Source organism: Arvicanthis niloticus, chromosome 25 (genome assembly GCF_011762505.2).
Source record: "Arvicanthis niloticus isolate mArvNil1 chromosome 25, mArvNil1.pat.X, whole genome shotgun sequence".
Classification (NCBI taxonomy): Eukaryota; Metazoa; Chordata; class Mammalia; order Rodentia; family Muridae; genus Arvicanthis; species Arvicanthis niloticus.
In genome coordinates, this window is record NC_133433.1 from 3,117,934 (window position 1) to 3,190,022 (window position 72,089).

Genomic DNA, 72,089 nt, shown 5'->3' on the forward strand with positions numbered 1-72,089 from the left:
TTATGGTTGGCAGTTTGGCCTCAACTTACACTCCCAAGAGTCTACAAAACTTCCTATAAAAGACTCAGTGTGTTTATACTAAGGAGGTTTCTAGAACAATTGTCTTCTAGACTCCGGACTATCCTCTGATTTAAGGCCTGTGAGAACATTTTAAGTGCCTTTGAATTCTTCTATTTCCATGACTATAAAGGGCATATATCTGCTTTTGTGACAGATATATTATTACAAGATTTCCAGACGCTTGGAGACAAAGTTTTTCATCAATTTCCGTGACACATAGAACACAAATGCAGCTCCAACTTCCCTTTTAGTCTGAATATTCTATCTTAATTTATATTTTCTCAGGCTTCGATTTTTCCTTTAGATCTGAATTTAAGTAATCTTGGGACCTCTCCACAGGTTTTCATAAAAGACATAAAAATATCCATCCACATGAAGACATTTTAAAGAAATTTTAAATGAATGCCAAACTGGCCAGGGAAAAGCCCATGAGGCCTTAACCCTACAAAGTAACTATAGGCAACTGAGGAAAGCTGGGAGGAAGCAGGAGAGGTGATGTTCCCCAGGGAAGAGCACTCCAACTGGTTGTCTAGTGCCAAATGGACAGTTCTGAGAGCACACATACAGGTAATATATGGACTGGACAGGCTATATTTAGGAACTTATGTAATTATAAAGAAGTATATGCATACAATATTAATTAGTGAAAAAAGAAGCTACGCGTTTGAACAAGAGTAAAGTGGGGTATAGGGGAAGGTTTGGAGGGAAGAAAGGCAAGGGAGAAATGTTGTAATTAAAATAATTACAATTTCAAAAAACAAAGGTACATAAATATATTTTACACTTTCCCCTTTCTCCCTCTCCTCCTTCTTTCCTCCCTCTCTGCCTGCCATATTTCCTTTCTGTTTTGATTTAATGTGGATTTGGTGACAACCCATTAAGTACTGAGTAGTTTCAAAGGCTTTTAAGATGTTATATTTTTTGGCTTTTTAACCACACTCAGATAGAGTCTCACAGTTCTGTAGTTCCACACTGGATGTGTATTTTCTCCATATCAAGAAGCCATCAGTTCTATTGAAAACAGGCTGGTGTTCTTCAATCCAAATCCGTTCGGACAGAGCTGCTTGTTTAAGAGTTCAATCCCACAAACTGACACTTGGTGCTACTTACAAGTATGGCACATCTGGGACCTCTTCTCCAGGCTCAGTTCGTTTTTCAGTGTGGTACCCGGAGTTCAATGAAGCACTGAACTTTACCAGTTCATTAGACAGACACAAACCAACAGCCAGGGCAGGTCTGGAAGGTCACCAGGGCAGCAACTTCCATCTCCACGGAACTGGAGTGTCCTACCCTCTCAACATGCAGGTGTGTCTTGTTCACACTCCCAGAGGCCTCCAAACTTGGGTTTTTAGAGTTTTTAATCAAAGGTTCATTACATTGGCGGTTGATGACCAATTTAATCTTTGTCCTCTCTTCTCACCAAAGGTGGTTGCAGAGTTGAAAGTCCCAGCTTTCTAATAACGCTTTGGTCTTTCAGATGACCAGCATCAATACTGAAGCTACCAGGTCCTGCAAACCACCAGTGGCCTCATTAGCATATAAGAGACACTCATCCCTTCAGAGTTCCAGATGAAAAGCAAATAGGTATTTTACAATACCATAGTGACCAAAAAATTCTTTAGTGTCAGAAAGGCATGGGGTGGTACTTGTGCTGGTAGAAATTTTGGGTAGGAGAACTGAGTAGTGTTAGTAAGGAAGGAAAATCTCAAGATACTTCCAGGATCACAGTAAATTTTAGTCACTGGCTTCTCTATAGATTTGAGAGTTTCTGCTGGTGTTGCAGTATGGTACTCCTTGCTAATATGATCATATGTTGGAGTTAATGTCTCTCATTTTTAGGGAGTGGGCACTTCTGCTTAAAGTCACCACAGAAGCTTTGATAGACTAGAAAGAAGAATGATTTGTGAGCTAGTGTTCTGACCAGCCCCAGAGAAGTGACATGACAATAATATGAAGTCTGTGTGAGAAAAACAAAAGCCATGAAAAAAAAATGACACAGACAGCCCTCAGTTAAACCTTTGCAGTTATTCAAAAGGCTTTGGAATCTGCTTCTCCCACTGAAGGAGCCATTGAGCAGTGCGCTGCCTTACACGAACAGTGGCAGCCAGTCCAGGGTCCTTGGTCTATTTATTCAGGGACAAATGGGAAAGTGTGGAATGTGCACATGTTCTCAGGAGTGTGGAAATTCAGCTCAAGTTTAAATTCTGTAACTTTTTAGATAATTTTAAAGTGTACTTTTTATTAGTGTGTATTAATTGCACAAAGAAACTGATTTAATTTGGCTCTTTCACAATGCAGAAACAGATATTCACCATGGTCATCCCTGTGTTGCCCTGAGTTGTCTCCCTCAATGGCTTCCATCTGCCTGATGGCCGTTGTCAGCCTTTATGTGATTGTAGCAAATATTTTTACTTCAAGTGATGGAATATGCCATCTTATTTACTATCCTCTATTGTTTGGTGAGAACAACAGACCATAATGTTGTCAGGTTTGTAACATACTTTCAGTGTAAAAATTAACACTTGAAATTTAGCTAGTGTATGTTTTATATTAAGGAAAATTTAGATTTATTTATCTAACAAACAAATATAAACATTGTTGTTTTGCCTGCCTGTCACGGTGTGTACCTCATGCATGCCTGATGCCCACAAAGGTTAGAAGAGGGGATCATATTTCTAGAACTAGAGTCACAGATGCTTGTAAGCTGCCATGTGCATGCTGGGAACCAAACCCAGGTTTTTTGCAAGGACAAGTGTCCTTGACTGCTAAACCATCTCTCTAGCCCAACACATGCTCTAATATGTGAGTTATTTTTAATAAACAAACACAGTGCTTGACATAATGCCTAACACAAAAGGAGTATTTAAGGTAATCCCCTGAGTTCTGCTGTGTTTCAGACACTGCCATAAATTCTTGATCTGCCTTTGAAGATTGCCAATATCAAGGGGGTTAGATATAAAAGTTTCTTGTTGAACTCTATGCTTCCTTCATCTTAGTTTGTTGTGTGCTGTTTCCTTTCAGTCATTTTGTTTTTTATGACCTTCTGCACATACATAACATGTGTAATTGGTACAGTATGAATAGACACACACACACACACACACACATATATATATAAATGCACACACATATATGCAAATACACATATAGGCAAATATATATGCACACATGTACACACATACAAACATGCATATACACATACATGTATCCATACACACACACAAACACACACACACATACACACACATACCTTCACACAACACACATAGACATACATGTGCACACACATAAGTGACCTTACATGTGTTGTTCCTTTGTGAGTAGAATGGTATCATTCTGCTGTGCATTCTACCTTAGCTTCTTGATATTACAAATACAAGTCAATGGTCTTCTTGGAAGCTGCTGCAGGAAGCTGCCTTGTGTGGTTGTGCTGTGCTTTATTTAACAATCACTTAAGTACAGACAATACTTACTGAAGAGACCAACACTTCTACAGGATTTGAGTACTGTTACATAAACTTCTGGCCTTCACTCTACAGTGGAATCCCTACATCAGATAAGTGCATTTATTCAAACATAAGCGATTATTGCTAAATTGCCAATCCCAGAAGTGTAGGCAGGCTCTGTTCCGCGTTACCATTTTTTTTTCTGATTTTTCCTTGAGTTAATTAGTGAGAGATAACTTGTTGTTTTTAGCGTGTGTCCCAAACACTGAATCACATTGACCATCTTGAAACACACTTATTGACTATTTGTGTTTCTTTATCTGTGAGCCTGCCTGTTGAACTCATTGTCTCTTTTTTCCATTGGATTGTCAGTCTCTTAAAAATGGATTTTAAACTCAATAATGTTGTTAAATCACTGTTGCAAAAATGTGTTTTCTGGCTAGTTGTTTGGAGCAGGGCGTGTTAGTGCTGGTTTGCATACTCAAAGCAGTGTTCCTTGGTGGCAGCAATATGGTATGGACTGGGTGGTGAGGAAGGGAGCATTCTGGCTGCACACTTTTGGTTTCTGGCATGTTTTATGGTCTGCTGGTAGGGGACTAGCAGCTAATGGAGATAGTGTTGTGAAGGGGCAGTCATAAAGGGCCTCAAGACCTGATTGCTCCTGGGCTCCACCATACTGTTACTGGTGTGTGTGTGTGTGTGTGTGTGTGTGTGTGTGTGTGTGTGTGTGTGTGTGTGTGTGGAGCCTGCATTCTGGTCAGCTATTCATGGTTGTGAAAACTATCCATAAATTGTCTAAGTAGACAAACTAAAAGGAGAAAATGTCTATTTGACCTAGTGATTTTAGAGGCTTCCATTTCTGGCCACTTGACCATATCTCCTTGGGCCTGCGATGCACAGTACACTATGGAGGTATGCATTGCAGGTGAAGCCTCTCATCTCCTGGTGGGTGGAAAGCAAAGAAAGGGCTAGTCCTTTGCCCTGAAATCCTAAGGGCATGCCCTTTATGGTGACCTAACTTCCTGTGACTAGATTTTACTCCCTCCAGGTTCTCTGACCTCATAGCACCAAGAGTTGTTAACTCAGCTTTATTGCCCTGGGACTTTGAGGACACTAAGATCCAGGACTGTTTTATCACAGAGAAATCCGCCCACAAAGAGGAAAGTTTGCTTGTCTTTAATCCTTCTACTCACTTCATATATTCAAAGTTAGGCTCTTTCCAAAAGTCAAAAAATATCGGTTACATTAAAACGAGGTTGAGTAAGTTAGTTCTCTCTGCTCTGCACTGGTCATGTCTCACCTGTAGAATTGAGCTCATTTCTGGGGACTCTGCTTTAATTTATTTTTCTAGAGAGCACTGTGAGAGAAGGAATCAAAAGGACAGTGACTGAAAATCATACCGCGAAGATCCAGAAACATTATTCTGCACAAAAGGTAAGGATTTAGGGCTTACTATTTTCTGTCAGTGTTGAAGATGTGTCTCCTGGAACTTGGGTCAGGCTTGTCATTTAATGTCCTCAGACCACAAATACTTAAAACTACCAGCTTAGAATCTCTGTAAGAAACATTCCTAGCAATCCTGTCTTGCCCACATGAAGCAAGCCATTTAAAAGAGTATCCATTACCAGAGATTCTAGCAGCACCTATACATGCAAATATGATAAAATTTATATATATTGAAATAATGTACTGCTGTTTTATTTATTCAAGAGGTTTATAGAATGTTCATGTTATATGAAACCTTCTGGTTTTGCTTTATCAACTCCATGTAACCGTAGCCACGCATATTTTACTGCTATATAATTTCATTGTATGAATACACTGTTGCTCATCTTCCATTCTCCTGTACAAAAACACTTAATTTTGTCTAGAACATTTTACTGCTATGAATACACCATTTACATCTGTTTATATTCATGCACATGGATTTCTCCAGGATTTACATCATAAATGGAAATGCTGAACCATTGGGTATGTGAACGCTTAACTTTGTAATGCCAAATTATTTTAAAAAAGTATTTGCACATATAATCGTAGATTATAGTGAAGCTAGCCTTCCCACACAGCTGAGGTTGCTAGGACTTTTTTTTTCTTAAATTATATTGCCCAGTACCCAAGAATATAGACTGACTTTCTCATCAGGCGATTCTTATTAGTGCCTTTCAAATTCCTACTAACAACTGGGTACCTCAGGAAACTCATTTCCTTTAAGATCTTTCGAGAGGCCTCTGTTTCCGCAGCCTCCCTGCTCTGCAGACTCGTTTGACTCTCCTCATCTTTCTTGTCAATCTCCGGCTCCTTCTGCCAGAGAGTTTAAGAATGCAGACTCTGAAGCAAGAGGACCAGAGTGTGATTTCCACTTTAACCCCACCAGCTGAAAGGCTTCATTCATACCTAGGGATAAGGCCTCAGGAGCCCCTCCCCCATCCACTCCAGCAAAACTGTTCTCTTCCTCTAGGAGTGTTTTATGAGTAGAATGATTTTTCATTACGTTGCATTTCATAAATAACACATCATTAGTATGTTGCCTGGAGGGTGAAAACCATATTATGATATAACTTTCCTTCCAAGTATTTAGTTCAAGTTGAATTTGTCGATGAATATAAAACAAAATAAAATAACGTGTGGGAATTGATCCCGTGGTTTCATGGTCTTGCTACTGGCTATAGAAAAACCACTAGTACATACATAAAACTCCAACTAGTTTCTGATTTTGTTGCCATGACATCAACTGACTACTTAGGCATTCAGCTTAGTATGAAGCCAAAATAACTCACACTGATGCCCAACTCCACATCATACTAACTTGGGTTGCTTTGTAGAGACGAGTCTACAAATACAGATGTGTACTAACGTCTTGTTTTCCTTACCGAGATGATGTCCACTCTTCCCTGGATGGGATTAGATGGAAGGAAGCTGCTTTTCTTGAAGAATGCTTCTGCTGGGGGAAACAAAGCAAACACAAATACAAAAGAAACACAAACAAGCAAATAGGCCCTGGGTCACGTGGGTGTGAGCTGAGTCCTCATCACTGAAACTCACTATCTGCCATTCTCTTGATGCTCCGTGTATCTGGTGATGCTGCAAACAAGGCCGACCTTGGAGCTTATCAATCAGCATTAGCTGTTGTGGCTACAAGCCCTTGGATAGTGTGCTAGATTATTATGCTGACAAGCACTATTTTCTAAAGGACTTTGTAGAGATGGGCAAAGTCACAATTTGCTTTCCCTTGCGAGGGAAACTATGTGTCTGTATAAATACACGGGCATCTTCAGAGAGATGTTGTGATTACACTATTTTGTACTGAGCAGAGCAAACTTTTTCTGGGCATGTGTAAAGTCCTATCTCTGCGGCCCGAGGCACACAGGTGCAGGGAAGGTCACACCTGAGAGGAAAATACATTTTTCCAGAGAGGCCGAATAAGGCATAGGTGGATTGAAAGGACTCAGAAAGGGGCAGCAATTAGAATTTTGGGCATTCTTGAGCTACTAGATAGATCAATTCAAAATGCACGAGTGATTCAATTTTTGAGAGCAGTCCAGATTGAAAAAAAAAAAAAAAAACCCTCCCTGCACATTTACATTTAAATATCGCTGACTCTGAGTTCCAACAAAGAGACTCACATTGCCATGAATTGGAGATGGCAAGGTCTGCACCATTGCCAAATCTGCCCAACTGCTCATTCTTCAGTTCAGCTATTGGACTTTCTGGATGTTAAAATATATAAAAACACATCACATTCCTACTGTGCAAGCATACGGAATAAGGAAATCAAGTTTCTGGGCTTATATGGCTTAAAAAGTCTAGGAAGCGAAGCGCGTTGGAAATATGGGCCGTGCTTATCAATAACCATTTGAGAAGTGACACTTCATCACTTCTCCGAGATTGGATAATGGGTTGGATGTCACAAATGAGACAAGGGAAGGGAGGTGATTCTTTCTTCGTCAAAGGTATATCACTCGGCATTCTCTGTTTTTATTAGGTGGAAAAGACTGTAACTTAAGCATCATGACCTTCTTCATCTTGCGTTTTTTCCACCCCCAGCTTCCACTTAATGGAGACCATTCTCAACTAGCAAGCTTAGAATGAGCAGAGAGGGATGGCTGGCCTTCAGTCTGAAGAAGTAACTGATATGATTAGGAAGAATCCAGGATCTTGACCATATTCACATAATTACATTTCAAGAGAAGGAGGAGAAAGGGGGCTGGTGGTGTGGCTCTGCAGTTAAGAGCACTGACTATTCTTCCAGAGGACCAAGATTCAGTTCCCAGTAAGCACACGACTACTCACAAGCACCTGTGACTGCATTATCAGGTATCCAATGCTCTCTTCTCAGTTCTGCTGACACCTGGCTTGCATGAAGCACAGACATATATGCAAACAAAACACCAATACACATAAAATAAACCAATATTTACAAAGAGATGAAAAGAGCCAGAGATGTGCTCTAGCCTACAGGCTAGGGTTCCCAGTTGATATCCGTGCAGAGTGCAGCACACATGCCTGACGCTCCTGACAGCCTGCTTTCAGAATGCAAATGCCCCTTCCCATAAATCAAGTGCCAGCACTGTTTCTTTGAGCAGTATAGAACATTGCTAAAGTTCACGGGCTCTTCCTTCATTATATAACAATGATAACGACTCAATTTAAGCGCCTAATGACACAAGCTAGTCATCCATAGCAGCAAAAATTTAATAGCAACCTTATCTGGAATGCTGTCAAGGAACACTTCCCAGGATACCATTACAGCCCTTCAGTTTAGAAAACAATTGGCTTTAATCTTTAATACTGTTAAGCAGTAGGGGGCAGATCTGCACATTAGCATAGCTTAGCTTTTTGTAAATAGCATTTAATCTACCATATTTGGCCCCTGTTGGGCTGAGTATCTTCTGTCAGACAGTTTTAGATTTGAGTTAACTGTACAAGAGTTCCTCTTTTCTCAAAAGGCAAGGCACAATGCTCGCCTTCCTGGGCTAGATACTGGAAGAGTTCACGTAGTATTGAAGTTTAAAGGTATAATCCTCCCACGTGTTCCCTCAGGGAAACATAAGACTTCTTGAAATAAATTTAAGTTACTGTTAGGATAGACCGTTAGGAAGAGAGCTCCTGAGTTCAGCGACAAACGTCAGCTCGATCACCTTCGTTTATGTACTCTGTGCTTAGCGGGTAGAACCGAACGGTATCACATCCGTAGCTTTTCATCTGTTCTGTGGTTTGCCATATTTGAATCCTTCCCCTACTATTGCATGAGGAGAAGTCAGACGTGAATTTCAGGCAGCTCTTTCTCAAGAAAGCAGCTGCATATTTTGACTTTTGCACTGTGTTTTCAGATGGCGCGGAAGAAAGGCCTTAATAGAATCGCTAGAATTGAGGAACTGAGCTTGGGTGAATTGAAAATGGCTTGCCGAGTATTCATACTCAGTAAATACCAGCTTCCACTGCAAGGCACAATGTTCGACTTCTGTGCACCGCCTTCAACCGTGGTCTGTGCCCCCCTCAACCGCTAGATGTCCTTGACGGTAAACCAAGTATGATTACCACTTTTTTCATAAACCAGAATAGGCACAAACATGTCATGAACATAGCTAACAATTTACCTATGTTTTCAGGTGAGTGAAACATAAGAGTCTTAGGAAATTTCACTATGATCCAGTGATTTGGGAATTGATCCTTAGGCTTCCAGAGATGGACTTTCACCTTTTAGGTAAGGTTATCTTTTAAGGTATGTGGGATGTTGAGGCCCGACTCAGACAATGGAGAGCAAGACCTAATCTTTTCAGGAAGCATGTGGTCATATTCTAACTAAAGCGACAAAAATATCCAAATAGAGTCAAACAGCGAAGGACCCCACTAAAGTCTAATCCTTTAATGTGCCATCCATTTAAATGTGAATTAAACAACTCTGCCATGAAACACTCGACTGGACCAAGGAGACAGACTAGTATCCTTAATAATCACCAGAGCAGCTAAAATGACAAGTGTTTTGGATGGTCCCACCAATGATAAAAGTGGGGTGTGGGGCATGTTACTGAAGACAAACATAAATAAGTCCTCAACCTACTTTTGCTTTTAACTGACTCTAAGTTCCCCCATTCTGAAGGTCACACAACTGGGCCTCATGTGGTTAGCTATCTACTGACTTTGCTGTAAGATACCACCCCTGACATGTGAATTGTGATAACAGTTGCCTATGTAACTTTACCAAAACTTGAAAGGTCCTTTTGCTAAAACTCTGATTATTGGAGCTTCTAGACATCTGACAGATGTCTAGGAAATGAGCTACCAGAATTCTGGGCTTCGTATCCTTCTGTCTTCTTGACTGCCCCACCCTTGGGTCCTACTCAGCAAGTAATGGTGAAGGCATATAGAGCATTTGAGAAATGCTTGTCTGAGTCTATAATAAAGGGTCACTTGACCTATTGGCTGCTGTAGTAGATATTGGCTTCTATTCCACCCTGGTGCTTTATCTGCTTCTCAATCCCTTTTCAGAGCTTATCAGAAAGCTCCAGCAAAACTACTAGGCCAAAATTAGCTTGTTAAAGACACCAACTGACACTAGCAACAGGAGGCTAACAGCAAATGGAGAGTCAAGCTCAAGGTAAAGACATTTGTGTACAAACAGAATACTTTTGAAATCCCTCTGTGGTGGTTTGAATAGGTATGGCCTACATAGGTGCATGTGTTTGAATGCTTGGCCCATAGGGAATGTCACCATTAAGAGGTGTGACCTTGTTGGAGCAGGTGTGATCTTACTGGAGGAAGTGTATCACTGTGGAGGCAGGTGTTGAGGTCTCATATGCTCAAGCTAGGCCTAGTGTGGCAGTCTTCTGCTGCTGTCTGCGGATCAAGATGTAGAACTCTCAGTTCCTTCTCCAGCACCGTATCTGCCTACATCTGCTTTGTTTCTTACTATAATATCAATAAACTAATCCTCTGAAACTGTAAGCCAGCCCCAATTAAATGTTTTTCTTTATAAAAATTGAAGTGGTTATGGTGTCTCTTCACAGCAATGGAAACCCTAACTAAGATATCCTCCCATTACTAATAGATGGTTACCAATCTTCAGCCTACTCCAACAAATCAATAAATGCCTCTTGCTCCCTTTGGTCAGTAACAGACTGGTCTCTTTGTATCACAGCTATCTCAGTTCCATTTCACCAGCCAGAGGTCCCAATAAAGGAATTTGATTGTGTAACTCAGTCTTATGTCCATGTGTTGAGGGCTGGGCTGATCTAAGTCTTTCCCTGAGGTCCTGGCATGTAGAAAAAGATATAATATATCTCCTTCTCTAATTCCAGACATATACTTGACAGAACCAGCAATTATAGCCTGGGGTCAGGTATTTGGGGTAGCTATGGCTTTGGATCCTGAAAAGCCAACTCTTTCCTCCTTAAGAGAGGCTATGGTTATCAGTCTCAAGGCTGCTGCTGTGTGCTCCATCTGGAATGTTCTACAGATACTCTGTGTTCCCCTTGTGCAACAATGTTTAATTAGCTTCTTGCTGACTTTGCCTTTGTATGATAGTTTCTGCTGATCTTGTCCCATTTCCCCTTTCAGGCAAAACAGTATATAAGATGCTGCACTTCTTAATAAGCTTGTTCCGTATAAGACATATCTTGTGCAACTCCCTCCCAATTCCAGTGTTTCTGTCTTCTTTGTTTTCTCATCTTCCACTCATCTCCCACTTAGGACGCTGTCATTGAAGGATGACCTGTTAGTCTAGGTTGTTGGGGATTGGTTCTAATGCTTTGAATTAATCCAGCCCCCAAGATGGAGAATCTGCGTGTCCAAACACTGAAGGTGGTTGTCCCCAATTGTTTTTTGACCATCAATAGAAAACCAATGGCTAACGGCTGGGCAGCTAGATCTCCCTTTAAATTTGCACAGGCTAGGCACTGGGAGAGAGGAAGAAGCAGAGATCACCATGATGGGCAAGAAGAAAGGCCAGACCTAAAGGCACACTGACATGTAAGAATCAGGAAAAGTAGTCACACGGGGCCACTTCCCCAGCTGTGTTTGGGGTACTAGAGATGAAATAAAGATTTTAGAAGATGTTAACTCAGGAGCACCAGAGGAGAGGGTTTGCTAGCAGCAGGGACGATTAGAAATGCCCAGCTGTGCCCACTCAAGGCATATTAAAATTAAATGGCATGTGTGTGTGTGTGTGTATGTGTGTGTGTATGTGTGTGTGTGTGTTTGTGTTAATCATTCCATTGGTTTACATCTCAACCCCCCATCCCACATACCTCCTTCCCCCTCCCCCTTTCCTCCATGAGGGTGCCTTTCATTTGAAAATCCAGATAGCTCTTGGGCAGTGTGAGAGTGTGACCTGTCGGGAGCTTTTAGGTCACCACTGTTTCCACGCAACCAGTTTGCTACTTGGTATCAGACGCACACCCTCTGGTTTCAAATATAATGTATGAGTGCCAGAGCATGCGTATATAGGACAGCTTGGAGGAATGTGTCTCCTCGTTCTATCTCTATGTGGGTTCTGTAGTCAGAAATTACTTCATTAGGCTGTATGGCAGTTGCCTTTACCTGTGTGCAGTAGCCATCTCATTGGCTCCTAAAAGTACATTCTGGTGAAAAAAAAAAAAAAAAAAAAACCTCTTTTCTTTTAAAATTACAAACTGTATTGGAGATACATAAATATTGAAATCTAAGCTTAAGTTTGCAATATAATAAAACTATTCTGGATCATTTTATGTTCTACATATCTGGAGAAATGGTTTGCATTGGCTTCTTGGGTTTGGGGGTAGTATTTCTTTTTGATAATTACTGTCTATCAACTGTCAGTTTAGAAAGCCTCTCCCACTGTGGGCACACATCAGGTGGCCCAACAACTTGAATGAACTGCAGCTGAACTAAGTCATCTATATACACGTTGAAATAGAAGCAGCATGCAGACATGTCCTCTATCATCTGACTTCAAATACAGACCTCTGCATCAATGATTACACTTTCCACAGGATACCCTCAACTGTCCTGTTTCCATCAAACGACATCTTCGCTAAGAACAATATACTCAGTATGGTGACTTATGCTATGGCAGAGGAAAGGGAGATACTGGGCCCTGTGCTTGACTTCAAAAAGTTTCTAGTCTATTATGAAAGATAAAATTAAATTGCAGAAAACTCTTAAAGCTGCACAGCACAATGAGGTGTTTGAACAGACACTCACAAAGGGCATCAGTAAGACAAGGGGCTCTATTTTCTCAGCACAGGTAGACAGGAGCATTTAGCAAACGCTGGAGTGTTGAGGCAGGCTGGGCTCACAAGCACAGTGACTCTCATGAGTTTCTCTACAGCCTGTTTCTTATGTATTGAATTGAAAATAAATTATGCCCATGCAATATATTCTGACCATAGTTTCCTTTCCCTATTTTCCACGAGATCCTGGTCACCTCCACACCCTTCCAACTTCATGCCTTATTTCTCTCTTAAAAAAAAAAAAAAACAAGGCAAATAAAAAACAAACAATAATTAAACTGACTAACAATAACAACAAAAAATGTGCAAAGAACACATACACACACATACACACACACACACCATAAAATCACAAAATCAGAAACCATAATATATGAAAAAAAAGACCAATAAGTAAAAAAAAAATCTCCAAGCAAAGCAATATGAGATCTCAGATCTCCAAATAATCTACAAATATACCTTTGAGATTATTTTCTATTGGCCATTTATTGTTGGGCATGGGGCCTGCTCTTAAGTGTGGTTTATATCGCCAATGAGACTCCCTCAGAGAAAGGAAGTTTGCCTTTGTGAGCCATTGGCAATAGGACATAGCTTCTTGATTATGAATGGGAACTGCTGTCTACTCCCTGATCTCATGATCAGAACACTTGTGGTTTAGAGCTGTGCAGACAGAACACATGCTGCCACAGGCTGTGTGACTTCTAACCTATGCCAGTCTTGTTGTGTCTGGAACACTGATTCCTTGGCATCCCAGGTCCCCTCTACCCCTTATGGTCCTAGTTCCTCTTCCACGTAGTTCTCTGAGTCTCAGGGGGAGGGGTTTGATGAAGACATCCCGTTTAGTACTGAGTGCTCCAGGGTCTCACTCTCTGCACATTGCCCAGTGTCACTTATTATATTGGTTTCTATCTACTGTAGGAGGAAGCTTTTCTGATGACGGTTAAGCGAGACCCTGTTCTATGAGTATAGCAGAATGTTTGTAAGAGTCAATTTATTGCTACATTCCATTTGCAGAACAATTATATTTGGTTTTTCCCTAGGTCTATATCCTATCTAGTCTCAAGTTCTTGGCCACCCTAATAGTGTCAGGCATGGGTTCCATCCTATGGAGTAGGCCTTAAGACAAATCAGATATTAGTTGATTCCTCCCACAAGCTTTGTGCCACTGTTGCATGGCACCATTTTGCAGGCAGGGCACCATTGTAGATCAAAGGCTTTCTAACTAGGTTTGTGTCTTCTTTTCACTCCAGTGGCGTTTAGAGTACCTTCTAGTACCACGACCACTAGCTAGCAGAGGTAAAGGCTCCAGTTAGACAGCAGCTTGACTTCTCTGTGTTCTCTGAGATATGTAGGTATCGTCTTCAATGTCGGCTGTGGAGAATGTCCAAAGTGAACTGTTTTCTAAGTCGACCCTCATCCAGTCCTGTGAGGGAGCCAAGACTTCTTTACTTCACAGGGGAAGAATATAAGATTCATAAGCATTAAAGTTGTCAAGGTCATAAAACTTTAAAAAGGCATTTTTATTGCATCTGACGCCACTAATTTCAAGACAAGAGAAACTTCTCCAAACATTTGCCTATGAAGTTTCATGGCAACCAGAATTTTTTTTTTAAAGTATGACTTTGTGTTTATAGGTGTGATCTTTAGCAAACCCTACTGCTAAGTTCCACCACAACTGGCTAGACACGATCTTTACATGCACGATGGAAGAGTGAACTTTGGAAATGAACACTATTCTTATCTGGGTTCTCAGAGACATACAAACCTCTATTTCTCCAAGTAAGTTTTGTGCAATTCAAAGAGGAAAAATGAAACTTACACAAAGATAAGAAGAAAAGCTTATTTTTCTATCATGCCCATGCTTGCTCAAGCGATTGTGAGAAATCTAAGGGTGCGATCTATGAAGCCCTCCCTGGGAAGCTTACAATGCGTATAGCCCAGCAATGGCCCTCACAGGTACTGAACCGAGTAGCTTGTACATCGGTTTCCCCACCAGCTCCTCTTCCACACCCAATAGCGAACAGTTCTCTTTACTGTGTTAGATTTCATATTAGACCATTTTTTTTCAGTTATGAGTAGAACTAAAAAAAAATCTACTGTGAATGGCAGACTAGATAGCAAATGTCCGGAAACCGAATCTCATTCCCCTTTAACCGCGAAGGTTCCCGTGCAGAAGGGTCTCTTTCAGTCTCGTCTCAGTCTATGTCTTCCTTTGGCTGTTCCAGGGCTGTTAACCATCATGCTGTGATAGTTAGAAACAAACCGGCCTTGCTATGAAAAACTTTGATGGTTCAGCAGCTCTTTATTCCCCTCCCTGTAGTGATCATTGTGGCACAGAATGATTTTTGAGGTTATAGGATAAGAAAAACGTCCTAGGATAGCAGGCGTTATTGATCCTGCTGCTTGTCTGTCTTATCTCGGAGCCCGGAAGACGCCGACCTGAGCCACTTTTACCAGCCCACGAAAGATGCGGTACATTAAGCCCAGAAGCAGTAGCTCAGATCAGAAAACCGTTCTTGGAAGAAATTACAGGTTCGCATTCTTTGAAGATATTTATTCCTTCAAAGTTCTTAATTTGTGCTTATTCACTTCCCCTATCTGATTTCAGGCACAAATGTAAGAAAAACTGATTTTCTGTTATGATCACAGCTGGCCAGTGGTTAGTATGAAAACTATATTCTAAGTTTTCCAAGATTGCTTTGTGAAATAACTGTATTTTGTTGCCTCCATTAAAATGGCTCTGTGTCTGATACTTGTCTAAATCTTATTTCATGAATATTATTTTAAAAATAAGACCTCAAAGGAAAAGCTTAATGGAAATTCACTAAAATATTAACAATAGCAGTTTTCTTGGAAAATTGGATGGCAGGTGATTCTATTCTATTTTTTCTTATTCTTCATGTATCTTTCAGATCTTCCTACTGAATTAGCATATCACCAGCCAGATCGTACAATTATAACAAAACCAGAAAAATATATTAAAATTATAAAAACTTGGAGATGAATGCCCTATTTCTCACTACACTGAACACTGACATGGTGTAAATGTTTTGGGTTCTCTTTCATTGTTACCTTTAAGAAACAGAGACAGGACCACCCAGAGCTCCCAGGGACTAAACCACCAACTAAAGAGTATACATGGAGGGGTCCATGGCTACAGCTACATATGTGGCAGAGGATAGCCTTATCTAACATCAATGGGAGGGGAGCCCCTTGGTCCTGTGGAGGCTTGATGACCCAGCATAGGAGGATGCTAGGGTGGTGAGGTGGGAGTGGGTGAGTGGGTGGAGGAGCACCCTCATAGAGGCAAAATGGGATGGGGAATGGGATGGGGAAGGTTGTGGAGTGAAAACTGGGAAGAGGGATATCATTTGAAATATAAATGAATAAAATGATTAATAAAAAATGAAGATCATTAAAACAAGAAAAGAAACAGAGATGGGGGTGAGGTAAATGTATGCTATTGCTTGGAGCAATGTTTTGCTACAATTAAATGATCACATAATGATGATTAAATATCGGGGTCTGCTTTCAATAAAAAATGAGGAATGGCCTAATTACTATCGTTTGCAAGTGAAAACCTATTCATTTATCATTTCATTGAACGTTATGACCAGATTTTTATAAAAGAGGCCTTTTTCCCCCTCAGTCTATAATTTTTCTTCTTTATATGCTGAGGCTCTGTTGAATAGACAGGAGCAACTCTGGTGGCATTATTGAGGACAGCCTGCCAGTCTTCTCCATGCTTGTGGGGGGAGCCACATGGTTGGGTTCACATGCCTCGGGTCTCAGAAGTAGCAACCATGTGTTTTGCTCCGTTCCATTTCTTATATGGACACAAGTCTGTTTTCCTGTTAGTTGGACACCAGTAAGAACAGGAAGCTTTCCAACCTTCCTCAAGAACCTGGGAACCAGTTTGAAGGGAGTAAGGCTTTTCTTTGCCGATGTGTGGAAGAGATTGCATTGAACATATCTGTGGGCTGTTCCCTAAATTCCATGCTTGGCTATTAAATGTACCTAGTGTAGTTTGATATGATTATGTAATGTTTCCTTGTCTGTCTGACTAGTCTTAAGGCTCATCAATCTTGATGACAAAAAAGTTTCCAGTAACACCAATACTGACTTGTTCTGAATTTAATGGTATAGTTTATGGGCTTTGTAGTGTCTTAGTTTCTCTTCCATGTCTTTCAGCTGAGTCAAGGTTATTTCATGAATTGTCACAAGAAACTGTGACAAGTATAAAATCTTCCTCACTTGCTTGGCCAACACAAAGGGTAGGCTTTCTGAAAAAAAAAAAAAAACAACTAGATTTTGGGCAAAAGAGAAGAAAAAGAAAAGAAAACATTAGTAATGACTTGGAAGCAGATTTTGAAGTATGCAGTTTTCATGTGTCAACCTCTTTCTTCAGCCTTTCTCTGCAGCCTTTACTGTGTTCCTTACATGCACCCCAAATGCCGACTGTATGTCTATTGTTATCCAGAAAAACAGTACCAATAGTATTTTTATAGCGATTTCACATAAGGAATTAGCTCATGGGGGGGGGGGGGGCTGGAAATGGTCTTGGTCATTTTTCTATTTCTGTGAAAGGAAACTGTGACCAAGGCCAACTCTTACAGTTCAAAGCATTTGAGAGCTTGCTTCTAGTTTCAAAGATTTATTCCATCATCATTATAGTGGGGAGCATTCACACAGACATGGCGCTGGAGAAGTAGATGTAGGCCGCAGTCTTCAGAGTGACTGTAGTCTGATGGGGGAGGGGGCGGGGCGGGGCGGGGCGGGGGCGGGGGCAGGGGCGGGGCTTGCCTGGCATGAGCTTTTGAAAACTCAAAGCCCATCACAATAGCATTCTTCTTCCAATAAGGCCACTCTTCTTGACCCTTCTCAAATAGTGCCACTCCATTATGGCTAAGCATTCAAACACAGGAGCAATTCCTATTCGAACCACCACAGAAGGAATTAAACCAGTTAAAGCAGGAACCGGGGTGAGTGGCAGGCTGGAAAGGAATGCTACTATGCTAGGTTCTCTTTCTGGAGTCAAGTCTTCCATGTGAGCCTTCATATGATGTATAAGCCTACTTGTACTGTGGAGGTCAGTAGGTTTTATTTATTTGAAATCCTTGGATTTACATATTAAGGTCACCTAAGATGCCAGAAACCTCCTCTGTACTGCATCCTCTTGTCTACAGTTTGTGTTCTGTCCCTTCAGTCACTCATCACTAACTGTGATTGTGGCATGGAAAGTTCTTGAAACAAACATTTCTTCAGCTCTAAATTGCATGCTGCTCTGAGTTGAAATTTTGCTTTTCCAGGCTCGGGAAACAGTCTATACTGGGTGGTGAGCCCTCTCGGCAACAGTAGTGACTGTAATGATGTACCATTACATCATTATGTTTATGGTCAGGGCCTATATGTCACATGCCTGTGCCATTTATGTCACCATGCAGATATTATGTCAGAAGTACAAGAAGTGACAACAGGCAGGGAGGGGTGAAGCAAGGAAGAGAGACTTCTGTAATTTCTGTTATAGAGTATCATTTCATTTTCTCTATTTTATCATTAACTTCATTGTTAATATATTATGATGCTTACTTTATAAATTAACTTTATTATAGGTATGAATTTGAAAAAGACTGGGTCTGTATTGCCAGTACTGTGATTTTAAGCATTTATTATGGATATTGTAATTGTTGCTGAAATTTCTCTCTGAGGCAGATGTGAACATTTTCTTTATACTCCTAAGATCCTAACAGATCAAAGTCCAATTCCACCATAGTTCACTCAAGGGAACCACTGAGTATATTGGGCTTACTGGACATAAGATAGGGTTACTAAGAGCAGTGTGAGTCACCCCACAACAGCTGCAGTGGAAAGTCTACAACAAGCATAGAGGGTGGTTTCTCCATAGCCATAGATGGAGTCCCCTTCCCCAATCTATTCCAATCTATATATTCGACCAGAGACCTTGAGACCACAGGACAGAAGTGCATACAAATGACTGGCAAGAGGGGCTTGCTGCTCTGGTGAGGGTTTAGTGGTCCTCTTCAGCAGCTTCCACTAGGAGGGACTGTCAACAGTCCACAGGCCCAATCATAATGAGTGTTTTCACTGGGGCCACAGCCGATCTCAGGAAGACGGTGTCAGTGCCATTCAGCAAACAGTGCCTTAATCCCCCCACCCCACCCCCCAAATGTATCTCTCAGCTAGAGGGAAACTATTGTAACAGCTGACCAATACGTGGGCACTGTGGCTCTCATGGTAAATTTGTAAAGTTGATCGTCACTGGTCATGTGATTGGATAAGTGCTACCATGCATTTTGACATCACCTCTTATCTGAAGAATGTCCCTTCTTTAGTCCTTTCCCTTCATCACTGAAAACCATATGTTTCTCCTATGCCAAGTTATTTGAAAGCTTTGAACATTGTCTTCGTTGCAGAGGTGTGTTTGATCCTGCTGTTTTTTTCATTCCTCACTTTCTATTTATTCTGTTGGGCTTTCTAATATACTTCATTTAACATAGAAAACTAGTTTAAATAGAGCCACTTTTTGAAGGTATCATCAACTCCTTATATTCCCGTAGTACCTGAAAGAGTCTTTATTTCAGCACATAGGATATGCTGTATGGGCCCATTTGTCTCTTCCTTAGGATGTGATCGCCTCACTACCAGTGATGTCATTGTCCAGAAAGACCTAGGTTCACCATGACTGTTGGACGGACGGTCGCTTGTTGAATGAATTGTGCATCTGAGGGCTATATAGTCTCATTCCAGCATGTGTGGTTTGAGTTAAAAGGAGTTTTTTTTTTTTTTTTTTAAAAAGATCATGAACATGGCTTCTACAAAACACTCAGGGAAGCTGGGGGAAATTACTAAAAGGAAGCAGAGAGAATAAGTACGGTGTCTCTTAGCACACACTCATCATCATGATTTTTTTTGGGGGGGAGGGGCTACTCCTGCCATGACCTATATTCCTCTTTTACATATTCACTGATTAATATGAAATGTGGTTGCCTGTAATCAGCACACTTCATGTTTTCTTAGTGCCATTTCACATAAAGTGATTAAATTACAGGAAGCTCACTGTGTTCCTAACCTTTCCCATCTGTGCATATACATACACCAAGCTGTGAGCAGCCTGGACAACCTAAAGAAGCCCCACCCCCTTGCAGGCCTTCAGTGACCTGTAGGCTATGGACTCCATGGTAGGAAAATGGATTGGAGGTTTTCGAGTTAGAGCCATAGATTGTTTGGGAAATGAGACAAAGCAACACCGAAATCAGGGAAATAATGTGTACGGTACAGGAACAGCAGGAAATACATGCGGAGATGAGGTGGGTTATCACAGCCATTCTTGCTGTACTTCAGGTATTTAAACTTTCCAAAGATCTGACTCACCACACTAAGTTTCCTTAAACTTTTTTTTCTTTGCATAATTGAGTGCTCGGCTGGATGCTGTGCTCTACAATCCCGATTTCCTTCTTAATTGCACGAGTGGCTGAGCTCTTACAATACCATATTTCTGTTCATTTGCATTGATACAATACACTTCACCATGTGATTCAAATGCACCATTTGAATGTGGAGTTCTGTGTCTGTCTTTAGGATTCCTATAATGGCTGGGTCTACGAATAGAGCAAGCCCGGGGAGGGTTACTCTAATCTCAGTATGAGACTGTCTTCTCACGATTGGCCAGTATTCAGCTGGTTTCGGAGGTGATGCTGAGCAGTAATTCAAATGGAAGAACATAGCAATAAGTAGAGGGAAAGAACACCCAAGGTGATCATTTAGAAGCTGTTTTCAGGTCAGAATAAAAGAACATGGGACTTGTTTTATTTTATTCTAAACACCATATAATCAAAAGGGTCTCGGGCTCCCTAGGAGCTCCCTGTACGGGGCTGCTTTATACATTGTTGAAAAAAAAGCTGGAAAGAATTCTCGCCTTGGATTTCCTTTCTAACCCACATACTTATTTTCAATTCATAGAAGAGGTCTCCAGTCAAATAATGTAATTTTAGAAAACTTCCACAGAAGCCCTCTTGATCAACTGTCATGTCCACTTGAAGTAGCCAAGCCTATTCATGATATGAACTATATAGCATGTTACCAATTGTGACCACATTCTCCTTATAAAACAGTTAAATAAGCATGCGTTGCTGAATTGTTCCCCATGGCAGAATCACTGAGACCAGAATGGGAGGGCTCCTGGTGGGTTCATCATGCTACATCTTCTTCCTTTGAAAGGGCTGTCCAATTTCTAGTTCATTGGCAGGTTGACTCTACACTTCTTTGTTGTAGGTGTCTGCAGTTCACTGAAAGTCAAAAGCATCCCTGGTCTCCAAACCTCCCTGGGGGAAAATTGCTTTGGCTAGGCACAACCACTCTAAAATGTTGTGGATTGCCCTGGTGCTGTTTATATTTTGATGCTAATCCTGCTTCCTCAAGAGGGGCTGCCCCAACAAGGAGTGGATCATATACTCAGGTGATTCCATGTGAACCTTCTCCCCATTTTAATTGGTCAATAAAGACTGCAAAACTAATCACTGGGCGAAGGATATGATGGGATTTCTGGGTCCCAGGAGGAAAGAGAGAGGGAGAGAGAGATTTGGACCAGGCTGTGGAGTGGATAGGAAGTAGCAGATGTAACAACTCTCAGGGACCCATAGTTTGTAGCCTCTGCAGGCAGCTGAGGAGGCTAAGGAGGATGAGGCAAGAAATTCTGCATCCAGCAGTTGTGTTATCTGACTGGTATTAAAATATTAAGGCTGTCTGGTGTTTTCCATCCTCAGTGACTCAGGTGGGCAGGAGAAAGGACATAGCTGCGGGGCGGTCCTGTGAAGTTTGGCCATGGGAGCTGGGTGAGACCACTGTTGCTGGCAGCAGGCAAGGAGCAAGCATGCTTTTTAAAATTACATGCAACACTAAAATAATAATTTTTTTTGGTATGATCCACCTACTTGAATCATGAATTTCAAAATCTAAGAAACTGTTATGGTTCTGTACTATGGAGATTGGGTATTCATTAACCACCTTGAAGTTTCCAAAGTGACCCTAAATTTTAGAATCAATACGGTGTATTTCTTATGCTGCTACATCTGGTGTGGTCATCACAGTTCTCTAAAGAAACAAGAGCAAGAGGAGAGAAGATAGGCAGATGGCAGATAGAGAGATGGATAGCAGGAGAAATGCCTTTAGAAATTGTCTTGTGTATTTATGGAGGCTTTCCACACCATGGGGGTACAGTCTATAGGCAGTAAGTATATCCAGGAAAGACTAAAGTTTAAGAACTGTGAATATTACAGGGTGGTGTTAGGGTCACTTGTCTAAATCTCAGAATTTAAAGAATCCATGTCCTTGATAGTTTTATGTCAACCTGACACAAGCTAGAGTCATCTGAAAGAGAGGAACCTTAATTGAGAAAATGCCTCCCATAAGATCTAGCTGTAAGGCATTTTCTTAATTAGTGATTTATGGGGGAGGGCTCAGCCTATGGTGGGTGGTGCTATCCTGGGGCTGGTAGTCCGGGGTTCTGTAAGAAAGTAGGCTGAGCAAAGCCAAGATAGTAAGCCAGTAAGCAGCACCCCTTTATAACCTCTGGATCAGCTCATGCCTCCAAGTTCTTACCCTGTTTGAGTTTCTGTCCTAACTTCCTTTGATGATGAATAGCTATATGGAAGCATAGGCCAAATAACCCTCTTTCCCCATTTAATTGGGGCTGGCTTACAGATTCAGAGTTCCAGTCCATTATAATTATAGTAGGGAGTGCAGCTGTGTCCAGGCAGGCATGGCGCTGGAGGAGCTGAGAGTTCTACATCTTCATCTAAAGGAAGCCAGGAGCAGACTGTCCTCAGGCAGCTAGGAGGAGAGTCTCAAAGCCCAACCCACAGTGACACAGTTCTTCCAACAAGGCCATACCTCCTGATAGTGCCAGTCCCTGGGCCAAGCATATTCAAACTACCACACCCTAACTTGCTTTTTGGTTATGGTGTTTCATTGCAGCAATGGAAACCCTAAGTAAGACTCAGCAGAAAGTGAGGTTATGATGTTTAAGGACATGTTGTTATCTGTGGATGCTCAACTGGACAGAGGGAGAACTCACTGTTCCCTCAGCCTGGTTTTATTAAAACCCTTGATTGGTGGGGTACTGTCTACCTACATGGATGAGGGGGTGTTCCTTACTTAGGTTATTGGTTCACATACTAATCTCCAGAAACACCCTCATAGTCTAACCCAGATAATGTCTTATCATCTATCCTGGGTCTCTTTAGGCTTCCCGTTAATGTAAAATTAACCATGGCACCTGGTTTATGCTGTTCTTTCAGAGCCGGCCAAACACAAACACACACACTACCTCATAGATTTTCTAGCAAAATCTTTTTTTTTTTTTTTTTTTGTTTCATAAATCAAATCCTTTAAATCCATGTAGTTTATTAGCATTGCATTGAAATATTTAGTTTATAAATAGGGTGTCACTGCTGATGCTGCTCTGTAATATTTCAAATCAGAATAAAAATCTTATACTTTCTGATGATTCACAAATTGGCTGTATAAATCTGTGCTCACCTGAAGTTATAACTCCAGAATTGAATTTGTGGGCCTGCCAGCCAAATCTTAGCAGCATGCTCTGATTTACAAGTCTCTTTTTTATTAATGGTAGTTGTAACCAAAGTGTTTTTTTTTTAGTACTTTATAAGTCCAAAAATTCATTTCCATATCCTTAAATGAGTTTACAAATCCTAATATAGATTTTCAAGTCTTGAAAGAGATTTGAAAACCATGCTGGTAAATCCCGAATAAAATAACTTGATTTGCAAACTTGGACTCTGTACCTGGTTTTCTAGGAAGTGATTTATAAATCAGGAGGTGAGTGCACCCTGGCACACTGGACTGCTCTCTCTCTGGGAAGTCCCTCTCTTCACATACCATTGCACTGGACTGATTTACAGGGTTGCAACCCCAGGCTGGCAAAGGCTCCTCTGGCTCTGACACACTGGGTCTGGGGAGGGAAAAGGGCCACATCCCTCAGGCTGCCTAAAGCAGCTAAATCAGTAGGAAGACAGCAAGTCATTCATCTTTTTAGTCAGCAGTGGAAAGTGCAGGCTCCAGGTCCCCTCTGAGTAAATCCTGAGACAATGGTGAGGCATAGGCAGCTGCTAGCCAATGCTAGTTCTCACAGGATGCCACAGCCCAGAACCCGGAACAGGAGAGAGTGCATCATCCCTTAGATGGCACCCACCCCGTTCCTGCATAATAATGCTTCTGACAGTTTCCTAAGGGAGAGGCACAGCCAGCTGGTGGTGGTTACTCCAGGGAAAGTGACCAGAGAACAAAGAAGAGCGTATATCTACTTTGATCATGTCTTATATGATTGCCATGGCTTTCATACCATACCTATCATAAGCTAATTTCACAATAGGGGAAGCATTAGAGAGGTTTTGTCAGGAAGTTTGTGTTTCCCTTACCCTTTTGTGGAGTACCCACAAGCACCTGCCATCACAAGTCCCCTCCACTATCAGAGCTTTGCTCACTCTTCAGAGTAGCTCTGCGTGTCCCTGAAATTCCAGAGAATGTATCCTTGTTTGGTCATCCAGTTTCCTTGGACCAGGCAAAGCGGCTGTCCTGATCCAGGTGTGCATGTTAGAGCTGTAAACGACATGCAGTTTGCATCCCCCTTAAGTGACACAGACGGTATTTACAACTGGTCTGGCCTGTCCATCATGGCACCCCATCTTCATCACCTGACTAGCCGCCTTACTGTGGTGACGTAGCATGCATCCCAGGTCCTCCTGCCTGGCAGCCCCCAGCTACACAATGCCACCTGTGCAGCCATTGAAGGCTGTCAATAACGGGCTTCTTTGAATGACTGGAAGCTACTATTTTCCACTGGCTCCTTTTCTCACTGTGTTGTTCTTGCTCTGGTGAATATAATTCCTCTGGATCAATTTGTGCCCTTCAATAATTCTGCCCAGTTTTCTAAAAGACATGAGTTGGCTCAGGCACTTGCAGTTTCTTTGCTTTGAAAGATGTTCCTGATGGCTATACATTATGGTGCTTTTTCAAATAACTGCAGCAGCTGTTTTTCATCTACCAGTTAGTTATATGTCTCCTAGCCCCATGTCTTTCATTGTAGATCAGAAAGTGCTCCAGATTTAAATTCACACTCTGAGTTTTTGTACTAGCTCCATTCAAACAAAGTCTGGTAAGCCTCAATTTATTCAAATGAGGAAATATTTTAGCCTCACTACCTTTTGAACGTGGTGATTATAAAACTCAAATGAGATAAAATAGGTCAAAATGTCTTGCAAATTTTTAATGCTATCTCCCCATAAGCTCCTAATATCTCCCCACAGCCGAGTCTAAAAATTCAAGAGTGACTAGGCGACTTTGCTCCAAATGACTGTGTTGGTGGTTTGGATAGTAATTACAATTCCGTTACATGATATAAGAATTTAAATTATGCAAATTTGAAGCAGTATAATATGAAATATTAATAATATCTTATTTTATATGTAAATGTTGGGATAAAAGCAGCCCTCCAAAGAAAAAGAAAAAAAAAATAGAGTTGCTAAAAATGTACCATTACTCGGCGGCTGGGCTGAGTTAGGGGTAAGTGTGTGTATGATGTTGTTACTGGCAGTGCCACTTTGGCCAGGAAAGAGAAAGACACTCACTCTTTGTCAGAAACTGTGAATCGTGCCTTTGCTCCATGTGTTGAAATGTGCTATTTTAAATTCACTTTATTATAATGAAACAATATAAAGAGCCAATAGAAATGTCATTCAAACTTTCTTCAGCCCACGGTGCTAGCATTAGGGGTATAAAATGTCTCCCTTTCCGCCTTCCAACACAGTAACCTTGCAACATAATGTAGGTGTGATAAAATGCCATTTTTTTTATTGTGCAATTATTTGGCAGAAAGAACTTGGGAAAATATTGGTAATAATTTGGAGCAAACAAAGACAGGACAGCAAATCAGTTCTCTAACATTGTCTTCTAACTGTGAAGGTCAAGACAGGGGCGGGGGGGCTGCTGCACCATCAGCTCCCTGTACTGTGCCTTGAGAACGCAGTGACTGCACTGATATCTGAAGAATAAAAGCCACTGGATCACTTTGTTCATGGGAGGAAAATAGCTTTGTTTTATGAGTTTAGAAACACCTCGACAGGACTCCGTCTTTTGTATGTAGTCTTCCCTGCAGTCTTGTTATGAAGATAGGGTCCCTACTTATGATTCCCAACTGGACTCCAGAGTAGCCAGTCAGGCTGTGAAATTGTTGTCTCTCATTCAAGATCTTTCTACTTTTATATTTCTATCACTGGATTCCTGAAAGCAGAAAGGGTCTGCTCATATTCTTTTGGTTTTCCTCAATATGAAGTAAAAACAGGCTTTCGGGAGATATTTTGGAATAATTGATTAAAAATATGCACCTGTATTGTTCACAGACTCCATGTGGGGTCTAATAAGAATTTCACCCCGTGAATGATTTAGAAGGATTATTTTAATAGATGAGGTGTTTTGTTCCCAGCAAGTCCACTGATTTATACCTGAGTGTAGACTTAAGACATGATGTGAGGGGCCTGCTGATTGCAGAATGACAGGTTAAATCTTTGTTTGTGGGCAGGAGCTCTTTATGTAGTACTGCAGCATACACAAAGCAGTTCCTTGGTCTAAACATTTAAACTAGATAATCCAAACATTGCATAAATATCTATAGACTTGATGCAAACCTCAACTTGGAAGGTATGCAATAAATATATTTATGTCCAAAGCTTACTTTGTGAACACAAAAGACCTACAGATTTGAATTATGCTTATAGGAGCAACACCCCTGTTCTTATCCATCCCTGATGCTTGAACAGGAGCTAACAAACACAGTCCGAGTGTGAACTGATGGGGAGCATGAGGCATCTCACAAAACCGAGGATACAAGAGCAGAAATTCTTATAAGGACATACACCGTATATTTTTTCTCCTAAGAATTAAATCCAAAATGTTTGGAAGCTAGATTGGGGAAAAGACATTCATTATATCTTTAATTTGGTAATGTTGAGTAACTTTGTTAATCTTGAATAAATTGGCATCTTGCAATCTTTATCTATATAAAACCTCTCACACATGCATATACACACCCATGTACACATGCACACACTTTGGTAGCTAGTGAGTCATATTTGTGACTTGATGCAAGGCCTTCACCATAACATTACTGTTTGTGCAGCTATCTTGAAGTATTATGTATGCATACTTTTAAAATTATGGGCCTTGTTATTTAACACATCAGTAAAAGCACATAGATAAATATACTTCAAAATTTAAATAGTCTTAATGACATTATCTTTATGATACTTTGAAACCTAGCTAATTTTATTTTAAGCTTTTCTGGTAGCAAGTGCAGGAGCACCACAGCACACAGCATTCCTGAAGGGGATGCAAGAAGAGAAGGGAACAACGCCTTGGCCCTGTGGCAGTCAAACCTGTGGGTAAGTTGCCTTTATTTGGAAATTAACTGGTCTGGTCGTTTAGCTTTGAAGACCAGAAGTCTGACTCACAGTTGACAAAGAGAAGATCTTTTGTAAATGGGGGCTGGAGAGGCCAAAGCATCTGAATGAGAAGCAAATTTACAGTCTCTGTTCTCCTTCCCCCTTTTATGGGTTAAAATGTGCCTTTGAATTTTGTCTCTTTGGACAGCAATAGGTGATTCTTTTGTAAGGCCACGGGAAACTGAGCCATTATCTTAATCCTTTGTGTCTTATGGCTACATAGGAGATTTGTAATGCAGCAGCATTATATACACTGATTATGATCCACAAAAAGGCAATGGCAGCGGCCATAAGTCCCCAAATGGTTTTTGTTCATTGCAATAAATGATATTTGCTGCATTAAAAATACTTCCTAATTATATGTGACCATTTCCTTGCCAAGTACTGAGCATGCCTGTGCTTCCTTTCCCAAGCTGATGGAGGTTTCAGGTTGAAAAGCATTTGTACTTGAAACTGAATTTCCAATCTGAGCAGCTCCCCAAATGGGGCTTCCATTCTTGGAAAAAATGTTTCCTGCATATTTCCAGAAAGCCATCAATTATTCAGAGGGACCTTTCAAATGTCAACAGCTTAAATAAGAAAATGTGCCATGACAGAAGGAGGCAAGACTGGGGAATCCCAGGTTGCGTGGACCCTGGTAAGAGTAAATTCCTGTTATCAGGGCTCTAGCCTCCATAAAGGTTTCTACCCATGGCTCTAAAGAGGGCGGGGTAAAGAAGGATTCTGAACATGAAAATTTTAACCCTTCTGGCCCAAGGTGAATAGCCTGTGATGCTGTTTCTGTTTTATGTTGTATTCCTTGAGAGGTAGCAGTAAACCTTATGTAACTCTCTTTGTATTAGCATACATTAATTATACATAATGGGTTTCCATTATTTCATGAATATATAATGTGTTTCTATTGTATTCATGTCCCATCACTGACTATTGTAACTGCCCCATTCCTGCTGAGTTGATCCTTCATCATTACAAGTATTCCTCTTTCTACTTTCATGTCTTCTTTGGTACAACCCAATGAGTTTAATTACAGCTCTGTATAGATGCATGGGTAAGGCATGGACTGAGGCATGGACAACTCGTCCGTGGCTATACCACTGGAGAAAATGCCTCACTGTCTTCCAGTATTTATTACCTACTTATAAATCTTTAGAGGGGGTTGGGGCCTCACAAGCCCGTTTCTCCTAGCCACTGTTAACTTTGTATAAACTTCAGGGGAGCAAGTGAGAACTCACCAGTTCTTCCTTCCATGCTGAAACAGTGACTTACCATCAGCACTTCAACCAGTTAGAATTCTCTACAGTAGCTGCTGCCCAATGCAAGGAGAAGCTTTTCTGATGACAAAAGTAGACACAATCACTGGCCTATGGACATAAACGTAAATGTCTAGAGATCAATTTGATGGGTACAACATGACCAACTGGAAAAAAAAAAAAGCAGCTTTCCTATGGCCCACAATATCTCTGGCCAAGAATTTTTGACCAGGTTTATAGTGCCAGGTGTGAATCTCCTGCTGTCGATTGAGCCTCAAAGCCAGCATCTCTCCAGCCGATAGACTCACCCTGACTGTGCCAGTGGACACACCTTGCCTAGAAAGCTCAGTAGTGCTGCACACAGTGTCCACAGCTGTGTAAGACCATTGGTAATGGTCCTTCCTCAGCAGGCTGTGTAGCACCTTTTAGCACTACAGAAACCAAATAGTCAAGCGGAAGTTTCCAGGTCAGGTCTAGCACGATTTCTCTATGTCTTACAGCTGAACTATGTGGTATCATCAACAATACGTTTTGCTATCTATAACTTTCTCTTCAATGAGATTATATCCTTCTAGAAGCATATTTCTTATCTGTATAGTTAGTATTTTTTTCAAATTCAAAATTTTAGGGAACAGGTAGACAGAAAATTTTGACCTCTTTTTTTTTCTATACATTTACTTGCTATCTTGACATCATGTTAGCTGTGACAGGAGACATAGTGTTTGCCCTATGAAAAATTCACCTTGTGAGAAGTATGGTAAGTCCTCCATTGGGTAAAACATTTAGACCATCTATATCCCCAAATATCACATGTGATGTATAAACCTTAGGCTTTTTCATTTGTAAAAGGGAAGAAATAGTAGGTGCTTCACAGTTAGATGCTATTATATAAGCTTAAATAAAGTTATATATCAAAGGAGAACAATACATTTTAGCTCTGTGGAAAATAGAATAAAATCAGTAATGGGGCAGCTCACTCATCCACAATAGCCTTGCTTTATGCCTGCCACTCAAACGATAAATTGCACTCTGTAATGGACCGTTGGGTCACCTCATAACGACTCTTGAGTGTTAAATCCACGGTATGATTAAGTTAGTATGAAGATTAGGGAAATATTTATGTGTAGCGGCAAAAGGCAGCAAGACTAGGAGTTGGTGGCTGACTAGCTCCCGCTAAATGCAACAACCCACAGAAGAAACAAACTTAGAGTGAATCTTGAGGTATTGACAGATTTCTAAAATTCAGAGAAGAATGAGATAGGGAATGGCTGGAAAAGTCTAGAAGTTACTTGAAAGTGGTAGAAAAGCTTCTGTTAGAATGTACCCTCCTTTTGAGTGTGGGAGACCAGGGGCTACAGGCATAAGAATTTGGATATAATTTCAATGGCTAGCACTACTGTTGCCAGGTGTTTTGAGTTTTTGGGAGAAGTCACAAATATAGATAATTGAGAAAATTAATATGTGTGGAACTAGTAGAACATACATGCAGTTTTGATCCAAGCCAAAGGTCATAAATCTTTCTGACACAGACATGGGTCAGTCAGAGCAGGAGGAGTGGAGTCGGAGTCCATGACTCGACAATACAGTGGAAAGTGAGAAATCACCACTTACATAGCTTGTGTCCCCAAGGAAGACTGGAAGACAGCACAGAAGGCTGCTTTGAGTCTAATGAGTGGGCAGTAGCTTGCCTTTCTACCAAGGAATATTTTCCAACAAGGTGCAGTTCCAGTTCACATAAAGACAGGCATGCATCTAAAGACAGAAGAGTCAGAGTTTTGCTGGGTTGATAATCCTCCTATTGCTTGGATGGCAGATGGGAAGTCTTTAGGAACTAGGACCACCAATTAAAAACATTTCATGAAGAAAATAAAAAAAGAGAAGACTTTCCAAATTACTGCATTATTATGGGTGAATTAGGAGAGCAGTTTGATTGCTCAAAAGTGCTTCTCTTTCAATAAGCATAAAGTATGGATTCTTGCTGAGATTTCTAAGCTGCTTCATCTAAATTGTATGCTAAAATAGAGAAACAGATGTTAAATATGATTAAAGCCAATTACAAACGCTACAGCACAGTCCTATGCCTTCCTTCCATCAGTCTCCCTGCTAGCTTAGGTGCCGTCCATTCTGCCTTTATTTTCCGTTTGAAACTCCAGAGTAAGCAACACGAGGGATTTAAGCATTCAGGCTACAACCTGGCTGGGATATACAGAATCAAATAGAATTGCCTCAGCAAATTCAAGCAGCAGACAGGGATATAAGACTTGTTGAGGAGGAAGGTAGCGGGGATTCTGATCCCCCACAGAAAGCAGATCATCAACTAGACTGGTCTGATGTACCAGTGCTTGTATCAAAATTGAATTTTGATTTAATTTTTTATATTTTTGTTTGTAACCCTTTCAGTAGGCTGTTGCTATGTTAAATATGAAGCCTATATCTTGTCATTTAAGGACTGGGAATGGAAGGTAGTCTTTTTTAGATTACTGTGACAAAATAGTCAAAACAACTTTAGGTGGTTGGATTTATTTTGGCTCACAGTTTGCGAGGTTTTTAGTCCATGGTAAGCTAGATCTGTTGGTATGGGCCTGTGGTGGCATAGAACATAAAGTCATGGTGGCAGGTTATGTGGCTAAAGAGGCTGTATACTTCATGGCAGACAGGAGAAAGAGAGAGAGAGAGAGAGAGAGAGAGAGAGAGAGAGAGAGAGAGAGAGAGAGGCTGATGACATTCTATATTCTTCAAAGTCATTTCTTTTTTTTTTTTTTTTAAGTTGGAAAATAACTTTTATTTGTTCTATTGGCCAGAGTCCCCTTAGAACTTCTGAAACTGCTTCTTGGTGCCAGCAGCCTTGGTGACCGTGAGCACATTGAATCGGACAGTCTTGCTCAGCGGCCTGCACTTTCCAACAGTGACAATGTCGCCAATCTGTACATCCCTGAAACAGGGGGACAGGTGCACAGACATGTTCTTGTGACGCTTCTCAAAGCGATTGTATTTTCGGATGTAATGGAGATAGTCCCGGCGGATGACAATGGTCCTCTGCATCTTCATCTTTGTCACAACACCAGACAGGATCCGACCTCGGATGGAGACATTGCCAGTGAAGGGGCATTTCTTGTCTATGTAGGTGCCCTCGATGGCCTCTTTGGGTGTCTTGAATCCTAAACCGATGTTTTTGTAGTACTGAGGGAGTTTTTCCTTGCCAGTTTCTCCCAGCAAAACACGCTTCTTGTTTTGAAAGATTGCAGGCTGCTTTTGGTAAGCACGCTCCGTCTGAATGTCCGCCATCTTCCCGGCAGCCTGAGAAAAGGAAGGCTAGGCCCACTCCCGGCTTCCTTATTCACGACGCTTCAAAGTCATTTCTAGTGATCATGTCTTCCCATTAGTCTGCACTTAGCCATGAATGCATCATGGACTGACTAATCCACTGACTAAGTTGACAGCTTTTGGATAGAATATTCTTTTACTGGCACTGCCACCTGGGGACCACGCTCTCAGCACATACACACATGAAGGACACTTTATAGTTAACATGCCTCAAGACAAAGGCAGTAGGTTTAGTTACACAATTTTGGGAGACTGGGACACGTAGCGAACAGGAATGCAGCAGCTGCCAGGACTTGCTGTTTCATCTACCTCCAGGTTCTCTTGTACTTCTGCTGGGTCCCTGTGCAAGCTCAGGCTTTCTCTCCGGCAGAGTCCTCTGTTGACTCATGCATGGAACAAGCTCCTCAAAAGCTTAAGCTTGTTTCCCCCTTACTCCTCACATGTCAGTCTTCCCTATCTCTTTCAGTCTCCCAGGATTCTCTTCTCAAGTGTCCTGAAGGGAAATCTTTTCATTTCTGCTTATATTTTTAGACCAGATTGGTCTCTGGATTTCCTAGACTGGTGACTATAACTGGGCCATTAGTTTTTTGTAGGGATTTATGAGCCACTTGATAACAAAAGGTGCCTGCACCTGGTCCAGTAACAGTGAATCTGGTAGAAAAGTTGGAAGGTATTGCGAATTGTACTCGTTCACTGAAATTTCTTGTTACCCTCAGCACCTCACAGAAATATCCATTGACAGTAACTGGCTGATTGAATGGGGTGGCTTTGCTTATGATTGGCTGTATATGTTTCTAAGAGTAAAGCAAACCCGCATGCTTGTTCTCATGATCACAACTGGGAAACAAAGTGAAGGGAAGTGCCTGTGCTCAGGGCACCAGATGGAGAAAGCACTAAATCTCCTCCTACCACGTTGATGTTAAAACACAGCTGAAATTTTCCCCAATCTCTAATTAGTCTTGGGTCATGTGCCTCAATATCCCACCTTTCCTACCTTCCTCTCTGTGTGCAAAATATAGCCAGTACAGAAATCTAAGTTGATTTACATACATATCTTTCTTACAAAATGAGTCAATTAATAGTTTAAAACTCTTGATTTCCTGGGACTCAAGTCTCATAAGAAAGCTATTTCCATAACTCATTTTCAGAGTCAACTATCTCAATTCTAATTAGAGTTATAAGTTTCTGAGAAATCCTGAGTGCCTATAATTCATACATAACATTGGCCCTTCTGAGTCATTCATTGGCTTGTCTCTGGCAGTTGAAGAATGAACTCTCCTCAGGTTTTGAAGGCATGGAGATTTTATCCCGTAATTCATAGCTTCTTCCATTTTCTCTTCTTTTCATGTTAAATCTATTTGAAAGTGATGGACATGGTTACAGTGATAGTTGATGGCATCTTATTTTTTTTTCTAATGTCCTAAAATGACCCAGCATAGTGTGATATAGAATGATACTGTCTTGCCTATTAATTTGAGATTCATTTAGAAAACTTAGAACAGTGCTGCCATCTTCCTTGCTACCACCAAGCCTTCTCCTGTGACAACAGTTTATAGATGCTGAGGAAAAGGGGACCATCTTTGTGTAGCTAATGCTGTGCTTGTTGGGATTCAGTGACTTCTATTTATAGATTAGTCCCCAGTGATGATACAAGAACTGCAAGTTGCATGGTGATCATCTATGTCAAAGCACCAGTTACAGAGTTAAACACAGTATTGCTCGGGAGAAGAATATATACACACCAGGGGAAGTAGTAGAAGGCCAGCAGATGGTCAGAGAACTGGGATGGTAGCAAGCTTTGCCTCTAGAAATAATGAGCTTGGATTTTGAATGGAATATTTAAGGCATTAATGGTAAACTGACCATTTGGCTATCACAGTAAGAGGTTGTGGGAAGCTATGCGGTTAAGTAGCTGGCTATCAGAGGTCATGTTCATTCCAGCAGGCATGAATGTTGCCAAGCTGATTATGAGGTGGAGACAGGTACCAATGGGAGTAAAGATAGGACTGAAACAAAGAGTGGGGTTGGTCACAGGGGGCAAGAGGTGAAAGAACGAATGTCAACTACTTGTCTCATGGTAATTCTAATGGTCACTCATTTTGTTTGTTTGTTTTTTAGGTGCTAGGACCCCATTCTGGTCCAGATATGCTATGAGGCCTTTGCACTGAGCCTAGACTTTCTCAAATGAGGATAAATTTCACTTTACAGAGATATTAATTTTTAAAGACATTTTTTCTTGCTACAACTGGTGGACATTATTAGTATACATTAGGAATTCTGGAATACAACAAGAAAGGCACAGGGTGGGGATATCACTAAATGTTGTGTGACACACAGGGCAGCTGCTTCTCATCAAATAATTCCCCCACTCTAACAAAATACTTGTCTGAATACCGAGGGGGCCTCATATTCCGTGCTGATCTGTGCTTCCCAATTTTCACCATACTCAGTCTTATCTTCCTCTCTGGTCATACTTTGGCTGCCTTTTGAAATCCACCTGGAAATAATCTTTATGGAGTTCCTGAATGTTCTGAGACTGTTCTTACCAATAGTTCTGTTTGAAAAACATATCTTGATTTTTCATGCACCAGAATGTGTGTCTACTTGTTTAAGGAGATTCAGCAATTCACAAGCCTGGGTCTTGGTCCTAGAAGAGATCATAATTTTGTGTGAGAGCAAGACATGTGCTTAATTAATTGTGATGAAGACAGACTAGAGTAAGACCTGTAACAGAAGGCCGATCTAGTTGTCAACCTAGGTCTTCCTGTTGGTAGAATTCTGGGAAGCGGGGTCTTGTATCACCAGTTCTGTGTCTAAGCATATTTGAGTTGACAGCTCTACAGTCTGCTTCCAACATCACTGCTTCCTTCCTCAGCTTCTCTTTTTCAGAACACAAGAATTAAGTCTGTCTAGGTCCTGAGTATAGATTTACACACTTCAGTGTTTCTTTGTATTTTTCTAGAATGCACCAACAATCCTAAGTCTTCTTGGGGAATATCATGAGTATTGCCTAACCTGTTCCTTCATTGTCCTTCCTCCATCCTCTCTCTTCCTTTCTTCAGGGCAACACATTTCTCTCATCATCTCATGCGCAGGGGTATCCCCTGCATTCATGCATTTGTGATCTCACCTTTGGTTCCTGTCAATTTTAGAACACCTTTTCCCCCATGGAAAGAGATTCCCCTTTCTAAGTTTTGGTGCCAGAAATAACATTTTCTCTACATCTCTACATACAATGAAGCCATGTTACTTAAGTAGAAGAAGTAATTTGGGAAATAAATAAGGCAAGGTCAGGACATGCTTTCTAGGAAGTGTATCAACAGACAGAGGGAGGGGATGCAGGTATCCCAGGTGGAGAAGGGACTCTGAAATGGCAATTTGCAGAAATGTGCTGCTTGGAAAAGCAGCAGGGCAATAGCACAATAAGTATTCATGACCAAGGATTTAGACTTTAATTTGCATTTCGTGGATGTGCTGGCTAATCTTGGCTGTCAACTTCTCCCAGGGACACGATTTCTGTCACTGTGGTTTGCAATCAGTCTTTATTCCCCAGGAAAAGCAAAGCCATGGTTGCATATGGCTTTGAAGTTCACATTTTCTTTGGATCAGAATTATCCTTAAAGAAACAACAATGCAGGAAGTCCCATGCGTCTTGGAACCAACAGTGACTTTCTGCCATTAGCTGTGCAGTGGTGTAAAAGTTGCATGGATCCTATAAGTCACAGACTGTCCTTTAAGTTAAGAGCACACACCATAGGGCTGTTGAGAGCCAGATGACACCATGCAAGGGATATTTCTTCTGAGCTTCTGGCTCCTACCTTCTACACATCATTTATTGAATGTTAAATATGTCCTGAAGACTTCAGTCAATGGTAGAATGGTAATTATCATATAATGACCTTTGGCTATGGGTGAATGTAGGGAAAAATGTAAGAGGAGAGGCAGCACCAACTTACTGGGAATATAAATGTTTGTAGGCAACAATAAGAAGGAAGGGCTTTCCTATGTCTTGGTGATGGACTGACAATTGAAGTTTATAAGCCATTTAATATGAGCCTGTATTTACTTGAGCACATAGTCCATCTGTGGTGGTTTGAATGAAAATGGCTCCCAGAGGCTCAGGGGGAGGCCACACTTATTAGGAGGTGTGGTCTGCTAGAGGGGGTACGGCCTTTCTGGAGGGGGTGTGGCCTTTTGGGGTAGGTGTGTCCTTGTTAGATGAAGTGTGTTGCTGAGGTGGGCTTTGAGGTTTCAGATGCTCAAGCCAGGCTCTGTGTCATTCTTTTCTCCTGCTGACTGCAGTTCCAGATGTAGAGTTCTCAGCACCATGTCTGCTGGCATGCTGCCATGTTTCCTGCCATGATGATAGTTCCTGATAGTGGACTAAACCTCTTAACTGTAAGCCAGCCTCAATTAAATGGTTTCCTTTAAAGAGCTGGTGACACTGGATCATGGTATCTCTTCTCGATGAAATACTAAGTCACCATCTCTTGTAGAATTAAGGGTTAAAGCATTGAAAATGCCCACCCAGCACTGCAGGACTCCTTTGAGAAGCACATTTTCATTTAGCAGATTGACAGTGTCCTGGCGTTTTCTTGTTCTGTGTTGCCCACTTCAGATAAACCGGCTTCTCTAGTCCTTTACTTAGAACAGAGACCCCAGTGAAATGAGCACAGCTCACTTGCTGAAAGAAAACCTCAGCTTTGCAAGCAGACACTCCTTTGTGCACTGGGTGAGCGACTCAAGGTTGTTGGAGAAGTCTTTTCATCCAAGGATCAAAGCTTTCTTGAAAGAACTCCAGTGCGGTAGTAGTTGATGGCATCTTCCAAGGTCAGTGTCCAACACAGCTTCAGCTACATCTCTACTGGAAATCAGGATCTGATGTAACCCTGCCCTGGAGAAACTGCTATCGGCCCAAATGCTCCCTGCTATGTGTGACCCTGGATTATGGAAGCTTACTGAATGGGATGTTTGGTTAAGTTAGAGATAAAGTAAATGTGAAGAAAAGATGACAGAATCTCCAAGTGCACATAAGAAGCTGGGAATGTGTGGGTTTGGGTGTGGAGACTTGCCTTCCAGACCACCAAAGTTACATTCTGGAAGGAAACAGAAGAGGTGAACAGAAAGAAAATCAGCTGCTGAGACAGAGTTTAAAGAATTGAAAAAAGATAGTCTTTGGCATGAAAGATTAACCAAATGAGCCAGAGAATCTTCATTGAAATCTTTGGTCATGTCTCCAATGTTTAGACACTTTCTTCCCCAAAGCCACACGGACAACACATTCCCAGTTGTTTTATTAAGTGTAATGAACTCACCCCTAGCAAGGTGACTTATAAAAGCTACAAATGCCTTTGGCTCCCCCTCCCTCCTGAGAATCTAATTTTGCCAAATGAGTTGAGAAGATGAAACAATATAAAACTTATTCCAGGTTTTCCTCTCGGCGCAAATTATGTTCCTTCTTGTTACGGATGTCTGAGGATAAAAATACCCGTCTACCGCCATCTGTGAAGTATATTCTATACATTTGAGAACACATGAGAACAATGCTTTGCACGCTAAATCCGTCTTCCAGAGCAGGGTGGCTTCATCAGTCTCTGATGTCAAGGCAGGGCAATGATGCCTGTGAATAATGAAGCCTCCCTTATCTGGTGCAGATGAATTCAATTTCCTTTCTATTGTAATGTCGTATTTGATTTGCTCACTTTTTATTTTTATTTTTAAAGGTTGCTTACTGCTCCTAGCCTTTTCCCTGTCACCACTAATAGGAAGCATTTTTCAGAATTATCCAGTTCTGTGTCTATTTGCCTTGCCACCCTCATTGAATATTGCAGACATGCCAGTGAAGTCCTTAGATTAAAAGTATTTCCAATCTTTGAATGTCAGGCAGCCACGGATGACCCTTGAAGTTCACTGCTAAATTTATCATCCTGAAAATTTCAGTTTGATCTGCTTTTGTTTTATTTTGTTTTTATTTTATGTATACTTAGGCAGCACACTTGATCTTCCAGTGATAAATCATATCCCATAAACGGAAATTCATCACGGATGAGGCCCTGCATGCCCCAAACTTGAACTCAGTTGTAGTAGCAGAATATTTTGTGAGACTAAATCTCCTGTCTTTGTTGCTTTCCTCTTTAGAAAAACAAGACAACATTTCCACCTTATATTAACCTAATGGATGAGACTCAGTCTATTAGGTGAGATATAAAATAAATTAAATTCTGTGGCAGGTGAACAGCTCGAGGGCACTGTGGTTTGCAACAGTGTTAATATTCTCTAAAACCACTGCCTGAGTTTAGCAGAGCCAGCTTCAAAATTAGCTTTACAGGCCACCTGCAGGCTTCTCTTTTGCTTTCCTAATCAAAACTGCAATCCTGGGTAATTTAGCAAAATATTAAGTAAATAATTGCTTCAGAATATTTCTGAGTTAGGAACACAAATTTTCTTCTTTTTACCTAATTGCCAGTGATAAGAAGCAGCAAGGTTGCCACGTTGAAATCTTGGTTTTGGGTGAACTCGGTTAATTTTCCTTCTGGACAATTAAATTGCTCTCTGCAGATGGATATAACAGAGTCCTCAGCTAAATGGTTGTGGGAAGAGGTTCTGACTGGAGGGGTGTGCACAGCAAGGCTCGGGATTAAGAGAAAAACAGTGTTGGAGGTCTGGTGCTGTGATGTGTCACTGTGTACTTATGAATACAAGCTACTTTGAGGGGAGGTGAGGTTTGGGGGTCAAGCAGTTTTTTTCAGGTTTCCCTGAAACAGCACCAATGTGGATCCTGAGGTCTTTGTATGGGTGAAGCTAATGACTGTATTTGTGAATGGAGGAGGATTCCTAATTAAACACTTAGTGTTGGCAGTTTCTGCAAGGGAAAAAAAAGTATGTCGTGCTAACAGTGGCAGAAGCAGGGTGTGTGTGAGCAGGCGCTGAGCTTGGCATCTGCACGTGGTCCTCAGTAGTTCACCTTTAAATGCAGCTGTTCCATGACACGGAGTTGGTTTTAAATTCTGTGTTGGCTGTGTTGATGGCTCTGTTTATTCTTCCCTATTTTCTCTAGGATGCTGGGGGTTTTGTTACTCTCTCCTACTGTCCCTTCCTAGTTAGAAAGTCATTATTGCCTTTGAGGTCCCTTAATGGTTATTTTAAATTATACCTTTCTGGGTTAATCATGTCAAAGTGATACAGAGACCTTGAAACTCAAGCCCTGAAATTCAAGCGATGAAGATGTTGCCATCCAGGCGTGCCCTTACTCTCGCTCCATTCTGTGCTTGCTCAGACCCCTTTCAGTGCCTTTCCCCAATAACTACACCTACTTTATATTTGGGGTTTTCCACGACTCTGACCATCACCATAGGTCTAATCAAGATGACTGCTGAATAAATAACCAAAACAATTGCCTGTCAAAACTAGAAATGGCCTCAGGCCAGGGCTTTGCAGGAGTTGTGACTTTGGATCATGGGCACTCAACTCTTCTCCCTTAAGGAGCTAAGGTCATCAGTCCCAAGGTCATTGCATGCTTGTTCTGTGACATACTTGACATGTCCTGTGTTCTCTTTGTACAACATTACTCGATTAGCTTCCTGCTGACTTGTCCTGTTGTATGATAGTTTTCTGCTGACCTTGGCCAATTTTCCTTCTGCAAACCATATATAAGATGCTGTTCTTCTTAATAAGATTGCTTGGCATGAGCCATCAGCTTCTGCAAAACCTCCTGACCCCAGTTTTCCTATCTTCTTTATTTTCTCATCTCTTGGTCTTCTCTCTCAGGAACCTGTCACTGAAGAACGACCTGCTGGTCCAGGTCAGTTATCGATATCTCTAAAGCTTTTGCTGAAATGTAACATTCTTTCACTCTGGATTTGAAAGATCATGATGTGTGTGTGTGTGTGTGTGTGTGTGTGTGTGTGCCTGCGTGCGTGTTAAAAAGCTGTAAAATTCCAAGCAGAGAAAAAAAATCTGCTTACCACTTGCAACAGAAAAGGTTGGTAGTTAAAAGTTTGTGTGCAGGCCAATTTTAATTTGCTATGGTGTGCTACGTATGCATTTTGGGTTCAACTCTTGTTTAGAGAAATATAGTAAAAAGAAACAATTAGGTATGAGAGAAAATGTTAATAAGGGTTTTGTTAGGTCTTGAACTTGGGACAAAGGACCAACTGAGATGCCTATTTAATATAGCAAAACAGACATGGCTACCAGCTTCTCCCAGCATCCCTCCCGGCCCCATGCCAGGGTGTGGCTGACATACCCTGCCCTATACCCTAAACTTTTGCAGCCCAGTGCTGGCTGCCCTTCCCCCAGCTGCCCTTTCCTATATAATCCAGCCATTTTGGTGACTAGCCCTTTTCCTTTTGTGGCTCAGGGTCATGACACTCTGAACTCTCCTAGATGTCCCTGCTTCTGTCTATGCTCTCCCTTTCACTGATAATAAACCTTCTCCTCCACCATACCTGGGAGCACTCATGTCCTTCCCTTTTAAATTTGGTTTTATTTTTTAATTCACATGCAGATTATGAAGATATATTTTTAGTTAAATGAATTAAAAAGAAAAGAAAATATTTTGGATGAAGATGAATTTTATTTGATAAAATAAGATTTTCTTCCTAAGTAGCTGATCAAGACAAAACACACAAAGCTTGACACTAAGACGTAGAATGCCTGAGTGAGTTAGTTAGGAGATTCATGGAGGATGGACATAAGGATGAGGATTAAGAACTGTATATTTCTAGGGCTGTAATGATTGATTCATGGTGAGAAAAACTGACTTAAAATGTTTATCTAATCGCTTATGTCTGCTAACTTTGACAGGTTTTAACCATTTAGAAAAACTGAGCCGTAACAAAACTACAGTAAAGATTTATTGTGCACTTTTTTATTCTTATAAATGCTTCCTTATGAAAATGAGTATAACTGTTCTTTTCTGTAATTATATTCTCTGTGATAAAAATGAGCTACTTAATATAAAACTATCTGTTAAATAAATTTAGATCTTGTAAAAGTACACTGTAAAAAGGATCATGAAAATGAAGTTCTCAGTTTCTCCATGGAATGTATTTATGGTTTTAACTTTATTTTGGTGCTGAAAACACGTATTTTAAGAAAATTATAATTTTTAATGCTCAAAATCCTAACAGGAATAAATTACATTAATTTATAAAATAATAGTTTTATGTAAGCTACTAACTTGTAAACTGCTAAAATAAATGTAATTAAGACATAAAAACAAATGGTTAGCCACTTTATAAGGATTAAATGACTTAATAATGGGCCTAGAATTTTGTTTTTAGTTATGCTCAATAGAAGTATAATTCATCTGAAAGGACAAGATTAGATGGAGAGACCAATTTATATCTCCCTTTACATAGTCTCTTGTATGTTGTCAAATTTAAGCCTAAAGCACATAATTCAAAACCAGTTTAAGGTAAACGTAAAATTCATTCAATATAAAATAATAGTCAAAATTAGTTGTATTAAAAACAGATTATGGAGAATTAAATGCTTGAATTAAGTGTGTAAAACTTATAATATAGTTATATGTCAGGACATCTCCAAGCTCAGATAGCACCCTTTCTCTTGGATGGGTAAAAGACTCCATCAGAATAAATTGCATGTTAAACTCTTTGTAAGATAAGAATGGGGAAATCAGACTTGCTAGAGGTCTGTTGCTCATGTTTCTGGCTGTGCAGGTTGGGCCAACTTTGGCTGTCTAGGCCAGACCAGGAAAACCTTCTCCTTATCTATAAAAGGTGAATTACTCCTCATGGAGGATGGAATCTTTCACCCAGTGGAGGATCTCAGAGTCTGCATCCACATCCTCAATGTCTGAAGCAACAAAGGAGGAAATAGCAATTACTCTATACTCACTGTCTCCTTACCTGACATATGAGGATGCTGTGAACAGGGAACCTGGTACCTAAGCCGGCTGCTATCTGACTGTTATGGGATTTGTACACCAGCCCCACTGGCCATGTGCTCTTTACCCTGGCTTCCAATTCTCCACCTCTTAGCAAAACCAAGGCTGAGAGATAATTACCTGATTCTGTAAAATGTTCTCAAGAGAGTTTTAAATAATGTAAGACAAAGACTCTGCCACAAGGGCATCACATTAAGTGACAGGTGTCATTCTTTACACCAGGGTAAAGAAAGCAACAGTGCCTGAGAAGGAAGATGCCTAGATAGTGAGAGTCTACTAAGATAAGCCCCTCATCTACAGAGGCTACAGGGACCAGCTCTCAGCCCTGCTCCTGCTCCAAACCTGAGAGCTAGCAGGACTGTGCACAATGAAAACACCAAGGCAAATAAAGACAATATAGTCCATTTAGGACACATAGATAATTCAAAAAGTAATGCTGTGATGAAGCCAGGAAGAAATGGTACACAAAGTGCTGAAAGAAAATGAATGACAACTTGTTATTACATGCCCAGTCTAAGGAATTCAATAGGCGATGTTTGAAGACGGGGATCAGAATGCCCTTTCCTCCCTTTGCACTTCCAGTAAAGTTAACCATAATGCTTCCGAATCTTAACAAGCCTGGGAACTGGCAGGCCTGACCTTCTCACTAGTGAAAGGGAGAAGCTTAAGAGGACAACATAAAACCGTATTCAGATTGAAAAATTAGTCTAGGGAAGGGTCTAGTTCATACAGCCTCAGTAATTTATACAGCAAGTAATTTTCTTCTGATATTTTTAGGAAGTCTGCAAGGTCATCAAACATGTTAGCAAGCCTACAAGTGGTCACCAAAGCTTATAGTGATACCTAGGAGGTAGAATGGAATCACTGTTGACAGCTTCCTTTCAGAAGTATAGTTGTAATTATTTGAAAATGGCCACTGGTCAAGCCAACTATCTAAGCAGCAGTGGCTCTGCCTAGCTCAGCTGCCATGTTTCATGGCCAGAGGTCATGTGCACACTGCAGTTAGAAACAGCCAGCCAGAAACACCAGTCCTGCCACCCACGAGATGCCAGCATGGAAGATGGCTCTGTCAATCTTGATGATGACTCTGCAAGGCTGGGCATTGCCCAGACCATCCTGCCAACCACGTGGGCTCGGTACAAATGAGACTCCAATGCTTAGATTATCCAATGGCTTTATATATTTGGTAATGATCAATAACAAGATGCCCATATAATCAGAGGTGTAACCCAGCACCCAACCTAGATATACCAACTACCTTTGACTTCCAGAGACACTCAAACATCCGCCTTCATGTTCTTCTCTCTTCCTCTCTTTCTCTCTCTCCTCTCCTAGCTCCTCCTCTTCCTTCTCCTCTTCCTCTCCTTACTCCTCCCACCTTAGCTCCTCCTACACTCTATCTGTGATGAACATACGGATTAATATGTAAGCCTGGTGCTATGTAAGGCCAACAGTCCATGCTGTTCTACCAAGAAAACTGGGGAAAACAAACTTGTCTTTAGTTTGCATTTCACAGAAGGGTAGCAAAACATAAAATCACCATAGGAACTTGTCCGGCACAGGTGAGTACAGGTGAGGAAACCTTATGTGTAAATTTAAATGCATTGTTAGATCAGAATATTCACATAATATGCTAATTGAGGAGGTGGTAATAACTCAGCCAAATTTCCACTCCAACTGGGATATTAGCACTATTGGACACATTGAAGACACTATGATATGCTAATAGCCTTAAACACACATTCAAATTTCTAGGTGTTTTGGGGAAGCTAAACAGACTTTACAGTAATTGGTCTCTTTTATAAATGTGGCCTTAGGTACCAATTTTTAAGATAGTTTTAATTTGACCTCTTTTTGAAGAGTTTTATTTCAAAAGTATTATGAAAAGGATCATTAATGCTCAAGAAAGTAAGATTTGTTCTAGGCTAAAAAGAGTTTAGAGATGCCACTAAGCCATGAATAAATACTTAAAGAGAGACTTGAGCGAAAGCATACAGCTATGCACGAATGACTCCAATACTGGAGACATGCTTGGCTTAGGTAAACTATACACTTGCATATACACATGAGATCAAAGACAAACAGACTCAGAATGTGTTACCTACTTCATGGAGAACCTATGAACTTGGTTGTTGATGCGTCAAACCCATGCAAAGCAAGATGTTTAAGAAAACACTTTTTGCTCTCAAACAAGGACAAGAGAAGTGAAGGAAAAATAAATGCAAAAGCAAAACAGACAACTAAAGTTCAGAAGTTAGAACTTTGAAGTCTCAGGTTAAGAGGGCAGCTAAGAACTCCTTGCCTCTGCCTTTCTGGTGCCTTCTCCTCTTCCTGTCCTGACAGAGAAGACAATGTAGCCACAAGGGCCTTGGAGTTTGACATGTGTCAGATCAGACATGGACAGCACAGACAGACACACCTTCCCCGTGTGCTGACTAGTCCCCTGGTGTGTACTGCTGACTGAATAATAACTGTCAGCTACAAATTATTCAGTAGAGCTTTGCTGCTGTGTCCCTGTACCTGTTGAACACAGCAGTGTGTGATGGTTTTCTCTGGCCACCATAATAAAATACAATAAACAGAGTAAGTTAAACACCAGGAGTTGTTCTTGTCTTAGTTCCAGAATCCGGGAATCTAGTATCAACTGTTGACAGACTTAGCTCACTCAGCTCTTTCTTTAAGGCTTGCAAGTGTCTGCCTTTTCCTCTGTATTCACTGGGTCTGTTGCCTGTGTGCATATATGTCTTCCTTTCCTATTCCTGAGCTAACATCATTCACATTAGATTTGGGCAACTCCAATGGCATAGTTACACCAACAAAGGTCCTATTCTTAATTAGAACCAGATACTGAGTCTTGGGCATTGGGACTTCAGCACATGAATTTAGAGTATTGTAATTCAACTCCTAACAAAATGATTCAGACAGACATCCATACTGTGAATTTTTTTCTAAAATTAGTGATTTTGTTATAAGATATCAGTACAACTTTGAGAAGAACATTGTAAGATTTTAAAACAGTCTTCTATTTCCAGAGTAATTAAAATAGATGTTAGGAATTTTGATCAAATAATAAAGTACTGATGAATATTCAGTTAAAATAATAATTTTTGAATAGAATCATTAAAAATCTTCTCAAAATGTGGAATTATTTGAGGGTCTAAAAGGGAAGTCATCATTTTATGTCCTTGTGAAATAAGAAAAGTGGGCTGAACTCGGGTAAGCCAGTTCTGAGGAGACTGATTATTTCCTACAGTACCAATAACTGTTGTGAGCATTATTTCCTTATAAGCACTATCCCCCAAGCCACAGATCTCATGCTTTTTGGTTCTTAGTTAGACAGTTACAGATGATAAATAATTGACTAGTACAGTCACAAACCCCACCACCAAAAACAAAACAAAACAAAACAAAACAAAACAAAACAAAACAAACAAACAAAAAAAAAAAACCTAAGGTTTGAAAGGGATTTTAAATGAGAGACTAAAATTAACATTAGTATATGTATTTTCAAAAAATGCTATGTTTCTTGAGACAGAGAGGGGCACAAAGATTGATCCTAACATTCTTGCATTGCTGGTGGGCGTGCAAACTTGTATAACCACTTTGGAAGTCAATTTGGCGGTTTCTCAGAAAATACCCAACTACACTATTCCTGGGCATATACCCAAATGATGCCCCAACATTCTACAAAGACACTTGCTCAACTATGTTCATAGAAGCTTTATTCATAATAGCCAGAAACTAGAAACAACCTAGATGATCCTCAACTAAATAAAGGATAACGAAAATGTGGTATATCTACACATGGAATACTATTCAGCTAGAAAAACAAATCATCATGCATTTTACAGGCAAATGAATGGAACTTGAGAACATAATCCTGAATGAGATAATCCAGTCACAAAAGGACATGCATGCTGTGTACTTATAAGTGGATATTAGCCATAAAATACAGGATACCCATGATATACTCCACAGACCCAAAGAAGCTAAACAAGAAGGAAGGCATATAAGCAAGGATGCTTCAATCTCACTTAGAAGGGGAATAAAATACTCATAGGTAGCAGATGGAGGGAGGAAACTAGAGGGATAGGGAATGGGGAGGGGAATGGGGAAGTTCAGGGTCAGGTGTGGGGAAGGGTAGGAGACATGGCTAGATGGCCATGAGAATGAACGGAAATCTGTACCTGACAGGAGTGGGGAGGTGGGGAGCATCTCCAGGAAAGACAGAGATCTGAAATAAGGGAGAATCAATGGGTGTGACCTTAGCGGTGACTCACAGCATTGGGGTTATGAAACCTGAAGAGGCACCTTCCTGTAGCCAGGCAGGAACCCCAATGGAGCTTTAGAGACACAAACCCATCCACAAAACTTTCAACCCCAAATTTATCCTGTCTACAAGAAATGCAGGGACAGAGGATGGAACAGAGACTGAGGGAATGACCAATCAATAAGCGGCTCAATTTGAGACCAATCCCATGGTCACTATTAATGATACTCTGTTATGCTTGCAGACAGGAGCCTACGCAGCAGCTGACTCACACAGATGCAGACACCCACAGCTAAACGGTGGATGGAGCTTGGGCACTCTTATGGAAGAATAGGAGGAAGGATTTCAGGCCCCTGAAGGGACTCTATAGGAAGATCCACAGAGTCAACTAACCTGGACCTTTGGGACTCTCAGAGTCTGAACCATCAACCAAAAAACATACACAGACTGAACCTAGACTTCCTTGCTTATATATAGCAGATGTGCAGTTTGACCTTCATGTGGGTCCTGAACAACTGAGCAGGCTCCCCCCAAAGCTGCAGCCTTGAATGTGGGATATGTTCTTATATCTGGGCTGCCCTGTCTGGCCTCAGTGGGAGAAGAAGCACGTAGCCCTGCAAAGACTTAAAATGTCAGGATTGGGGAATACTCAGGGAGACCCCACCTGCTCAGAGGAGAAGGGGAGGGGGGATGGGAAAAGGATTGTGGGAAGGGGTGACCTGGGAGGCTGGCAGTGAGTAGGATATAGAGTGAATAAGTAAAACAAAACAAAAAGGTTGGTCTCAATCTTCATGGTATAGATGGATATGTTTCCCTTAACAGGACCATTTGGACACATTAGTCAACCTCAAAGTCATTTTGAGCTCTTTGTGCACAGTACTCTGTTAGAGAGGTGTTAGCAGTAGGGGATTCAAACAGAATTTGAAGGGGGGAGGCTGTGTTTGTGTTTGCTGCTAACTGGATTCTGCCTTTGCTAATACCAAAGAAGGAAAAGAGACAGATTCTGTGACGCTGATGTCTGTATTCTCTCTAGACTTACAAGCACTAGGAAAAGCTTGAATTAAGAAAGGACAAAGCTTAAGGTGAAATAATATATTGTCTTCATTTTACCGTTTGAGTGACAGTGCAAAGCAAAGTCAAAACAAAATGTACATCTAATGTCAGAGACATGATTTCATTATCTCAATAAAATGTATTGCATTCAGCTTTTATCTCAATAAAATTCTGACATTAACACAGAAAAATAAGATATTTGTTTAAACCCCTTGAATATAGATAGATAATTGATTTGATTTTGTTTTTTTTTTTTTGATTCAACTAATTCAAGTGTCTCTCTGTGTGTGTGTGTGAGTGTGTGTGTGAGTGTGTGTGTTCCAAGTATTAGTACTTACAGCTTGATGTGACAACCTACGAACAGTTTTTGATATAAAACAAAAAATGTGCCTTTAAAATAAAGTGCATGTATTTCCTTAATACCTAATTTTTCATCTTTATGAATGTCATGGAGGAATTTATCCGTGATGGCAGTCATCACTAACATAGCAGAGAGGCTGCTATTTAACTTTTACACAAAGCTTCTCACCTAGTGATCTCTGAAAGCTCTCCTGCCTCCTGCCTCATGTACACTTGTTGTATGTGTTGGTGAAGGGAGGCAGGCAGGCTAAGCCTGCCTTTAAAATGTGTCCCCGGGATCTGGGAACACTCAAGGACAGGGGATTCTGCCCTGACTTGGAGATTACTATTCTAACACATCTACCAGCCTTTAACTCATGGGGCAAAATGAAATATCTGAGGTACTATATTTCCTGTACAATGTAAGGAAGAGTGGAAACACAGTTATGTCGATACCATATATGAAGAACAAATTTAAAAAAAAAAGACCTCCTTTGTAAAATCAATAGTGAGGGAGAAAAACATCAAGAAGAATGGGCAGGGGAGACTAGGCAACCAGGATAACAAATGAGTGGGGTCTTGCCTGGCCTGCTTGAGTGAGTGAGCAAGGGTGAATAATTACTCGCTCAATGCGTGTTTTCACCTAGTCAGTTGGGTCAACTGAGCCTGATGACAGGATGGGAGGATAAATTGTTGAGACATAAAAATAAAAATGTTTATCCACACATTCATTATCCCTTGATCTAATATGGAACTCATAGCTGGAGTCCGGTGCTCGGCAGGCCCAGCTCTCAGTTTTATGCATAGTTTTGGAAGCATCCGCAAAGCGTAAAATGCTTTTTCTCACTTTGCTGCTCGAATGATTTCAGAGCTGCTCTCTAGAGACCGATTTCTCTAATGGCAAGGTCTAATCCAATTGTGTGCTCACTCAGTTGAGAAAGAACTGGGACGGTTACAGTGCCATGGGTGGCCTTTCCAGGCTGGAGGAATGCAGGGTCTTTGCTGGGAAGTGGGAATACCAACCACACACTGCCTCTTCCCATCTTTCTGAAGCACCCAACTCAGGTGGAACTCCCATTGTGCAAGAATTACATCCATCTTGTCTGATTTTAAGATGACGACAACAGTTCCTCCCCTTCTTCCCTCCCCTCAAATTGTACTTTTTAATTCTATTTCTTTGCCTAGCACATGTCAGTTCACCAAATTTCTCAACTTACTACCTAGGGGCAGTTACCATGCACTGCATTGCATTGTGATCATGACTTCTAAAGTCATCTTAAACCACCGATGCGTGCAATTCTGTTTTCGTCATTTAGAGAAGCCTAGGTTGGAGCTTTATAGGCAACGCCAAGCTGCTCTGCTCAGTTTCTATTGTCCATATTTAATAGTGTTCTCAAGCAAGTTACGGATGACTTCTGGTACCACTGCATTCTTACAAATGCCACAATTGTGAAATCACATAGGGTCCCTCCTGTGAGTTGTGTGTGGTGATGACAGATGTGGCCTTTGCTGACACATCTTCTCACTATTTCCTGCAGTGACAACCTGGCAGGAGGGCAAGTCCAGGAAGGACTCACGAGGGAGGTAGAGGCAAGAAGATGAGTTTAGTCCCAATCTCAACAAATAGAGCCAAACAAAACCTTAGTGCTCCAGGGACATTGTCTGGTTTTCAGTGGGGACAACAGAAACACAGAATCTGGAAGAGGGCTGGCTGTGACCTTTGCCTTTGTAGATGGAAGGAAGACTCCAAGAGGTGAAGTCACTGAACACACTGGAGGCAAGGCTAGGTCTAGAACTTACTTGGCTTTGCCACCACAGTTTTTACACAGCGACCTCCTCTGTGCCAGGCACTGTGCCAGCTGCTATGTTTGTAGACTCGAGTTCAGTAGATCCTGACTGGAGGAGTAAAGTTGTTTGGGCTCCTTCTGTTTTGCCTGCGTGCACAGACCAGAAATAGCCATGTTTCACAGTAACGTTTAAAAGATATATACATTTTATGGCTTACTGCTTTGAATCTTAGACTGTTCTAGCTTTATGTCTTTAAAACAACCAGTCTAATAGCCTTTAAGGAATGCTATTTTTAAAAAGAAATCATTTGGTGGATGTGGTGGTGCATACTTTTAATCTCAGCGCTTGGAAGGCAGATGTTTATCTCTGAGCTTGAGGCCAATTTGGCCTACAGAGAATTCCAGGCCAGCCATGGCTATAGAGTGATTGATACCTTGTCACCTAAACACGGGGGGAGGGGAGGGGGAGGAGGAAGAGGGAGACATTTATTTTTAATTATCGTGCAGAATTTCCATGTGCACATGTCCTTAGATGCCATTCAGTCCCCCTCCTCACTCCCCCGGGGTTCCATGCAGCTTGCTTTTTCTCTCCTAAATAGCTCAATTTTACTTGAATGTCATGTGTCTTAAATCTACATTCCACATGTGAGAGAAAACAAGTGGCATTTGCCTCTCTGGTACTGAGCTGTCTTGTTTAACACAGTTCTCACATGTTCACCATTTCCTGAATGAAATACTTTTGTTCTTCTTTATGGCTAAATAAAGTTTTATTATGTATTGTACTTGTCACCTTTTCATGGTTGTGATCAAAAGAATAATAACAGCTAATAACAGCTTAGGAGTAGAATTATTTACTTTGGCTCATAGTCTCATCAGGTTCAGTCCTTTATGGCAAGTGTGTGTGTGTGTGTGTGTGTGTGTGTGTGTGTGTGTGCATGTGTACATACATAGAAGCTTATGGCAGACCAGGAAGCAGGCAGAGGAGAATGCTTGTGTTTGTCAGCTGTTGCCTTCCTCCTCTTTCATGCTACCAAGGTCTCTAACCCAGGAGAGTTTTTTTCCCATATTCAGGATGAATCTTTACTCTTTAGTTGATCTCCCTCCCCACACCCTCTAGCACACGCGTGCACACACACCTCCCATCTCCTAGGTAACCCAGTCAGGTTGTCAGTGATATACGACATACATTTCTTACAGCTTCTGTAAGCATCATCTCTTGGTGGACATGCAGGCTTCGGTTGCCTCTGGCATGTGTTTAGGAGTAGTCTAACTGGAGACTATAGTAGTTCTATTTTTAGTGTTTTAGGGAGTCTCATAATGATGTCCATTGGCTATTCATTTATGTTCCCACTATTGCTGTATTAGGTCTCCTTTTCCTCTTAATACACACCAGCATTTACTGCTGTTTCTTGATGAGAGGATTTAAGTCTAGAATAACAATTTAAGAACAAAAACAATGAAGTTAAGCAATGGCCAGAGGGAAGCACTCCTTAATGCACCGCTACAAATGTGCACATCTTCCCATTTATCTAGTTTTTTTTTTTTATCTTAGTCTTCTCTGTTCAGCATCTTCCTTTGTGCTATCCCTACCACTGCTTTTAGTGGTCTCCAGTATTAATAGACCAAAAAAAGAAACCTCAATACCTCACAACTACCATGTTGGCCTTTAAAATGATATATCTTAATGATAGTTAAATATTCTGACATAGAAGCATTTTGTTAGGCCACTAAATATATCTCTAAACCACATTTGAACAGAGCACAGTGAGATATATTTTTAATTTTCATTGGCAATTAATTAGTAAATAGTCATTATTATGCCTTCTTGTGAGGGAGTTTCACTGTGTAGTCCAAGTTGGCCTCTAACTGGCTTGTTGCTTAATAAGTATGTATACACATGCACAGAGAGAGAGAAGAAGGGAAGGAAGGAGGGAGAAAGGCAGGGGAGAGGCAAGAAGAAAAAGAGGAGGAGGAGGAGGAGGAGAAGAAGGAGGGGAAGAGGGGGGGGAGGGAGGGAGAGAGAGAAAGAGAGAGAGAGAGAGAGAGAGAGAGAGAGAGAGAGAGAGAGAGAGAGAGAGTCTGATATACAATATGGCCAATTGAAGTATTAGCATTTCTAAGACACACAGTGTTAGAACCTGGGCCTGAGATGGTGGAAGATACTACCAGGCCTGCAGAACAAGGGCATCATCAAGAAGGCAGAGATGGTGTGGATTGCTCAGAAGAACTCAGAAGCTCTAGGAGAGCTGCCGTGTCCTTGCATAGGTGAGCTATTGTCTTTGATAAGATTGCTCCTTCAGAGAGGCTTGGAACAAGTAACCCTGAACCTCCCCTTTTATTACTGGACAAAAAATGAAAATATACATTTTGGAAAGTGACTGGGCAAAGAAATGGCATATGAAACTGTAGCCACATCGTGCTGTTAAGTGTCCTGAACTAGATTGCCTGAGGTCACCATAGGAAAGAAGATCTCAATGAGTAGGGTTTGCCTAGCCTTGTTCATCATCAGAGTCACACTGTCTCGTTGTACAGAACAAGTCTTGGGAAATCATTTGACTCTGTATTCTGGGTCTGACAGACAAGAGGCATATGCTTGCTCCTAAATGACTGTATGATGGTTATTTTAATCGACAAGTTGGTACAACTGAGAGTCACCCAGAAAGGCATCTCAAAGAGGAACAGACATTAAGTCCACGTGCAGGGATGTCTCTATGGTATTATTTTCATTACATTAATTGGTTCGGGAAGACCCAGCGTAAGTGGGCAGTATCATTCCCTGTGCTTGGGTCTTTCACTTTACAAAGAGAGAGAAAGTGATCTGAGTATAAGCACACATGCATTAATTCATTCATCACTCTCTGGTCTTGACTGTGATTGTAATGGACCAGTTCTACTGCTGTGCCTTCTCTGCCATGATGTAGTGTAATATGGAACAGTGAGTCCAATGAATTGTTTCTCCCTTAAGTTGTTTTTGTCAGGGGTTTTGTTACAGTAACAGAAAAAAAACAAAGAGCAACCTAAAGTGGGACAGGGCATGGGCATAGAGCAAGGCGACTATAACCTAAGATCTTTCTCTTCCAAGTCAGCGTTTCTCAGGAACTAAGATTGAGCTGAAGTCGTCCACCATTTACAATGAAAAAAATTTAAGGGCAAAGACTGAGAATGTGCCGGGTGACTCCATAGCACCCATGCTTGGTTGTAGTAGTTTATGGGTAACTGATAACCAAGGGATCTGGAAAACAGGAAAATGAGGGAAGATTCAACTGAGACAGAGCCTGAACAGAACGGTGACCTAGAATCTGAGGTTTGATCAGTGGAGGAGCCCTGTAGACTAGCAATTTTCAAAGTATACTCTGTGATAGAGACCACAGACACTAGGTGCGGTAGAGCATAAGGGAATGAAAATGGATCTCAGTAATCGTGGGAGAAACTCGTCAGGGTACCTATGTGTTGGGATCTCAGAGATTGAGTTGATATAGTTTTAATATGCACAGCAGTGCCTCCATTTCCTGAGAAGACTGACTTGTTGGATCAGTTGACAGCAATAGAGAGCCAGCCTGTCATCATCTCCCTAGGAATGGTCTTTCTGTGTCCCCTTAATGTCTTAGCCTAACTGTGAGAGACTCACTGCAGAAGCCTTTGTATATGTGGTTTATGAAGAGCCCAGACAGCTGCCCAGCCTAGATTTTTTTTCACTGAATTAACTATCAGTGAAATTCTTAAATTCTACTTTCACCCCGTTTTTAAATTATGAAAAGGAGTAGAAAAGCTATAAAAGTAGCACCAGAATTCTAACTCAGTGTTAAGAAGAATGTGCGAGCAAGCCCTCGGAGATAGAGGCTGGTAGGAGGAGGAGAGGAGGCTGTATTTCAGATGTTGACAAAACAAAGCGAAATTTCTTGTTCTTTCTTCATTCCTAAAGAATGTGACATAGTATTTTATTTCATGGCATCCTTGCTGTTCTCTCTCTCTTTCTCTCTGTCTCTCTTTCTCAGTGTACATGTCTGTTATTGTACATACACCTGTGTGTGTGTGTGTGTGTGTGTGTGTGTGTGTACATGTATGCATTGTTTTATCTCCATAGGAACCGGGAACTCAGTAAATTAAGACACATTAAAAGCCAGTGAGCCTCAGGAATATACCTCTCTCCACCTGCCCAGTACTGCCACACCCATTTTTTTTTTTTTTTTTGCAAGGGTTCATTTTACAAGGAAACAGAATTTGGGGACAGTCCCTATGTTTGTATAGTGGTGCACTAATGAGACACATACATAAACCCTACCTGGGTCTCTTCCCTTTTAGTTGTTCATTTTTTCTTTTCTTTCCTCATAGTCTCTGCATTTCTTAAATGCACCAAGTAGATTCTTAAAAATTATTAAATTGATATGAAAAATAATTACAGATTATGAAACCATCAAAGGTGATGGACAGGGCTTGGAGGAAAGCCCAGTAAGTGAAGTGCTAGTCACAAAAGGGTGAGGACCCCACATACAAAGTCTAGATGCAGTAGTGCATGCCTGCAATCATAACACTGGGAAGGTGGAGGCAGGGGGATCTAGCTAAATTGGTGAGTTTCAGGTTCAGTGAGAGATCCCCCAACTCAAATAATGTGGTAAAGAGTGACAGAGGAAGACACTCAATGTAGACCTCTAGTCTCTTTCCCCATGCAATCACACCTGCATGTGCACCTATTCACCCCCATGTACACACACACACACACACACACACACACACACACACGCACGCACAATGCCCGCAATATGATAATGAAGATATTATTTAATTTATGCTTTGTGTTTGGTTATGGTTGGAGCTGAGTTTTGGTTAATATCCAACATTGTGCTATACCACACTAGGTCACAGAGCAGTCCAGGGCTCTGTGGCTGTGCTGTTAGTACTCTATGAAGCCCTGCCATTTCCTGTTCTGTACCTTTGAATGTATGATTCCACCCCTGCACCTTGATAGTCTCAGTTTTAAAGCAAGGTTACTGGTGGACTATACTTAGAGTAAGAGGAATATGACTGGGTACACGTGCCCCCCAGGACAGCTCCTGATACATGGTAAATGGTGATTAAGTCACACAGAACACAGTTACTAAAAGGGTTTGTTTCTCCAACCAAAAGCAATATTGAGCTTTCTAGTCTCTTTGCATTGTTTAAATATTTTCAAAGTAACACTTTCTCTCAGTTCTTTGGGGATTTATATTATTAGTAGAGGAGAAAGCTGATATCATAAGTGATCAGAGTTCCTGATGCCTTCACTCTGCCAAGACTCTTTCTCCATAAATGCAACCTGAGGCTGATGGATCAGAGGTGAGATCCAAAAGCACGCTTCCTAGAAACAATGCCAGTGACTGCCTGGAATCTTCCCTCATTAGAAAACCACACGCAGACACAGCATCCCCCTATGTCTTCAAGACTTGACTAATGGTAGCAAATTATTTACATGACTGTAGTCAGGCCAGGGAAGAATCTGATGAAGCAAATGGAGAGTCCCTAACAAATGACAGATGTCTCTCAGGGTGGTGGCAGTTTGAAGATGGGAAACAGTGGAATACGTTGGTCTACAGCAGGATACTTGACATGATGACTTCACAGCATCACAAGAAGACACACCGTCAGGCCTCGCCCCAAGGTGGCTCTAGGTTACTCAGCCTCTTTGCTGCGTTTCCTTCCTGTGTGGGGCATCACAGAGCCTTAGTGCGTGGGGCCGGCATAAGTGACCTGTCAGTGGCAGGTGGTGACTTAAGTGGTTGCTAGGTCCCTGGAAGGAGCCTAGGGAACTGCCTGTAAGCTAACAGGCACTAGTGACATACTGGAATGCCAACAAACATGAAACAGGAACCAGAAAATCGAATGTGCCAGTAGTTTACAGCAATCTGTATAGCCCTGAAGTTGTTCTGTTTTTCCTTGCTCCCGATTATGCATATTAGGAATGTTTTCTAGTGTTGAACATCTTGATCTCTCTTTCAAACTAAATATATCAAGATGACTTGAGTTGTTTATTTTTCAAACACAAGGAGAAAAACTACCCCCAAAGAAGAAAAATGGTAAATTGCTCAAATTTTAACTGTTTTTAACTTTTCTTTAGTGGGCGTAGATTTGAAATCCATGAGGGAAAGTCCAATTTAAAGGGAAGCAGTAGTAGAAAGCATGAAATTATGTAAGTGAATGTTTCCTCAATGATGGAAAAATTGAAAGCACACAAAGTGAAACCGCCATGACTATTTTCTCAATAAAGCGTGTGGATGCTGTCAGTGCCATCCAGGCTCCTGCCAGCCAAGGAACAGAACAGCTTTCTATCCCATCCTGGGATGGATTTAGTTCATCTGGGTGCTGGGAAGGCAAGGCACTATGGAGATGGGACAACGTGTCAGATTCTGCACAGGAATTAAAATATGCAGATGCAGTTTGCATTATGTCTGCTCCCAAGAATAGCAACAAGATAGAAACTATCAATAATACTTAATCTAACAGTATGACAGTACACAGTATATGAAGTGATTTTCTGCAGGTATCAAGTTTGACTGTGAGGAAGGCTGCAAGCCATTTAAGTTTTAGTCCTGTGGGAAACAGAATGTACATTAGTCCTTTGGTCCCTCAAGAATAGTGGTACCCACAACCACTCTGGAAATCAGTATGGCTGATCAGTATGGTTCCTCAGAAAATTGGACATAGCCATTACCTGAGGATTCAGCTATACCACTCCTGGGCATATACCCAGAAGATGCTCCAACATATAACAAGGACATATGCTCCACTATGTTCATAGCAGCCTTATTTATAATAGCCAGAAGCTGGAAAGAACCCAGATGTCCTTCAACAGAGGAATGGATACAGAAAATGTGGTACATTTACACAATGGAGTATTACTCAGCTATTAAAAATAATGAATTCGAGAAATTTTTAGGTAAATGGATGGAACTAGAATTTATTATCCTGAGTGAGTTAACCTAATCACAAAAGAAGACACATGGTATTTACTCACTGATAAGCGGATGTTAGCCCAAAAGCTTGGAATAGCCAAGACTCAACACACAGACCACATGAAGCTCATGAAGAAGAAACACCAAGTGTGGACGCCTCAGTCCTACTTAGAAGGAGTAACAAAAATATCCAAGGGAGCAAATATGCAAACAAAGTGTGGGACAGAAACTGAAGGAGGAGCCATCTGCAAACCATTCCACCTGGGTCTCCATCCCAGGTACAGTCACCAAAGGTAGACACTGATGTGGATGGCAGGAAGTGCATGCTGACAAGAGCCTGATATAGCTGTCTCCTTAGAGGTATGCCAAAGGCTGACACATTCAGAGGCCAATGCTCACAGCTAACCACTGATCTGATCAAAGGTTTCCCAATGGAGAAGTTAGAGAGAAGACTGAAGGAGCAGAAAGGAGAGCAACAATACCAACCAATCAGAGCTTCCCAAGGTCTAAATCACCAGCCTGGGAGCACATAGGGAGGGACCTATGACTCTATCTGTACATGAAGGGGAGGATGGCCTTGTCTGGCATAGGTGGGAGAGGAGATTCTTGGTCCCATGAAAGATGAACACTGAGTGGGGGGGGATTTGAAGGTGGGGAGGTGGGAGTGGGGGGTAGGTGGGGAATCATTCTCATAGAAGCATGAGGAGGGGGGATGGTGGTGGGGGTACGGGGTTAGGGAATAAAATCTGAAATGTAAATATAATATCCAATTTTTAAAAAAGGAAAAAAGAGAGAAGAATAGAATAGAGGTACCCAAATTTTCATTGTTGAATGTAAAGTGAATTTACATTAATTTTGGACTCTAATTTTGAGCATTCTTCTTAGGCATCCATTTAGTGGCTTTCAGATGTTGGTGTGTGTGAGACTTCTCATGTAAAGTCACTTTTGATTGAACCTAGAGAATGCCAAAGTAAGAAGTGGAAAGGTCCATGGAGTGTTGGGAAGTGTGTTTAAACAGGAAGAATGAGTGTACGGGATCCTGGAAATGGGGGACAGAGCTCCCACTGCCTGCAGATGAATATGCAGGGTGAGCATGCATGAACTCACTTACCTCTCAGAGGTAATTTTATACTGCATATGGGGATGAGGCACGTAAAGAAATCAGATGAGGCAAAGAAAATCAGGCACAACTGTGGAGACACTGGAAAGGAACCGAACGGTAATTAAGTGAGATTTTTCTCTGCTTTCTGTTTGGCACTAGTTTTATGGAATTAACTTCCCAGGACTGACATGGGGTTTATAAACGTAAAGAGATCTCAGTCGTTACAGTGCATAGCCTGTTTTGGTTTTGTTTTAAGATTTGTTGTTGTGTACTTTTGCACACTTTTCCAGAACACACCCACATCCCATCATGGCTCAGTGTTCTCAACAATGCACCAGAGCCTTGGCAAGACATAGCTAGCAACTAGATTGGACTCTTCCTTCCCATGTGCTAAATCCCAGAAGCACCCTGTACTCAATATAGTGAGTGACTGTGCCCACAAGTCAGCTAGGAAGTAACTGTCAGGGACAGATTTGCACGTCCCAGGTTCCCTCTCATCCTCCCCACCCTCATGAGAGTCTGCCTTCATCGCCAGCTTGGTAATTATTATTTCAATTTATATCTTATTCTTTTACTGAACATGAGAATGTAGCAAATATATAGAACATAATGAAAACTGTGAAGAAAGAAAATTGTGTACTCTTTGCGTGGTTTAATGTTTATGTAAATGGAATAATCTATTATACTGAAATTCACGTTTTTGTTTGTACGGCTTGGTGTTCTGTTTCTGAAACTCATCTGCAAGTGTATGGCAGTTTTTGTTTATTCATTTTTCATCACCCACACATACAAAGCACTTTATGTTGTTTTCTCCAAGGATGTTTGGGTTATTTCTTGGTTTTAGCTTTGTAAATACAGTTACCGTGAGCAATGCTCCCACATTGTCTTCTGGGCACACCTACAGGGATTTCTGTAGAAGTCATCTCAACTTTAGCAAGTACCACTGAATTAACACCAAACAGGTGACTACTACCCATGTTCCTGCTGACAGACTGTGAATGACGGGCTGTTCATGGTCTCTGTAGGTAGCAGGCGCTGTTATCACAGTGTTTAGTAGTTTCTAACCTAAAGGTTACAAGCTTTTAAAAATATATAAAGCGAACTTTACATATTTATTTGGTCATGTGTTTTGTATGTGTCTGTGTGCATGTGAATTCTGTGGCACCTGTGTGGAGGTATAATTTGACAAAGACAGTTTTCTTTTTCCTCTATGTGGGTGGATCCCTGGGGTTGACCTCAGGTTGTTGACTCTCGGGCAGATTCACACGGGAAAGCGGGATTTGAACCGGGAGAGAGAGAGCGCAAAGGGCACGGGCTCATCCTCTGCAGGCGGCTACCTTAGCCGCTGTGCCACCGCTGGCTTGCTGAATAAATCTAATGTAAACATTTCCATCTTAACCATCCAGTTCCATCAGCACACCGCAGTGCTGCGGACCATTCCCACTGATTAGTTCCAGATATTTTTAAAAATTTCTCTACATGGGAACTCTGTAACCGATAGTAAGCCCCCCAGGTTTACTTCTCCGTTATCCTTCTTACATGAAGTCTGTCAATCATCAATCCCAGATATTCACATAACTAAAACCACATGATGTCTGTACTTAATCACATTTTTAAGTTCACTCATGCACCAGACCATCGCTATTTTAAAATGGCTGAATAATATACCACTGAATATATATATATATATATATATATATATATATATATATATATATATTCGATATTTTTTCTTTTGCTCATTAAAGGACATTTTCTCAGGTTATTTCCTTCGTCAGATGTTTGGAGTGCTGCTTCCTGAAATAATGATATATTTATGGGTTTATGATGATTTTTTTATTTTACTCTTTCAGAAATAGTTTTCCACACAGGCTAAATGTACAGTTCCATAGTTAGTGTACAATATTAAATTCCTTCCTTATCAATACCTGTTTATTCCATTTGATCTTAGCCCCGATAGCTCTGTAGTACTATTCCATTACTTGTGATTTTCATTCTTTACAAACTAATGACCCCAAAAGTGTCTGGAATTTCCAACTGCCCATTCTTTACAGTGTACTGTTTTTGTTTTTCATATTGAATTTTAGGATTTTTTTTAAAAGGTGTTTTAGATATTAAGCCCTTATCGTACACACAATTTGTAAGTATTCTCTCAGATTTTATAGCTTGTCTTTTCTCTTTCTTTATATCTTAGGGTTCCTATTGCTGTGAAGAGACACCATGGCCACTGCAACTCTTATAAAGGAAAGCATTTACCTGGGGCTGGCTTACAGTTCAGAGGTCTAGTCCATTGTTGTCATGATAGGGAGTACAGCGGCACACAGGCCGACATGGTGCTAGAGAAGGAGCTGAGAGTTCTACATCTCCATCCACAGGCAAATGAGGGGGACTGCCCCACTAGGCTAAGCTTGAGCATATGAGATCTCAAAGTCTACCTCCATAGCAAACACACTTCCTCCAACAAGGCCAGACCTACTCCAACAAAGAAAACTTCCAATAGAGCCACTTCTTAGGGGCCAAGCAGTCGAACACCACAATTGTGACATTTGATGCAAGCATTTTACATTCAGTGAAATACCCTTTCCCGTTTACTTGAGAGGTTACCTTTTTTTCTCTTACCGATTTGAAGTATACTCATAAATATATTGATTGATGATTACAAGTATCTTCTTTAGTGATATGACATCATTCAGTCTTTTATGTAATATTTTTGATGGGTGATACTGCTGATTTTTGTCATATTTTATCAATAACTTAGTTTATGGTTTGCATTTCATTTTTAGATGCTTACTTTGTTAAAGGATGAAAAACACATTGATTCATATTTTCAGGTCAGTGTTGTCCTCTGATTTTGGATGTGGACCTTTTACTTGACTGGTCCTTTCTTACTGTGTCCAGACCTGGTCAATATTGGGTACTACTGATGGATTCCAGGCATCACCACCGAGCAGGTGTCTTAGTCAGTGTTCTAGTGCTATGAAGAGACACCATGACCATGGCAACTCTTAGAAAGGAAAAGCATTTAGTTGGGGGCTTGCTTACATTTTCAGATGAAGTGTTCCATTGTCATTCTGATGGGGAGCATGGCGGCAAGCAGGCAAACATTATGATGGAGGAAGTAGCTGAGAGTTCTACTCCTGGATCTACAGACAGCAGGCAGAGGGAAACATTGGGCCTGGCTTAAGCTTTAGAAACTGCAAAACCCCACCTTCCAACAAGGCTACAGATATTATTGGAATCATTGAATGACCATCTACATCCTCAGTGCAGGCTTGCTGGCATTCATCAGAATCCCATTAAACCTTGTTTTCTTTCCCCAGGATGAATATAGACTTTTCTATATTTTATTGTCAACGTAACTTCATTAGGAACCTGGGAGGTGGGAAATCAGACCTCTATTGGTCCATCTCTAAGACTTTCTTGAGTCTTGTTTAGTTCTTGGCCAGTTGTGTGGTCTCTTATGAGACACAGGGAGAAGGGCAACTTCCTTGGCTGAGTGAGAGACCATTATAATGCCTACCCACAGGAGTGTTCTTTAAAAATTCTACATTATGCTTCGAAACAACTGAGGACCAGGTGTATGACCTGATTCTTTTACCTTTGCATCTTCATTTGCTGTATTTGGGACACATGCTAAGTGGGCACTCAGTATTTGTTGGATAAATGACATAAATAAACATATGCCACCCCCTCAAATTCTACATTACATTGTTTTAGAAATCTACATATCTAGCCATACTTAAAAAACAAAAATATCAAACCATCACATCTGACACTGTAGGAAGAAGGCAAATGGATAGTTTATTGTGTAGATGTGAGAGGATAAAATGAGTCTTTGGTCCCTGTCACAATGGTGGCAGGCAGGGGAAGGCCAGCACCTGGCTTCCTGTGTTCCTGCTCTACATGACTCAGTGTAGCTATGGGATTTTAAAACTATTGTCACTGTTGGTAAATCTTTCCAGACATGGGGCGAGTGACTACAGAATATGCCACTGTGTGGAGGGATTTAATTCACCATCAGTCCCGTTTCCACTGAGTAGAACATTCCAGGAATGTTTGGAGCACCAGTGGGTCCCCGTGCTCCCATATACAGTCTCCAGGTGCTGGCAAGCTTTTCCCACTGTTAAATCAGTCTTAAGGATATATGCTACACTTGAACCTTTCCTACATACAACTTCCCATAAATTTAGTGCTGAACAGCAAACCCTTTCAACTTCACTCATGCCAGTGGCCTCTATGACTGGAGAAGAAAAAGTGTCAGATGAGGTTCAACAGCAGCAGCCTTGCATGCCTCCCTGAGCCCTGGATATACGATGCCCATGCTCGGGATGCTGAGAATCCGTATCTTGTCCTGATTTTCAGGCCATATAAGCAGCAAGCTCTCTTTATGTCAGTAGTTGGGAAGCAAGAATAGGACTTGTGTTGTAGGTGTCCTGCCCTATGCTTCATTCCTTTAATCGTTCTAGCTCTCTTCTCCTACACCCAGGTGAGGTAGACAGAGAAGGTGTTATTATTTGTAATTTTTTAGATTAAAAAAAAAAACTACAGCTGAGCCACGACTAGGGGATGTCAAATATAGTTCACTACGCTACATCTAGTCAGATTTTTAAGTGTTATTTTATGTTATCTATTTTATGATTTCTAATATATTATAGCTTAATCTTTGAACAACCTCTGACCAAACATTTCAAGATACAGACTTGTCCTTTGAACTGCTACACTGAAGCGAATGAGCATTTTTAAAGCTATAAGCACATGCCTGTCCCATTCTCTTTATGTTTTAGAACAGATATAACTATAAGGCATTGAGGAAGACATGGCTGTTCCTTGATGCACAGGAAAGAACCACCCATACTCAAGGAGGCATGAGACCGTGTCTGGTGTCTTAGGAGTGGAGACAGGTGACCTGTGCAAGCAGTGGTGTGTTGGCAATACTAATATCATCAGAAAGACTGCCATTTGGTCTTTTTTTTTTTTAAAAGATTTTATTTCTATCTGGTTGGTGTGTGTGTGTGTGTGTGTGTGGCTAAGGAGAGCAAAAGAGAATGTCAGATCCCCAGGGGCTGGATTTACAGGTGGTTGTAAATGCTGGGAACCACCCTTGGGACCTTTGAAGAGAAGTAAGTACTGTTTACCACCGCCCATGACACCTTCCTCTTGTTTGACTTGCTTTCTTTTTCAATTTTATTTTATTTATTCACTTTACATCCTGCTAACTGCCCCCCCCCACCTCCTCCCACAGTCCTTCCCCATCCTCCTCCTATCTTCCTCTGAGAAGATGGGAGCTCCCTTGGGTATCTCTCTGCCTGGCACATCAAGTCTCTGTGGAGTTAGATGCATCCTCTCCCACTGAAGCCAGACAAGGCAGTCTAGCTAGAAGAACATATCCCATGTACAAGCAACATCTTTGGGGCTAGCCCCAGTTCCAGTTGTTGAAGGATCTACATGAAGACCAAGCTGCACATCTGCTACATATATGCTGTGGGGAGAGGCATAGGTCCAGGCCATGTATGCTCTTTGGTTGGTGGTTCAGTCTCTGAGAGCCCCAAGAGTCCAGGGTATTTGACTCTGTTGGTCTTCCTATGGAGTTCCTATCTCCTTTGGCCCCACAATCCTTCCCCCTACTCTTCTATAAAAGTTCCCAAGCTCCAGCCACTGTTTGGCTATAGGTGTCTGCATCTGTCTGAGTCAGCTGCTGGGTGGAGCCTCTCAGAAGACAGCCATGCTAGGCTTCAGTCTGCAAGCATAACTATCATTAATAGTGTCAGGAATTGGTGCTTGCCCATGAGATGGGAAGAGGGTACAGGAAGGGGACTGGGGAAGTTCAGGATCAGGTGTGGGGAGGGGCAGGAGAGATAGCCAGATGCCAGATAGCCATGAGAATGAATGGACATCTGCAACCGACAGGGGTTGTGAGGTGGGGGCCATCTCCAGGAAGTGAGAGACCTGGGATAAGGGAATCAATGGGGGTGACCTGAGCTTCGACTCACAACACTGGTGATAGAGAACCTGAAGAGGCTACCTCCAGTAGCCAGGCAGGAACCCCAGTGGGGCAATAGGCTCACCAACCCACCTACAAAACTTTCAACCCCAAATCTGTCTTTTTTTACGAGAAATGCAGGGTCATGGTATAGAGCCGAGTTTGACTGTTTTAAAGATCTGTCTAGGGTTTTCCTGTCTTCACACCAGAGTTGGGTGTGGAGGGTCCAAAAGTGCCTGTGGGCTCTGTTGGGGAAACACAGCTATAGACTGAGCTGGTGCATCTTTTCAGACAATTGAAAAGGTGATGCTGATTCAGGGACGTCAGCAGCGAGATCTGGAGATCTATTATTTTGGGGTTACTGCTATATTCCATTGACCTCACACAGTTTCTCGGGGTTGCTGTGAGATGGACTGAGCTATAATTTTGTGTTGACTTGGGATAAGAAATAGGGCAGTGAGGGAGGGGTGAGCTGCTTAGCTAGAAATGGGTAACCCTATTCATTGAGATCAGCCATCATTCCAGCATGGTGCAACCTACCCCAGCAGCAAGCACCACTCAGGGCTTCAGAGACCGGCGCTACCCATGTGACAGGACCAAGAGGCCTCTGCTAATCAGGCCTCCTTCTGCAGCCATATCGCTGGAGGACTCACAGTCTACTCTTTATACCTGGGTGACATCTTCTCAAAGGCGTGACATGGGGCGTCACGAATAAGGCTTGACACTGTGTATCCTTTTCCAAATGAGACTTTAAAAAACGACTTTGAACAAACTTACATTTAATTTATGGAAGCTTCGGTTTGAGTGGTCTGCATTTCTCCCACATTTGTTCAGTTCCTGGGGAGAGGAGAATGCTCATCAGAGTAGTTTAGGTTCATGGAAGTGAATAGTTGGCTTTCTGGTATCAGGGTCTTCAGGATGTAGGACCCCACTTGCTGCAGTAGGGGAGGAGACTTCTATTGTGTGGATGGTGGGGCTGAAAAACTAGGCTAGAGGTCAGAGTGCAGGATAGTCCTGGAACAACAGAAGAACAGCCTTTTCCTTCCTTGTGTTTGTTTTTGCTTCTCCTTGCCTGAGAATTTGGTTTTTAACATAATGGACGGCATCAGCAGAAGTGCCTTCCTCCAGGAGGCTGTCCTGAGCTCACAGTACAGGCCTCCAGGGACCCCTTGGTTTCTTGATTTAATTACCACAAGACCTTTTGTAGTTGCCCATGGTGTTCCCAGGCTTTCTAGAAGTGGTGCTATTAATCTCCCACCACCTAAACCCTCTGTATCCCCCTCAGCCACAATAATTGGGAAGAAAATTATGTTCATGTTATTTCAGTTGGAGAACGTGCTAATAACTCAGGGGCCTGTGCAGTGGGACTTAGAAATCTATTACTTTTAGGGTGAGTGCTATATCCCATTGACCTTGGGCAATTCCCCTAGTCACCGTGAAACGGATTGGGCCATATGATTTTAAATGTTGCCCTGTAGAGTTGTTTGATTTGCCTGTTCAGTTAAAACACAGGTGTCAAGTGCCTAATGCATGCTCTCCTCCTGCTGGGATGTGATGCTGCAGACAAGCAGAGCTCTGCCTTCTGCTGCTGTTACATGGATGGAGAAGTTGCGAGATGATATCAGACTGTGAGGCCACATTCCCTACAAAACCACGATCGATCGAGACACCTGTACCTTTCTGAGCCCAGGCACTTTGCGTAGTCACACTCTCACTTCCTCAATACCACCAACCAGCTCTGTAACCAGCCCGGAGGCCAGAGCTCAGAACAGTAGAGAAGCTAAGGCAAAAAATAAAAATAGAAGCAACCAACATTTTAGCATCGTAAATAAGTCCAGCATAGCATCATGGGCCTTAACATTAATTTCATTCCTGTTAGCTTTGAACTTTGGGTTGTTTTCCACCAGAGACGTTTATCTTTCTTGTCTAGGCACACTGCTATAACTTAGTACAATGTATCTCAAGAGTCCTTCAAATGGACAGAAATGAAGAGAAAAGTTTCAGGGCAGGGAGATTTTTGGTGAAGAAAGGGTGTTCACAGGGATAAGCAGAACACTGGTGAGTTTATGCCTTAATTGTATATGTAAGGGAATTTTTATACCCATTGCTCTGATGGGTATAAACATCCCTCTGATGTAGTGAGGTTCTCCAAGTGAGAAACCACGTCTGCCATGCTTCAGTAGGCTCGATGTAAGGAGAAGCATAGCATTTCATGAGGAACTTAGAAGAAAAGCAAACCCAATGTAGAGCCCTGTAGTGTATTTGTAAATCTGGTCTGCGATACATATTTACGTATTGCCTGGATTGTCACCTTTTACTGCCATGCATGTCTGAAGATGACTCTATGTCAGAGACACATGTTCAGATGATTGCTGGAGGAGGGAGAACACACTCTTGTCTGTGAGTGTACGTATGCACGTGTCACACACACACTCATACATGCATGCACTCACCCAGACCCCAAACTCCTCAGTATTCTGACCATCTTTTTTCAGAATCTGTAATATAATGATCTCTCAAAGTAGAGCATGCACATCTAAAATATTCATGAATATCTCGTGTGGGAGAAAGCAAGCCCCTGAAGCTCAAATGCTGCATTTTCCAATCCTGTAGCTAGGTTTTGTTTGTTTGTTTGTTCTGTTCTGTTTTTTTTTTTTTCTGTAGAGGGGTCAGCATTTACATATGATAATCTGGATGGAGAAACAAAGCAGAGGCTTTATTTATTTCCTACAGTTGATGCTCCTCTGCTTTTGAGCTCCGTATCTGAAAATGGTAAAACTTGGATCTGTAAAGACAATTTTCTTTGATATTTGGTGTAAATATTCAGTTGAAGTTCAAAGGCCATCATTCTCCTCTCCTGAAGGATCTTGTCTCCTTTCCGAGATGGGCTCATCGGTAGTGGAAGGCCTTTGGCAGGAAGAGACTTTGCACCCTTGTTTTAGGGGGCTAACCTGGAACTCTTTGGGGTGCTGGTCACTGGTGTGTTTGAGTGAGACTTGTCCTACATAGCCTTTCTGGGGGTTATCCATGGGTGCTCATGGATGTCTCCACCCTAACCGTTAGTTCCATAGTAAATGCTGTATAGGGCTTCCTGGTTCCTGGCCAAGTCTTAAGGGTTTCCATATAGCCTCCACGAACATTCAGCCAAGCCACGAGTTCTTCTGAGCAGAGTTCTGTTGAATCCGTGTTCTAGAGCTGTTCCAGGGCTCCATGTTGGCACAGCGAGCTGGAAGGCCTCAGGATTCCAGGCATGGAGCAAAGCTTCGTGTGATCAGGTAGATTTCCCCACAAAATTCTCACTACACAGTTGAAACTGATAAGGTGTATTGTCACTGTCACAGGCTTTGTCCCCGGTTCTGGCTTGTTACCCTTGTTAATGGTTGCTTCATCTCCCTATCTCAAAACCAGGCCTCTGTAATTTCCTTTCTCTTTTTGCAAAGGTCAGCATCCTCCTGTTTAGGTGCCTGCTGCCTCCATGTACGGTAACAAAAGCATTTTAAAGCTGCTTTGTAGGAAAGTTTCCCACTTTGGCGTTCCAGTTGGAGAGGGCTGCTTCTTTTGTGTGCTACTAACCCTTTCATGTTAACAGTGAGACCGCCTCCCTCTCCAGCCGCATACATATCCCGTCCCCTGCGCTTACCACTGTGTCTCAAAGCATTAAGCTTTACTATTTTACTCTGGCTTTGTGCTCCGTCTTCAGAGCGGAGCATGAGGCATTTCTTTGGGGTTGGAAATAATGATTTATTTGATGAAGGCCATTACGCTAAAGACAGTGTATGAAATATTCAGTGAGAGTGAATGTTGATAGGTGGTCCTCAGCTTGCTTTAAAGAAAATAATAAAGTAACTACACTTGTGATCTAAATCCACTATAACATATACAGTTTAGATTAGGTACTAGAAGAATATTGTTATAGTCTCATTCTAGCATCTTCTAACTCAATATAAAAGCTGAAATTGAAATTTAAGCATCTTGTCAGAAGAATGGCTTGCAAACCGCATAGTCTGTTGTCTCTAAAAGCAGCTGGAGGGCTACTCACAGATTCCATTTGTTTAAGCTAGCAGGCTGTTTCTAAGGGTCTAGCATCCAGTGCTGAGGCCTTAGCCTCAGGAGAGAATGGATGGTTGTCTAACAGCACATCTTTCTTGTACACTGTGCTGTCCACTAGGCACCTGAAAAGTGATGAAGCACAGCACACCAGCTCTCGCACCTGCACGGACACACAAAGCACAGGATAAGGTATCCATCTGCTTATCCCCTTCACCAGCAATTTCTTAATACCATAATTTATATTCACACACTCCACACAGAGCCAGCTGGTTGTCATATCTCTGAGGGCCAATGTGTTTCAGCCAATAGATTGTAGGGTAGTGGGCTGTGTGAAGCAGCTGGGTGTTTGGTTGAGCATGAGTTTCGAACCCCGGAACCTTTATCGGACGGCAGGAGTTCAGCTCTGCTCCCAGGCCCTGGTTCTTTTCACTTAGCTTCAGTCCTCCAACAACCCCTCCCACAGAGAGGTTTTTGACCATCAGTCATGAGGAACAGTGCCCCAGGCTCTCCCACATGCAGATGAGGTATCTCCAAGCTCTGAGGTCATCCAATAGACATTATCTGCTGCCAGACCCTAACCCACCCCAAAACTGTATATAAGGGCTCTAATATTTAGGGGAAGTAAAGTGAGTTTTCAAGGACCATCCTGGTGTCTGAGAGTTTTTGTCACAAGAGTTGTAACACTTGGGGAGATCGTCGCGGGACACCCTCCAGAACAAGGGACCTACAATAGTTGGATGTGATGTAGGGTGGAGGTTGCAGATTTCAAAGTCTTTCATCAGAGTTGCATTGGAGGCACCAGTACGGATTTCTGGATTTCCTCCCCTCACGCCCTCATGACTTTGTCCCCTCTTCGTCAGTGGGAATCAGCAGCGCAGTTTGCTCACTTGCTCCAGGCCTGTGCTTACTTTACAATGCCCCTCAAATCCGAGCCTTCTTTAACTCTCCCTGTTGGGAGCCGACTTTAGCAGAAAGCGGCTAGATCAACTTTGCAGCCATCGGAACCATATACCCTGACGAAAGATTTGGTTTTCAATAGCCTACAACAGCGGAAGCACACTCTGATATCCCACATATTTTGTGTTGCTGTTTACTGGCCCCAGCTGCAAGGTGCACGTGGTAGTCACGCCTGCAAGGCAATGCAGTTCACGTGCTGTCCACGTGCTATCTACACCATACATGCTTATAAGGCGCACGTGCTATCCAAGCCTGCAAGGCATTGCAGTGCACGTGCTGTCCACGCTATAGACGCCTGTAAGGCTTACGTCATATCAACACCTGCAAGGCACGTGGTATCCACGCGCCTACAAGGCACGTGGCAAAAGCCTATAAATAGCTCAGAATTCCCTTCAATAAACGAGACTTGATCAGAATCTCTGTCTTGTCTCCATTCTTTGCGTCTCTTCCCCTTTATCCCCACTCTCTCTCTCCCGCTAGACCCTGACCCTCGGACCGGAACGGGCAGTACGGGCTGCAACAGTTTGGCGTCCAACATCCGGCTCCAGTAAGCGCATCTCCCCAGCTTCAGGAGGTTGCTTAGGATCTGGTTCTGTCAACACTCACTCCGCTGCTGGATAGGACTGTCCACCCTCACATCTTCTCTCATATTCTTGTCTAACTTATCTCACTACCAGTTCCATATTCATTTCCCTCAAATAACTTACAGTTCTACTATGCTTTTACTATCTTTCCACAGTGCCCTACATTCAGAGAATAAAATATACGTCCTGCCTTCGGGCTATGCACAGCTAGACCCTCCCAGCTTTTGCAATCTGTTCTCTACTGTTTGATTTCAATAAGGCACTCCTCTCAAATTTAGAAATTGAAAGTTAATCCCCACAGGTGACAGTTTTAAGATGTCTGGCCTTTAGGAACCAGTGAAGCTGTAAGGGCTGTTGCACCTTCATGGATGGCACCAGGAAATTGTTCACCCTGGCAGTCAGATGGCAGGTTTAGCCAGCCTTGACCCCTCTATGGTTCTGCAGGTTAGGGTAGGCATCACCTTGTCGTTACGGAAGAGTACGATGAATAGTGAGACAGGGTGCTGAGGGGGACTAACTTCGTTCACACATGTAGAGTGTATCAATCAGAGCTGGTATATGTACTGGGAACTGAATAAATGTTAGCTGTTTAAAACTCGACACACCTCCTCTACCCTATCTTTTCTGTAGAAAAAAGGAAGACCTCCAATGCAGTCCTGTACTACCTGCCTGGGGATGGTGCTACTCACAGTGGGCTGGACCTTTTACATCATTTGTCCCCCACAGACATGCCCATAGACCAATATGATCCAGGCAATCACTCGAGACTTCTTTTTCAGGCAATACTAGGCTGTGTTGAGTTGACTGCTAGGGATAGCTAGGATACAGGCCCAATTTTAAACTTCCCTACCCTAGCTCAAGGCCCTGCTGTAGGCAGAAGGCAGTGCTGACCCTGAATGGTGACTCAGCACAGTAGATGAGTCCTTCTGGGGAGGCAGGAGGCAGTATGAGCTTAGAAATGAATGTTTAATGCTCTGGATCATGCTTCATTTTCTGGTCAGCCTTTGTTTAAATTTAAGAATAAAATTGTGAGAAATGTCATGCTGGTGGTCTTCTGACTTTATTTTTGAAATGTGATTCTTTTCTTACATTGTATGGATAAAGTATAGATACAGCTTGAATACAGAGAGTGCCAAATCAGTGAGTCATTTGAGTCTCTTCAGGGAGTTGGTTGGCTCCTTTCTTTCTTTCTATCACAATTAAGAAAACTAAGCAAGGGAGAGATGATTCCTAATACACGGGAGAGAAAGATTTGCAAGCACTGCTGACGTTTCTTCTGAATGGATGCACCAATGTGTAAATTAATGCTTTCTATTTACCCATGCTTTCGACTGGTTCTGAAGCATATTCATTTTGTTACAAGAAAACTTTATTATAGTGATTTTCATTAAAATCCCTCTTTTCTCTGGTATTGCTCAGACAAAGGAAGACTCCTTAATCTGTGTTTCTAACAAGAATGGGTGTGGTAACCATACCTTTCTAGATAAATTCAACTTATCTGTATGAGTTTAAGAACATGGGCATAGTTGGACTCAGTTTCCATGATGATTAATTTAATGTGTCAGCTCGACTGGGACACAAGATGCTCAGATTGCTGATTAAACATTATTTCTGGGTGTATCTGTGAGGATGTTTCTGGAAGAAATTAGCATTTGAACCAATAGACTGAATAGAGCAGATGGTTCTTTTCAATGTAGAGGAATTATCCAAGATGTGTCCCAAATAGGACCAAAAAAAAAAAAAAAATAGTAGAAGGTTGAATTAGTTCCTTGCTCAACTGTGTGAGGTGAGATATTGATCTTTTCCTGCCTTTAGTTCTCCTGTCTCTTAGTCCTTCAGACACTCTAAACTACTCTTTTAACTTCTTGGTTCTAAGGCCTCAGAATGATTGACTCTCCCAGTGATCCCAGGTCTCCAGCTTACACACAGCAGATGCAGGACTTGCCAGCTTCCAGCATAGCAAGTGAAAGAGCATTCATACACATGCATTCATACATAGAGCCAAGTATTGGAGGGAGCTGGAGAAGCAAGAATATGCCTCGACTCCCTAGAAGATATGATTCTGATATTTTATATAAGATCCTTTATGTTTGGGAAACTGGGCTTCAGAAATCTCACCCTGAAAAGCTGAAGGTCCAACAAAGGTTCTGGCTTCTTGAGTTCTTATTAATGCTATTAAAAATAACCTGGGTTTGCTAGCCTTATAGTGGCTATACACTATGAGTTGAGTTTTTGGTGCTCTGGAAGTCAGTCACCTGAGATTGGATTGCACACTTCTTAAGCATTTGCTTCAAGTGTCCTGTAGAAACTTGTAGCTTCGTTATCTGTGAGTAGACTTTAATAACTTAATACCTTCTGTGGTCATAGCTCTCTGTTCAGTTCTTGTATAACTAGGCAATTTTTGATGGGCTATAATTTCTAGGAATTTAATTTGCATAAAATTTCAAATTTATTAACATGCTTTTAAATTTTCTTTTCAAACTATTTCTGCCCAGTTTTCATCTCCAATATTTGGCTGTACCCTCGCCAATATTTCCTTCTGAGAAGCTACAGCTTTATTCAGACTTTTCATAGGACCATCTTTTCTTTCTGGTAGTTCTTTCTGATTATATCTTTTGTCTTCTATCCAGTTGATTCCTGCATTTCTCTTTTTTAAGTCCTTTGAATTTATTATTATTATCATCATCATTATTATTATTTATGTCTTTTCAGCCACCACTTCTTTCTAATACCAGCATTATACATTTGTTTCCAACTGCATTTGTTACGTTTGATAATTCAATGCTAAGCATCTGCTGACTTCTACTCTTACTTAGTTTTAAAATCTCAATGCATGAGAGTTTTGCAAGTTATTACTTGCCATTGATTATTCTTTAAATTGAGCTTATTTAAATATAATTTACATATGGTAGAATTTATCTATTTAAGTGTATGGTTTGATGAGTTTTGACAAGTATATACAGTTGTGAATCTCCAACCAAATTTAAATACATTTTCATCAGTCTGGAAAAATTTCCTCATGCCCTTTTGAAATTAATCTCTGAGTCTGTCCCTCAATCTCCAGCAACAACTCACTGGATTTCTGTCCCTTAGGTGTGGTCTTGTTGTTGATTTTAATTTAATTGCACTGTGGACAGGGACTGTGAACTTTATAATTATGACTTTTTTGGTATTTGATGATATTTGCTTTTGACCTATTGTGTGGTTAAGAAGACAAAGCATCTCTGATCTTGGATGGCTGTACACACAATGTATATAATGTTAAATGATCCTTAATGAGCTATATTCTTCTAGGAATTAATTTTACC

The 72,089-nt window shown here is 41.5% G+C and overlaps 1 pseudogene; it reads right to left on the reverse strand.

Moving 5' to 3' along the window:
• Nucleotides 1–31,303: 31,303 nt before the first annotated feature.
• On the reverse strand, nt 31,304–31,825 carry LOC143438464 (small ribosomal subunit protein uS17 pseudogene; annotated as a pseudogene).
• Between the last annotated feature and the right edge of the window lie 40,264 nt (nt 31,826–72,089).